The sequence below is a fragment of the Dipteris shenzhenensis genome, chromosome 14 (genome assembly GCF_047967505.1).
Source record: "Dipteris shenzhenensis isolate YYH24624 ecotype China chromosome 14, Dip_SZ_1.0, whole genome shotgun sequence".
Lineage (NCBI taxonomy): Eukaryota > Viridiplantae > Streptophyta > Polypodiopsida > Gleicheniales > Dipteridaceae > Dipteris > Dipteris shenzhenensis.
Window position 1 is genome coordinate 25,962,300 of NC_141609.1, and position 72,089 is coordinate 26,034,388.

The window sequence follows — 72,089 nt, forward strand, 5'->3', positions numbered from 1 at the left end:
TTCTTGGCTACAAGCTCTCCTTTTTTAATTGGCCCCTTCCAGCCACCACTTTATGAGGATATTAGTCCTTGTTGGCCCACTTTTTTTGAACCCCCCCTTTCTCTTTTAGCAATGCAGTGTTTGTGTTTGTACTTGTTGAAGAATAAATATTGGTGGCAACCCTTGGTCTAGTAAGAGGGGATCGAATGGAATCACCCTTGACTCGCAAGTTTTCAAGGTTCTGATTTCTTTAGTAGACAAGTAGCAATTTAGGAATGCAATCCAATCACTTCAAGACAAAGGAGTGTTGGGAAGGATCATTAGACTCACTCCCACAAGGATTCAGATCTAGGCAAGTTTAGCACTAGAGAATGACCACATCTAGGGGGTTACCATCTCTAGGAGAGGAGTCTTTCCTCTCCAAATGAGTTCCCCTAACACCACCTGGGCCCTAGTGGAGTAGCATATTTCCCAATGATGCTCTACTTCTTGAGGCTCTCGAGAGAGTACCAACCCATCCTCCCTTCCATCAAATGTGCTTTTGACATAGTGTTACAGCCCCTATCATTTTCAATAGCCTTGGGAAATGACAATGTGCCTCAACTCAAGATGCTCATAGGGAGTCCAGAGTTCCTTTTTTAGGAGATTTTCCTTGAGAGAGTTCCATCAAAGAATTGACATCTTTAGACTACCCGGTTAGTATCTTTGATGCATACAGATGGGTCATTTGGCACAAGCTTGTCCTAGGGGTCATGGATGGGCTCCCTCTTAAGCTATACAAAAGGAGGCCCACCCATCCAAAAACCTCCTCGATGGTGCCCTTCAAGTCCCACCTAAGGTTAGCGATGGTGGCGGATCCTCCTTTGGTATTGGGAATCAGACTCGGATACCCTGCCAAGGCCTTGTAGGAGGTGGCAAAAGGCTGTTGGTTTCTACACTCAAGGTAGCCATGTACCTGCCCTCCTCCAAGGCTGGCCCACACTCCCTTGATAACAAATTGGTTATCCACATCTATTATTTTCGCTCCCTATGGCAATGACCCTACTTCTAGCCCCACAACGTCATAGGGGACCGGAGGGCACATCTCCCCTTTTTTGTTAAGGTGAGAGGGCCATACCAGAGTGTCCCCTACCATCTGCTTCTTCAATAGAGCCAGGGCTAGACACGGCTTAGCATCCTCTCAGTCTATAGCAACAGTCCCATACCCCCTTGGTGGATTCCTCTAAGGTGGGTGGACTAGGTTTGATAGGAAGAAGCCTAGCAAGGTCCCAAAGAACCATACAGACATGCTTGAATTAGGTAGCACGTGATAGAAAAGCGGGTAGCAACATCTCCACCTCAAAGGAAAAGGCTGGACGACTCCCCCTCAAGACAGCCCCAAACTCTTGAGGGTGAGGTCTTCCTTGATCTCCTAGCTAACCCACTAGAGGCAGAGGTAGAGAGTTATCAAGCTTTTGCACCACCATGGCATGCCTCAAGGGAGGCAATAACTTTTCCTTCTCTCATCTCCCCCCACCCCGCTCGGATCCCTCCCTGAGCCTCTGTGTACCCCCCTTTCCCTCCACCATCCTCCACATCCCCGCCTCCTATAGCCGCTCTCACCACCTATCCCCCACCTTCCTTGTCTATAGCTCCCCTCCTCCTCGCCCCCTAATAGTCCCTCCTTCCTCCTCTTCTTGCCCCCCCTTCTGACTTCTCACCTCCAAGAATGCCTAAGCCTTTGCACAATGACAAGATAGAGACTTCCTTGCCTTAGGCTTCTTCTTTATAGTTAGAGATCAACCCTTTCTCAGTGCAAGACATAGCTCTTATAGACCAGATGGAGGTAGATGTCCCATTCTCTTAACTTCTAGTTCCAGGACATCCTAGACATCCCCTCTTGAACGAGTTCTAAAGGCTTATTCCTTGGAATGACCTTGATGTTCCTTTCCTTCCGTTTCTTCATAATTCACAAAACAACTTTAAAAATAAGACATGCAACATCAAAATATTGCATGGTTCTACAACCTTACACTTAATAAGCCAATTTAATCAAACTTAAATGCTTTGTTTGTTGGCCTTCCACTTCACAATATACTCAACTATTCATCGTTTCATTTGTGATGGATGATCGACACTCCATCACCTTGCTCTCTCTTGCCTTATTTAAATGTTCTCACTCTCCAGTTTCTCACCACTATCAACCTTCAACCTACACAAGAGTCAATGTTTTTGCCTTTACATCCAAAAATTGATCTCTTACATAGCATCCAACACGTAACTCGTATGCTCCAATTTTGCCTCTCAATTTGATCCACTTACACTACCATTGGACTACCTAAACGCTTGTAGACTTATCATTTTTGTGCAGCTTCATTCTACCTATCAGTATGAACTCTCAAACTGTTGCTCTTTATCTTCATAGCTCTATCACTTACCTCATGGGGATTTCTCTCCAACGTTGAGATCTCCTATGTTGAGCTCAACTTATTTTACACTTGACTCCTCTCTTCCTTTGTACACAAAGTGATATTGAATCTCAATGTGTTTGGTGCAAGCATGGAACATGTGATTCTCGGAAATCACCATGCAACCACTGTTGACACAATGTAACGTTGTCGGTGTGATTTGGCTCCTCCCAAACCTCGATTCCCAAATAGAATATTGCATGAGTCCAAGGTCTATCATCTCAAACTCTCTACTCAGCATCTCCTATGTCTAAGCTTCATAAAGGAAAACCGCAATTTACTTGCCTTCTCAACAAAAGCATATAAATTATCATGAGGGTCTTCTAACTAAAACTAGTACTCACAAAGTAATTGTCAATCAATTGATATCACGCACATGGGGTCCATTTCCAGCTGTAAACCACCTTCTTGAGTCTACAAACTTTGGCTTCTAAACTGGTGGTTGTTCCATGTACACATCTTCCTTGAGATGTCTATTCAAAAAGTCAAACTTTACATCCACTTGTAGGTGTGGCCACTCTTTTTGTGCTACTAATGACGAGAATGGGGATGGTGGCTAAGGCAACTCTAGGGGAAATGTTCTTTGATAGTTGAACCTTCTTGCGCCATGATTTTGGCCTTGTACTTATCCAATGAGCCATCGGATTTGTACTTGGATTTGAACACGCAAGTTGATGCTAATGACCTTGCATTTTAGTGGGCAAACAAGGTCCTAAGTGTTTTCTCGATGATGGAACCATATTCTAATCCATAACTTTCATGTAGTCTGGGCCTCCTTGCGCTTCAACAAATCTTATGGGTTCATCCACATTTATCACTTCAATCATAAGTGTAGAAGTTGACAAATTGAGCTTAGGCCATTCATTGCTCCTCTAGCCCCTTTCAATGGTAGTGGTTGGATGGTGCATCCTCTATAACTAGAGGCTTCTTGACATCCAAAAAGTTGCTTCACCCACTTGGGTAATGGCATTAGGCTTTCTGGTTCTATCAGATCATCATATTTGTCTTTGTATTCTTTACCTTCAGCTAGCCTCCCATCCACCTTGGGGGCCTGTAGATCTACTGGTATGTTGGACACAGGTTTCTTGGTTTTCTAGAGAGGACACCAACTCCTCCAATTGATGTGGCTGCTCTATGAACTTGGCTCACACAACCTTCCTTTTTGCAAGATCATAAAGGCAGTAAACCTTTGCCTCCTAATTGTATCTTGAAATGTACAATTGAAGGTTTCTAATTACAGCAAAGCTTATTGAGGGTTCATCCCTGTCACTTCTTTGGTAGAGGATGTACCCCATTATGCTACATGCTTCAGCCTAGAAAGTATTTGGTAGTTCCTTTCCTTTGATCATACTCGTCAGTGTTTCACAGATGAAACCATTTTTGTGTTTTGCTAGTCTATTCTACTATGATGTCGGGCTTCTGCAACTTGATTCCATGTCTCTTGTAGTAACTTGGGAGTTCCTTCAATGTGAACTCTCCACCTCAATCCGATCTCAACATCTTTAGCTCCTTGCCTAATTCATTCTCAACTACATGCCATTCTTTGAATCTTCCAAAGGCCCCATCCTTAGTCTTCAAGAATATCTCCAAATCTTTCTACATTAGTCTCATCAATTAGTGTCATGAAGTAGAAAGAACCATGGATGAGATATAGAGGAGACTATGCTCTACTCGTCTCTAGTGGAAATGGTAATTGATGATGCTTGCCTATCATAGAAGGTTCGCATACATCTGGAAAATTTGTTAGTATTGGTAGGTCTACTGTTGAGATATCGAGCTCCACTCGAGATATGCCAGGGTGACCGTTGGGTACTTATGTCACCGACTTGTTAGCTGGAGATGCGGTTGGTACACCACCCATGAATAATAGCTGGATGACAGCTATCCTTATCTACACTAGTTCGTGGCTCAGTTAGTATGCCACCTTAGTTAGTTGAGTTTGGTTTGAGACCCACATATAGGGTTCTTCTATTTCTTTGTACTAGAGTTCTTTTGGCTTACACAACTAAGAAGAGGAAAACTGTTTTTCAGCCTCCACCTTCGTGTGTATTCCCCCATTGTGCATGTGAGAAAGCCTCAAGTGAGACTCCTTCCCTCTCTCCCACAATCTTCACATCTACCACCATCCCAATTTTTTGCATCTCTCTTAATGCAATTAAGCTTATATGACCAAACCTTTCATGTTATTGCTTACTTGTGTCCACATCGGCATGAGCAATGTAAGCCAAAAGATGTTGCGTTGTGTGTCCCTTACAATGACTGTGTCAATGGCATCCAACATTTATGCACAATTTTTTTAAAAAGGACAACTTCCAAGTCATGTGATCAACAATATTTGCAATGGACAGCAAGTTCCTCTTGATGTCTGGCACATATAGGACTTTACAATTTCTGAGTAACTCCATTAGATAAGAAAGAAATAGTAGCTGGGAATTTTGCATCTTTTCTAACTACTAATAGGATGTCATTCCCCATCGGCTATAGGGAGGTTTATTGATCTTTGTGTGACTAGTCATGTTGAGAAGATCCTATGATGATGATCTGCGATTCATCAATCCTAGCCGAATGGACTATCTTTGTACAAATTTGTTCATAATCACAAATAACTCCAACTCAACATGAGTACTATCTTTAACAATGGTCCACAATTCTTCTGCCCCATACAAATACATTACCTTTGTAAAGATTTCTTCATAGCCACAAACACTCCAACTCACCCTAAGTACGTGGACTCCTTCTTGATGGCTTTAGTGTACCATTCCTCGTCTACAACCTTCTTTCAACTCTCATTTTGAATGTGGCCACTACAGGAGAAGAATTTTATCTTTCTCTCTTCTATCCTTTGAAAGAAAAGGTTTTTTTACCCTTTCCTTTCTTTGATCTTGCAATGAAAGATGAATCGGCTCCTTGATGCATATGGCGATGGGCTCCTCAAATGTGAGCGAAGGTGTCTTGACGTATATATTCGACTCCATAATGAGCCTATCGTACTTGGGGGAAGAAAATAAATGCAATTTTATGCAAGATCTTGACTAGTGGCTGTAATACCAATTGGGGACATCTGATCTTGTAGGTTATTCACCCTTGTGTTACACTACTCTACTACTTCATACTCAAAATAGTTTCTCCAATGCAAGCTGAGTTTGACATTGTAGTGATTCGTGGTTTCATACTGGTTCTTGAGGGGTGTCCATGCCTACACAACTATAGTAGGGACATGTTGAATCAAAGTCAAAATAGAAACTTACTTCCCAAGGGTGTAGTTTGTCTCGTCTAGCTTTCTTTCCTTCAAAGCCATGCTATGAGGGTCACACTCTTGCTTTGCAAGTTCATCCATTTCTCCAAATCTGCTCACAAATAGAAAAGAATTCCCAAAGATATAGCCACTTCTTAGCCATGTGCTTTAGTGATGACACTTCAATGGCATGATAGAAACAATAGAGAGCAAAGGATTCCAAGCGAGTACAAGGGCGATAGAAATTGAATTTGGATGGGTTACGTATGCTATCACTATATAGCCCCTATTGGAAAGCCGGTAGGATCTCAATCAATGGCCACAAACCCAATTAAGGAACCCATACTATCGGGTCAAGGGCTCTCACTTCCAAACCCTCGTCGCTTTTACCTCTAACCATCATGCCACACTCGACCTCCATCTAGTGTCTAAAGTAAGACTTATTGAGTATTCGTCTACTTAATGCTTCTCCTCATAAAAGGGGGGCTTACAAAGTAGAGCTAATCGATGCTAGAATAATTACAAGAGAGTGAAGCATTGATATCTAACAATCCTACCATATCCCCTTACCTCCCCATATGGTTTGAGTTACTTTGCTCCATGCTAATGCAATATCTTCAAGCCATGACTTACAATCTACCCTTCCATAAGGAGATTTTTGGTTGTCACATCTTTCTCCTTCCCTTTTTCCCCTTCGAATGGATTCATCAAAGCATGCCACAAAGCCAACGACCAGTTCACATTTGTGTTTAAGCATAAAGATTTTTATGTTTGGCATGGACAAACCCTACAAACGTATATATTGTTAGACCTACATTGGACTTTTACAAAAAATTTTGATGTTAGCCTACTAGTGTTGTTTCAAATTTTCTCATAAATGTTGATGATCTATTACATGGGAAACTAAAAGAGAAGCCTAGTTTTCATGAGTGATGACAATCTTATAGTAAACATCGTAAGCTAAGTGGAAGGAGTTTCAAGGAGGGCAGAGGGAGAATGTGGGACAGCCAAGCTCTTCTCGATAAAGAGAATCTTGTTAATGAGCTAAAGAGCCCATACGAAACTAAGAGAGCTTTTGCCATGGGCATATGGCAGAAGAGCAAATAGCACACAAGAGTTTTGTCAAAGCTTCCATGATGGAGGAGAATTCTACATAGAAAGAAAGAAAGAAAAATCTAATAAAGTCTACAAGAGATCTATTAGAGACTTGCATATTTCAGAAAGACTAAAGCCTCCTTTGTTACATCTTTTGGATGTTGTTTCCTCTTGACTATTTTGTTTGGCTCTTTGTATTACCTATTAATGGGGATGTCTTTATTAGTCCTATTCATGGATACCTAATGGATATGAAGCATTTGCAACCCTACTTGTTTGGGTGGGGAATTAAATGTGCAATTAGTCAAAACTATGAAGTGATTTATATTATGATTGAGCTATAGTAAGAACGTCTCGTGTAACTTGGGTGATGGGTTGGCTTCGTTGAAGTAGGCAGTGATGTAATGGTTGTTAAGGTAATCAAATGGTGGCCCAATGGCCAATATCTTTACAAAGGGAGTGCAAATATCTAGAACTATGTAAGGGAGAGCAATCTAATGAAATTATCTATCTTATTGAGTTAAATCTACCTTCAGCGTTATCCTTTTCTCATGAGAGTCAAATCTAGCATCGTGCTTGTAGTCTTGGTTTGCTTCACATACATCTTCATGCAACTTTTCCTCTCTTCTTCCCTTAGTAATTCTTATATTGGACGTGCCTAATTGCCACCTTCCCTGTGTGTGAATTTTCTCTCTGCAAAGATCAGATTCTATCCTTTTTGTCTATCGATCCCACAAATGCAACTATTTTGCAGCTTATCAAGCAAGACTCCCTAACTCTTATAAAACCAAATTTAGGAACACTAGGTCTAACAGGTATACATCATTAAATAAGTCTCAGAGACAGTTCACCTCAAAGGAGTACATGAAATATTTGCCACTCTCTACAACCTAGAAAATGTAACAGATGACCAAATTGCATTTACAACGTTGTTCAGGCAGAAGAAATTGCATGGACAACTAGAAGCAAAAAGAGAGAAAAGAGCTTACAAACAAGTGGTTCTGCAACAATCGCTACAAGAAGTAAAATTTGGAAAACTGACAAAAGTGAACTGTGTTTCCCCTTGAGCTACAAACACTGGGAAGAAACATAATGAGGAGAGATCAAGATCACAATAGAACTACCATCAGACCACTCTGCTAAGTCGGGTGAACTTTGTCGCTATGAAAGTATTGAAAGCCAAGGATTAACCTTCAGAGACTACCGTTAGAACTACCGTAGTCTCTGCAAAACTGGTAAGAGAATTGAAAGAGACCCAAGTTTTTCCATGATTCAAAATTTCAGCCCTCAGACCACTGTGCTAAGTCGGGTAAACTTTGTCGCCATGAAAATATTGAAAGCCAACAAGTGCCAACAATTTACCTTCAGAGACTCTTGGTGCAAAACAAGTTCAACAAGGCAATGTCCAAAGCAACTACCCCATCTGTATTACGTCCATCTTGTAATTTCCTGCAAAACATTTGATTGTCCTCTGACATAGACCATGATGCGAGACACGAACTGGAAGCACATTGGTTCCAACAATACATGCCAATAAGGATTTGGCCAGATAATTCGAGAAGACCATTAGGTTGAAATATGACCTTTGCTTGTGCCCTGAAGCAACTTAGTTAAGCTCACTATTTGGCTTCTACAAATCCCGCATGCCAGAGTTGCCACGTGCAGCTTGCACTGATTACATGATTTGTACTGCCAGCTAGATGAATGTATTGAATGGTTCCAACTCTCCCAGATATTTTGTATTTACCCCTGATTCTCTCACAAGTGCCACGCGTCCCGTTCTTGCCACCTGTCAACCACATCCAAGCCAAAAGAGACAGAAGCATACATCAAAAATACAATATCTGACTACCAGAGAAGGCCATAACACAAACTTCATGACCACAGAAAAATGTATCAAGAATGTCACTAAGAATGACTCAAAATTTCTCCTACAGCAACAAAAGACACGCCTGCACCATGCAGTCCCCCCCGGGGCAGCCACACATGCATATAGCTCTCTCATAGTCACTTCAGGACAAACCCACTGGTCTGCACACCGCCCCCGCTATGCAGATTATGACTTGTAAGCAAGGGGCTTTAGGAAGAGCTGCCCAGGTGGGAGAGGGGGGTAACGCGCTGGGGGATTTGGAGGGCATGTACACTAATGAAAATTTGATACCTTGCTAGACCTCCCACGCAGTGAAAGAACGTAATATAAAAGGAATAATCTTTGAACCAGATGGAAACACTCAAGTAGATCCAACTTAATCTACATATGTGCATAAAAGTCACTCACAAAGACACTCAGATCTAAGATGATAGACATCAGCGAGCAGCCAAATACCTCGTAATTTATTGCTCAAAACACAGGCCACAACCTGACAACAATGATGCTCTCAAAAGTTCCAACACCTGCAACAAGATGCTGGCTTAGATGCTCAGCGAAGAGCTCAAACCCTGCTCCTAACTCTGCCTCTGACTGCTCAGCTGTGTGCTCCCTCTGTGAAGTGTCAGTGAGCTTCTCTACAAGCCTGAGGGAACCTCAGTCTGTCCCCAACAAATTAGGGTGACTCGCCTTCTCCCAAGACCAGATTGGTCTGTTATACTGCTGACCAGTTTGCCGACCAGTATAAATAAGCCGACTGGTCAACAGCGTCAGCCTTATATCTGCTCTCAGACTGGATTGGTCTGCTATCCTGCTGACCAGTCTAAACTGGCCGACTAGTCAACCATGTGTCAGCCTTATATCTGTCCACAAGGCAGCCCTTGGGATGGGCAGATCCACTGTGATCTCCCCATGTGACATGAAACATGCATGCCCACATGGTACTCTCTCATGCCCCCCAATCCTATGCAGGTGTCAGGTACAAGCCCAACAACAAAAAGAAAGATAACAAGGCTTCCAAGGACAGTGACTATTCTGATGGGGAGAGCAAAGAAAAGAAAAGGCAGTGCTACGATATGCCTAGACATCTGGTGAAGAACTGCTGGAAGAAAAAGGCAGATCGGAAGAAAAAAGAAGAGGCCCAGTCATGAGCCTGGTAATTAGAATGCAAATGAGGTCATTTAAGGAGCTTTTGGAGGTTACTCTGAGCAGTCCTGAGATCAGATACATTGAACAATTGTTGGAAGATCTGTGAAGGTGAAGGACAGCATGGGTTTCTTAGAGGTTGCTGAGAATGAGGCTCCAATGGCCACTCAGAGATGGGTTTGAGTTGGTGACTGGCACTGACTGGAGCATTAGCTCCAAGATTCAGAGACGAGTTGATGAGGGTACTTCAGGAAGGAACTTAGCTTGCTTTGATAGCAAGCAACTACGAAGTGTATACTTTGCAAGGTCCCAGCAGTCCCATGCTCTCCTTATTTGGGATATTATACGTGGGATTTTTGCCAGCCCTATGATTGGAAGCACAAGATTTACAGGATTCTGGTCACACATTTCTAGGTGTGAATAGTAAAAGAGATGTTAGGCAGCATGGCACCCTCACAATCAAGCACAAAACCTACCCGGGACCATACCTTATATTTAAGAAATTATAAGCACGTGCACTCTTCACAATCAGGGGCAAAACCTACGCTGGAGGAGGCTTTAGGGACCATAAGTTATATCTAAGAAGTTACAATCGTGGCACTTTCACAATCAAGGGCAAACCTACCCTTGAAGGAGGCCTTAGGGACCCTACATTATATCTAAGAAGGGAGTTGGTGGGATGCTACTCAACCACATCATAGGCAGCATCAAGTCGATGTCCCAAGAAGGTCTGAACAAGCAAAATGTTCCTTTGTATCCTCCTTTCTAGCTCCTCAATACTAAACTCTTGCATTAATAGTCTAGGGAGGGGGGGGCGGGGGGGGAAGGGAACTCCCCAGTTGGGGAGAACTTAAGGGGCCACTTCCCTGCACAAGCACGAGTACCTCCAGAATTTCTCTGGTGGGCACCATGTTGCACCTCATGACCCACAATAAATGCTCGGTGTAGCCACAACACGTGGGCAATTGCTACCACCATAGCCGCTGCGAGACTTGAGCCTACAACTCACACTCTCTTTTGTGAAGCCTTGAACACTGGGCTATCATCCCTTTGGCCAGTCTACGAGAGATCCACATGTACCTGTTGGTTGTTTGTGAAGTCTCCTCGTTGATTTTTCTAAAGTTTTTTCCCCTTCTTTAAGAAATAAGAAGGGGACGAAGAGGAGCCACACGATAGCAACCCCACAAAGGGTTCCAAGGAAAAAGCCTCGTACTTGTACACATTCATAGAGAAAGCAATTAGAGCTTGTATCAAAATAATTATCTACTGCTCAATATTCCATACATACTTTGGCAAAAACCAAGCAACGACATAGCACAGCATTTCCACATTGTTTCGGTCACTGTATGTACCTCAATAATCCCATATTGATGTACCAAGCGTTGCAAGGCTGCAGTCTTCTCCAGATCACCTGTTAGCTGGTAAAATAAACACAATGTTTAAACAATCCTAAAGTTTGTTAGTATACGTTCACATGCGATTTACTCCAACACGATCTTAGCATCCTTGTACAGCCTCTTTTTTATTCTTTTGATAAGAAAAATGAAAAAAAAACATTGATATTATTGCTTCTAAAACATGTAAACTCTCAAAAGTTAGGCAGTGTATTGCCTCCAGCGTAATTGAATTTTCTGATACGTCAACTGGCTTTGCACGAAATATGCTTGCAATGTCAAGGATGTCCCTCCGCACGTTCGCGGAAGCAGCAATTTTCATCAAAACCAATTCCCTTTCCGCAAAAGGTACGTGTGTCAAATCTTTCACCTGCCATGATTAAATTTGCCTCGGTATTATTGATGATGCACTTTTCCTGGTATTTATGCTTGTACTTAACAACCAAGTAGAATCATGTAGGTACCTTCAATACGTCTACTACTTTCAATATTTGAGTCAACAATTTGTTAATGGAGACATCTGTGCCAGCTACAACAGTAGTTATACGGGACACCCCTGGCTCCTCTGCTGGACCCACAGCAAGAGTCTGCAAGAGACACAAGCAAAATACTGTGATTGCTAACATTTGTGGTGAGTTAGAGATTAAATCTTAAAAGTATGGATGCCTGACAAGATAGAAGACAAAGCAATGTTTTTGAATGGCAAGAAGCATTAATTTGGAGAGACAATACAACGATGCAAGAGACTTAATTGTTATCCCATCTTTGTCTCACCAATGAAATGTCAACTAGCTTACTCAGATCACAGAGACTATTAAATCATTTAAACAAGGCAATGTATCTTAGAATGCAGCACACGATCAACTGAAAAATGGATAAATGTTCTAAGAGAAAAAAGGATATATTCATTCAGTTGCTATCTCACTAAGCTAAGACTCGCATAACCCCTAGGATGTGTTGCACCTAGAGTCATGTCTTGTAAGTGTTAACATTTCAATGGATTTGTGACGTACAGGTAGATGTTAGGTCCAAATGTGTTTGTATTTGATGTACACTTGGGCACATATCTAGGGCCTAGGGGTAGCAGGATAAAGGGTGCATTGGGATGCATAAAATGGTAGGTGTATGAGTCATAGGATAAGGGTAGAGTAAATTCACAAGATGGCACTTTGAGTGGACTCAAGGGTCACAAATGAAGGCAGCCATTTCTGAATTCAGCACTCAATTGGACACACATTTGCAGTGGTTTGCACGATCAATTCACAAATTTGGTATTAAAGCCTCTCTCCAATAAGGAGAAAAAGAGAGAGTGAAAAAATAGGAACTCGGGCAACAGAAACATCCTTGGATACGCAAAGACGATCTATATTGGAAAAGGTTTCCACCAAATCTTTCACAAATTTTGACAAAAGCTACCCCAGACTTTTGTGCGGAAAGGCATTCACGAATCCTAACTCACAATACCAAGGCAAGCTGAAAGGTGAAGCTCCAACTAGGAAAGGAGAAATCCAAGGAGAGAAGCGGGGCAGCAAGGTGTGAATTTTTGTGATAGAAGAAGATGGACATCGCTAAGATCTCCTCAGGATTATGCCCCAATCTCTGAAGCTGCCAGTCTAAAAAAAGTGCCTTATCATTCTACATACATATATCTAGATGAATCCAGGAACATGCCCAAACCATGAACACATAGTGCAGTTTCAATCTCATGATAGTCACTCATAAGGTTGAAACCATAAACTCCATCACACATAGCAGGGGCTAGCTACTATGACATCTCCACTAGCGTCATCAGCGCCCAACAATGGTTGTAGACCGTAGTATAAACATATATGCTCTCACTCATACAAATCCACACCCCCGCATAGTACAACTACTAGTTAGAACACCTTGTCCTAAGGTTTTGTTATATTGGGTGTACTTTGTACTAGTTCATTGATTGCAGCAATACACTTCAGCAGCTCGTTTTTGCTTCAATTGCCTCTTTTCTTGAGCTTCCATTGCTTGCCCTTGCCTACAGTGGTCTCTGAGCAAGTTAGGGTTCCAGCCCTCAGCCATTTTCAGCCACCCGAAGTCCTCTAGGAGCCATTGGGAGCTGTTTGGCGGTCCTTTTCTTGCTGGTCGACACTTCGTTTGAGTCGGCTGCTGCATGTGTGGTCACCTGAGGCCATCTGCAGGAGTTCCATCACCGGAAATCACCCCCTTTGGGCTGTTGGAGCATTTCAGCAGCTGCTGCACGTGTGGTCACCTGAGGCCATCTGGAGGAGTTCCATCACCGGAAATCACCCCCTTTGGGCTGTTGGAGCATTTCGGAGTACTTTGGTGCTGCATTTCTGCCCTGAATCAGCATTTCGGAGCTGTTCAAGACACCCCCGAGCTGTTTTCTAGCAGGCCCCTCCACACGTGTGAGCTGTACTGTTGTACGGATTGCTGTACGACCTGTACAGACTAATTCGCAACCTGTACGGACAGATTTCGGTGCATTGTCTTGCTGTACAGTGCATTTCTGATCCGTATGGAGCTGCCTTGTGAAGCGTGCCAGCGTTTGGAGCCTTGTTTCAGCACATTTGCTCATCTAGTGGCTCCTATTTGAGATTGGAGGCTTGCTGCTGCCCTTTGGGAACCTCTCCTTGAGCCCATTTGCTCTCATTTGCTGTCCCCTTGCCTCGGGCTGTGAGATTCTCTCCTCCGGTTGCTGCTGCACTCGTTTCGAGGTGTTCTCCTTGTGGGAGTACATTCTCTTGCTGTACTTCCATTTTCCAGCCTTTTCTTGGCACCCTTTATTGCCATTTGTTGTCCATTTCACCTCTCCTCCAAGGGTGACTACCTATCCTCGCATTTGGAGCATTTTACTTGCTGCATTTTTTGTCTACATCGCTTGTTAAGCTTCTATTCCTTTGATTTCTTTCATTTCCAGCAAAACAGTCATTTGCCTCATTGGCATTGTGGAAAGACCCCGTGTTGCCTTGGAAGGCCTCGTGTTGCCTTTGGGAATCTTTTTGGAGCAGGTACACCTTGTGACAGCCATACATTTGCAGTGAAAGGTTTTGAAGCTTGAGCAGTAATTTGCCTTTTAGTTTTGGGAGATTGCCCTCCTCTCATTTGCATTGTCAGTGGGTGCCTTTTCCTTGCATTTCAGCACTATGGCTGGCAGTAAGGATGATTTTTTTGGGACGCTTGGGGCTGAGGACAAACTTGATGGCACCAATTACCCCATGTGGGCCTATATGATGGGCATGTTTTGGTTGCCAAGAATTTTTGGACTATTGTTTTAGACACTAAGGTCACAAACCTACTAGACTTGTTGCTTCTGGTAATGTCTCTGGTAAATCTGGTACTGCCTCCCACTACAGGTACTTTGCCTCCTACTCAAGAGCAAATTCAGTGGGATGGACGTGATGCCAAAGCACATGCCTTGATTGCTCTTTCAGTGAAAAGCGTCATTATCCCTCATATCCGTTTGTGCAAGACAGCTAAGCAAGCATGGGATCAACTTGCATCCTTATATCAGGTGCAGAATGAGGCAAGGGTTGCCTATCTCCACAAGTAGTTAAAGGACTTAAAGCTTGAAGAGGGTGGTAATATGGACGCCTATCTTACCAGTGTGAAGGTGTGAAGGATTTGAAAGAGCAGTTGGCCAACATTGATGAGGTGGTTCCTGATTCTCAGCTTGTCTCTATGACCCTTGATGGGTTGCATGATTCCTACCAGGTCTTTGCTACTACTTTGAGGTTGGTTGCAGGTGGCAATGCCAACCATTACTCCTTTGACCAGCTGGTTGCCCTCTTACTACAGGAGGAACCAAGCCATGCTAATAGAAATGCTTCTATGGCAAGTGATCAAGCCTTAGTTCCACAGCACAAAAACAAGGGCAAAGGCAAGGTTCAGCTGGTAAGCCCCCTCATGCAGATGCTGGTCACTCCCATGATGCATCTTCTTCTGGGGAGAAGAAGAAGAAGAAAAATAGATATGACTATTGCAGGAAACCTGGGCATGATATCTCTAAGTGCAAGAAGAGAATTGCATCTGAAAAGGAGCAGTCCGGTCTTGCAGTTTCTGGTACTCCTAGTCCATATGATCAACATGAATCAGCTAATTTTGCACATGATCAGCATTGGGCTTTTCTTGTTACTTGTTAGTATAATCCTAACATCCATGATGCGTGCATGATAAATTCTGATGTTTCTGATGCCTGGTTCTTTGATAGTGGTGCTAGCATGCACATCACTTCCTGCAAGACATTATTCAGCTCACTTGCAGTGTTAAGTTGCACATTGACTAGAGGTCTCTATAGACTTGATGCATATGACAGATGTTTGGATGATGCTGGGCTTGTATATTTAGATGCTTATGTTGTTAATGCTTCTACCATGGCAGATACTCATTTATGGCATGAGAAGTTTGAACACCTCAACTTTGGGGCTTTGGTGAAGTTACACAAAGATGACCTGGTTGTTGATCTTCCTAAAATGCATATGCCTTCAAAGCATGTCTGTGAAGCATGCTTGCTTGGAAACATGCATTTTTTTGCATTTCCCAAGGATGGGAGAGTTGGTACATCTCACAAGATGTATTTGATTCATAGTGAAGTTTGTGGATCCATGCGGGTTGCAACTCTTGGGAATTTTACTATTCTATCACCTACATCGATGACTTTACCAGATATACTTGGATTTTTGCTTTGAAATCCAAATATGAAGTTTTTGCATGTTTCAGACATTTCATGGCCTTGGTAGAGAATGAAAACGGGCTGAAAATTGCCCACATCAATACAGACAGGGGGGGTAAATCTATGTCAAAGGTATTTGCTGATTTTATGGCCTCACGTGGCATACATCATCAATGCATTGTGCCTTATACTTCTCAGCAAAATCCCGTGGCTCAGAGAAAGAATAGATCAGTCATGGAGATGGACATGTGTATGTTGAAAGGAAAACATTTGCCTAACAAATTGTGGTTGGATGCCGTTATGTGTGCAAACTATATCTTGAACAGATGTCCCACAAAGGCATTGAAAACCATCACACCTTATGAGGCTTGGACAAGTCATAATCCCAAGATTTCTCACATGAGGACTTTGGATGCTTGGCATATGCACATGTGCCTTCTCAGACACGCACAAAGTTGATGATAAAGCTGTCAAATGCATTATTATTAGGTATAGCTCAGAAAGCAAGGGCTACAAGCTCTACCAGCCCCACACGGGCAAGGTTTTTGTCAATAGGGATGTTGTCTTTGATGAATCTTCATCTATGCCTTTGCTGGACAGTCAAAAACGGCCCATTGTTGATGCCCTAGATCTCTTTGACAACTTGATGCCTTTGTTTCTGTCAAACTCTCATGATGATGTCACATCTGAAGTTACTCATCTTCTTCTATTTGTCATTGCAGCCACATGTGTAGTCTGAAAATCAGTATGATTTACAGCCTGTTATGCCTCAGATTGATCAGGATATTGTGCACATGGCTATTGACCAAGAAAGAAAGAAAGAAAGAAAGGTGTATTAACGTCTTCAGGAGACCTCGCGGGTCTATGAGACAAGGTACAAAATATATGTAACCCATAAAAGCCATTGTGGGCTGAAGCAAAGGGCTCACTAAGGCCCTTGCTGAGTACTAAGTGCTAAAAATGCAAAAAGCTAGTACAAAATAGTAGGAAAAAAGCAATGAAGTATTGCTCAAAACCAGAGCTCCAAGTACATGTGCAAGCTCTATATAACCCGGCTCCTTGATGGCCCTCTGATGCGATGCAAAGAGCTCACGTATCTATGTTTGCCGGGCTATGTACCGCGGTGGCGGGGGGCGTGCTCTCTTGGATCTCTGTATCCGATGGGCTACATCAAGAGTAATGCCTCGTCTCTAAGGAGGGCTAAGATAGGCTGGACCTCAATCGTGCATGCTTTGGTCACCCCACGTGCCGTGTGTGGTCTTCTCCTAAAGGCTTCCCCGTTGGATCCTTGACACTCTAAAAGACAGCAAACAAGATGCTCCTCTGCCAGCCTATACTAGAGCATCTGTCCGGAAAGATTGCTTCTGCATTGGTTGCTACATCATGAAATGAAGAGCCCTTATGCCATAAGGATGGCATTTCAAAATGAATGTTGGTTGCAGGCTATGTAAGCTAAATTGGATTCTATCCATCAGAATAACACGTGGGAGTGTGTGACTAGCCTCCTGGCAAGAATGCCATTGGAACTAAGTGGGTACACAAAATTAAATGGAAAGCTGATGGTTCAGTGGACCGTTACAAGGCCCGTCTTGTTGCTAAGGGCTATGCACAGCAACAAGGCATTCACTTTGAGGAGACTTTTGTCCCCACTTCCAGGATCACTACTATCCGGATTGATATTGCCTTTGCTGCCCACTTTCATTGGGAGGTACATCCGCTTGATATTAAGACAGCTTTTCTTCATGGGCACATGTAGGAGGAAGTCTATGTTACCCAACCTCCTGCCTTTGAGGTTGAAGGTCTTAAAAGGAAGATTTGCCACTTAAAGAAAGCCCTCTATGGATTGAAGTAAGCACCTCGGGCTTGGTATTCCAAGATACATGCTCATTTACTTAGTCTTGGCTTAAGCTACCCTTTACATCTGTAAGAGTGGGATAGATTTACTGATTTTAGTACTCTATGTGGGTGACATGCTTGTGACTGGAACACACGCTGAGCAAATTGCAGCTTTAAAGCTTGACTTGCATCAGACATTTGCTATGTCTGATCTTGGCCTTTTTCATTATTATCTCGACATTCAATTTGCTCGCAGTGAGGGGGGTATTTTGATGTCACAATCCAAGTATATTGGACAGCTTTTGCAGCATTTTCAGTTTGAGGATTGTAAGCCAATATCCATACCTTTAGAGCCTGGCTTTCACTTCTCATCTGAGGATGGAAATGGTGCATGTGATGTCACCCTCTATCAGCGGGCAGTTGGTTGTTTGATTTATTATTACAGTTGGTTGTATGATTTATTATTGCCATACCAAACCCGATCTTCAGTATGCTGTCTCACAATTGAGCAGATATATGCATAGCCCCTCTACACACAATTGGCACACCATGAAGCGTATCTTCAGATACCTCAAGGGCACTGAGCATTTGGGCCTTCTCTATGAGGCCAATTCTTCACTTGCCATGCATGGATTCACTGATAGTGATTGGACTGGCTGTTCCAACACCCGTGTGTCACATAGTGGCAATTGTTTCATGCTCGGTACTTCATGCATCTCTTGGTTCAACAAGAAGCAGACTATAGTTGCTACTTCTAGCTGTGAGGCTGAGTACAAAGCAGCTTTTATGTGTTTGGCTCCGGAAGTTACTTGCAGAGCTTCATGCATGTCAAACTGCTCCTACCATCATCTTCACTGGATAGTCAGAGTGCTTTGGCTGTTGCACGGAATCCAGTGTTCCATGCCCGCACAAAGCATATTGAGGTTGTCAAAGAGAGATTATCAATAGGTGATATTCAGTTGTCTTATGTTCCCACTGAAGACAACTTGGCAGATCTTTTTACGAAGGCTCTTCCTCGAGATAAGTTTGAAGCTTTTCGGTAGGCTTTAAACTTAGTACCTTTTGTGACTTGATCTACTATGCTCTGTACAGTCATAGGTTGCTATATCCCTACAAGGTGAACATGTGCAACCATGACATTAGTTATTCAGGTCCTATTCCTTGGTATGTGCCTTGTAGGCCTAGTTAGAGGGAGTTACGACACTTGGTACAGTTAGTGCATGTACCAGTTAGGAGACTTAGTCCATCTACAATACCTTGTCCTACGGTTGTGTTATATTGGGTGTACTTTGTACTAGTTCATTGGCTGCAACATTACACTTCAGCAGCTCGTTTTTGCTTCCATTGCCTCTTTTCTTGAGCTTCCATTGCTTGCCCTAGCCTACACTAAGAGCAATCAACAATCTGTTTGTACCAAACATGTCCATGGAGAAGGTCAACTCACACTTCACCATATCTCCATGCATGATCCACATAGTGTTTCTCGGCCATCCTATCCATTGTAGAGAGACATCATTGACACATCGCCAAACCTATAAACCCAAGTCGACATATCTAGGTATGAGACCCCAAGCCAAGTAGCCATTGCCTCCGTGGGCCAATATGTGCCATCAAGTAAGGGCGCCATCGACTCTAAGCACAATCAACAACCTACTTGTACCAAACACGTCTATGAAAAAGGTCGACTTGCACTTCACCTTATCCCCATGCATGATCCACATAGTGCGTCCTACCTCTCCTATCCATTGTCCCATGAAGCTCAACATCTGATTCCCAACTCTGCAAAAGCTCTTGTACAAAGAGTACCTTGCAATGGAATTGTGAATCGATGTCAAAGAAGAGAAAGCAAAAAAAGGAAGGTCGCAAAATGCCGCCCTAACCTACTCCCCTTTGACACCAAGAGGGAGACACCACCGCAGGGGGGGGGGGGGGGGGGGGGGATGTGAACGGGAGATTGCCACATCTAGGGAGGCGAGAGGAGGCAAAAGGAGAAAGGGGAGAGCTAGAGATGGAGACATCAATAGAGGAACAAGGGGCAATGAGAGGTGGAGGCCTCAACATGCACGACAAGGGAGCCATCAAAGGCATGCGGAGGCAGGGATGCTACAAGAGGAGGAGGAGGAGGAGGAGGAGAGGAGAGAGAGAGAGAGAGAGAGAGAGAGAGAGAGAGAGAGGGGAGAGAGAGAGAGAGAGAGAAGAAAGTAAGATATATTAATGTCCGCAACGGGCCTCGCGGACCTATGAGACAAAGTGCGAGTCCAAGAAGTACCTCATACAAGCCATTGAGAGCTGAAGCAAAGGGTTCACTAAGACCCTTGCTGAAAACTGAAAGCAAAAGCTAAAACGCTAATATGTTCAGCTAGTGAACGAAATACTAGAGTAGCAAAGTAACAGAAGCGTGTCAAGCGCTCAAGGCTAACACTCCTAGTACATGCTCAGGTTCCATATATCCCAGGTAACCTGGTGGCACTCTGATGGGATGTGAGAAGCTCTCGTATCTGTCTGTCGAGCTATCTCATGACGTGGGGGAGGACGTGGTCTCCTCGATCTTTGGATCCGGTGGGCTATGTCAAGGGTGATGCCTCGTCTCTAGTGGTCGCCTTTGAGAAGGGATGAGATAGGCCGAACCTCGATCGTGCGTACTCTGGGCTCTCTCCGTGTCGTACTGGAGTGTGTATCACTCGTCTGACCGCATCCTAGTGGACAATCCTGCTACTGATCCATGATGTTCTCATCTCATCTACACTGGCAACTACGATCTATCAATGGTGACCTGTGACATCAATCCATCCTGCTCTCTCGCTTGTCGCATCAATGTGTCTCTCTGTCGGTGCATCTCAAGCAAGTAGGGCCCAACACAGACCTGATCATGAAAATGTATCAACCACGTGAGTGGACCAAAGCCATGCCCCTCCTAATAGAGACAGTGATATCGTCCTCGCATCTCATAGTAGACCGGACAAACACATAGAAAATGCTCCTCCATCTCGATCTCCCCCATCTGGCATAGTGTGCAAGTCCTTTGCTCTCTAGGTATGCCTGCAACTCTCCCTGTCTCGATCCGCAGCTGATGTGATGAGACTCGTACCTGACCAATGGCCATCCTCAATGCATGTGAAACTCTCATGTCCTCAAGATACTGAGGTCTAATGACAAGACCATGCTCTGAGATCCTCAGGAAGTGATAATGGTAGAGCTGGAGCTTGGTGGAGAGATCCTCTCCCCCCCAAGCCCTAGATGTATGGAGCTGGAGGAGGTCCAACCGTATAATACAGTTGATCTCATCTCATGGGATCATTTCGGGTTGTGCGTCCAGGCTGTACTAAAAGGGGGGAAGTCTGTCCATTTGAATGCCGTGACTACCCAATGGCATTTGTCCTCATTGGGCCACAGACATCATTGTGTACTAGCTGCAATTTCCTTTGTGAGAGTTTTGAACAATTCTTTTGAAAAGGAAATCGATGCGTCTTACCCAAAAGACAACCCTCACACACATGTTTGGAAACTGTGTGAGTCAGAGATACATCATTTGCCATCTGCTGTGGATGTAGCTTTGCAAGAGCTCTATAATTGAGATGGCCCATTCTCTCATGCCAAAGATGAGTTTCAGCAAGCTGTGAATCTGAAATAGCCAATGCTTCAATAGAAAGTGCAGCCGAATGATGATCAAGGTGATAAAGCCCTTTTTGTAAAGTGCCAGTGAGAACTATGGCATTGTCATCACGAAGATCATAAACTAGGCATCTGTAGCCATCAAAAATCACTCTGAAACCTGAAGTAGCAATTGCTGAAATTGAAATCAAGTTGACTTCAATTCCAGGCACAGAAAGAACATTTGTCAGAGTGACAGGATGGCTTGAAATGGATGTGAGCTGCACATCTCCAACTCCTTTTACAGCATATGAAGCATTATTAGCACATGTAACAGTCCCCCTTAGAGGTGCATCAGAAGAATGAAACAACTGTCTCCAAGATGTGACATGCTTGTAAGCACCACTATCAAAGTACCAGGACTGGGCATCATTAGCAGTAAAGAATGCATCAGCTTTGGAGGGATCAAATGAGCAATGGACAGCCCATGCCCAATCATCCTGAAGAGCATGTGCATGTGAAGCATCTTCTGGCTCATGGGATTCAATAGCATGTGAGGCATTGACTGTCAATCCTGCTTTCTTTTTCTCCGAAGCAATGCGCTTCCTGCATTCTGAAATGTCATGTCCAGGCTTGCGACAATATTTGCATCTTTTCTTCTTTGACTTATCTGCTGTATTTTTAGATGCATGGGAGGAATTGCAGCTGCTATGCGCAGATTTTGGCTTGCCCATAGGCTTGGAAGCCTTGCCTCTTCCTGCCTGCTGTGAAGCAAATGCATGATCCGGAATAATGGCTTGTCTATTAGCTCTACTTTGCTCTTCCTGCAAAAGCAAAGTCACTAGCTGATCAAAAGAATAGTGGTCTCGATTACCCATGGCCACTAATCGAAGGGTTGTAGCAAACCCTTGATATGTATCTGGCAGTCCATTCAATGTGGTACTGACAAGCTGTGAATTTGGCACCACCTCATCAATGTTGGCAAGCTGTTCCATGAGGTCCTTGACCTTTGTCAGGTATGCATCCATAGACTCACCTTCATTCATACTGACTTCCTGTAATTGCCTTCTCAAATATGCAACACGAGCTTCATTGCCAATTTGATAGAGAGAAGCCAATTTATCCCAAGCATCCTTTGCTGTCCTGCAAGACCGGATGTGTGAAATAATTATTCTCTTGCATGATAAAGCAATGCATGAATGTGCATTTGCATCTCTTGCATCCCATCTTGACTGTTCTTGAGTTGGAAGAGCAGCAGCAGGAGTGCTAGAGGAAGAGGCATCAGGAGAAGTACCCCCTGCAGAAGGACCAGCAGTAGAGGCAACCACTGTAGCATTGGCTGGCCTCAGATCAGCCCCAGAAACAATATTCCACAAATGCTTTGCAACAAGAATATGTTTCATGAGATAAGACCACATCGGATAGTTGGTGCCATCCAACTTATCATCTTCACGAAGAACTCCAAATAAATCTTGATTGTTCCCAGCCATAGCAAATGTGATACCCTGAAAAAGACCTGAAAACCCAAAAGCCTCAAGGCTATCACTACAGAAAGCTGGCTGTCCAAAAAATGACAGCAAATATCTGCAAATTTCTGACCCAAATCAAAGGGCAAATGCAGATCTGACCCAAATGTGACTGTGGCAGGCAATGTTCACTGCAAAAATAGCAAATCTGGCAAAAGCCCTAAATTTATTGAGGGCAAATAGGCCAAAAAGAGGACAAATGCAGAAAAGCCCCAAATTTTGCTGAAATTTTTGCAAATGTGACCCAATGTATGCAAATCTGACTCAATGTCCTGCAAAAGTGACTCAATGTCCTACAATCTGACCCAATGTACTGCAAACAAACAAGAGATTGCAAACCAAACTCCAAAGCCCCAATATTCTTGCAAGAAATTGCAACCAAAGAAGGTGGAAAGAACTGGAAGCCCCAAGAACTGCCAATGTCCGTATTCACAGCCAATGCTAGCTAGTACGGATTCTGACACGCTGTACGAAGCACTATACAGTGAATGTATAGAAGTACAGTATCCCAAAAAAAAGGTACGATGCCTGTACGGAAGCATGTACTGAACATGTACTGTGCCTGTACGGAGTGCATGTACAGCTGTACGGAATGTATGACGAAGGTACGAAAAGCAGTACCAAACGTTGTACGGTGACGTACGGAACGGGTACGTTGTACGGACAACTGCTGTGTACGGTTGTATGAAGCAAATCCAATGTACGTTGTGCATTGTAGGTACGATGTACAGACGTCTGGTGTACGGAATCACTAGCACGGAGAAGAGCGTACGACTTTAGTAGGTACTATGAGTGAGTATGACTATACGGTGCAGGCACATAGTACGGAGAAGCACGAAGCAAAGCAGTACAAAACCGTACGGTTGTACGACACACGTACAAGGGACGTACGTAGTCCAATCGAAAATAGGTACGGAGCTGTACCGTACGACTATACGGATGGAGGAGCGGGTGCAAGTGACGAATCTAAACGTGGCTCTGATACCACTGTAGGATCGGATAGGAGAGAGAGAGTGCAGGTAGCTAAAGAAGCGATGAGTTAGCCGTCACGTCAAATCTTGGATAAAACCAAAAACAAATGAGTACAAGGTACAAGTACCTAGACCTAGGACTAAGTGTCCTATGTGGCCTAAAAGACACTAACACTATAAGTGTCTTTATTTATGCCTACAAGGCACATACCATGGCCTATAGGACATCACTAGAACCACCAGAGGATGGCCTACAGCCACTGTACGGATCTGTATGGGCTGCTGCAGGGCAGTGTATGGAAGGTGTACGGGCAGGACATGGCGCCGGCAAAGGGCTGCAGCATGACGCAACATGGCGGAGGTCTATGGGCAGGTATACAGCCTGCAGGAGGGTCTCCAGCAGCAACTAAGGGCAGCCTAGTAGCAGCCCAAAAGGGCTTGGCTAGGGCCCTTATATAGGGCTGGTTGGACCAGCCAACCACATTGGCCAGCAAGCAGACTGGTCGGCCAGGATGAGGCTGGCTGGTCGGTTTTATGACAGCCCCTTGGGGGCCTATAAAAGGAGAGGCCTTAGGCCTCATTTCATATCCAGCCGAGCAGCTTTGGGAGGAGCAGAAAGGAGCAGCACATCCACCATCCTTGGGCCTCTACACAGGAAGTGAAGGACAGGAAGTGAAGGAGAGAGGTGTTGCTGCAGACTTAGCTCCAGGAAGAGACTGAACCTAGACTGTCTTCTAGGGCAGAAGGTTGCTGAGATCAACATCACTTGGAGCAGCCCTCAGGACAGCAGACAGGAGCAGTAAAGGGGGAGCCTTAGGCCTACCTTCAGGAGGACAAGGTGACCTAGGAGAAGGTGCAGACTGAGCTAGAGTGGCTGCCCACCTAGGCTGGCTTCTGGACAGCAAGGTGGAAGGGATCTAGACAGAGAGTCTACATCTGCTCGAGGTGGAGAACGCAGGCTCAGGGATCTAGAAGTGTCAGGCTTGTAGTAGAAGGACCTTTTGGTATTGTATCCTGTCCTAGTTTCTGGACGGACGGAAATATAAAATGTTGCTTCTATATTTGTCTCTGAGCATTGTCTATTTACTGGCTTGCACATGTATGCATATAGGTTAAGAAGTTTGTGATTCCACACCCCACATCACACAATGTGAGCTCCTGGGCATTACTATCAGTCTTCCGCTGTGCGTACACTCTGTTGGGTCATTTCTAACATAAACAGGGTAGCCTCAGCCTCTTTAGGGATCTAGTGAGGATTCACCTCCTCTAGGTAGTCTAGCCTTCCAGTTTTGCAGTGAGGCTTTCAGCCCTTCATACAGTTGTATTCAGCCCTTTGGGCATTCATTATTCAGTTGTATCTATTTCCTCTTCGGAGGTCCACCACATTCTCTCCCTCTTATTCTCTCACTCACATCCACAGCTCACCTTGTGTATTGAGTGCATCATCTTGCAGTTGCAGTTAGTATTGAGCAGGAGAGAGAGTGGGGATAGTCTATCTCCCGCTATAGTTGTTGACAGTGGTTGATTCGGATCAACTAACATGCATGTGACACAACTCGAAGGTCTAATAGCCATTTAAACTAATAGAAAAATAGATGAACTTATGAATAGAAGGTGCACAAACAAAATACCAGACGGCAGTATGAAATACAAATTAAAAGGATAATCATTACCTGGATGTTGTAGCCTCTCCTTGCAAACACCCCCGTCACTCTGTTCAGCACGCCGGGAGCATCATTAACCAGCATGGACAATGTATGGGAGCAGAACCCACTTGGCTGCAATACAAGTTCCAGCAGGCAGAAAATTGATAAATGCCAAATTGGATCATCTCCATTTTTGTATAGTGCAATAACTGTCCTATTCCTCTCATAAGGAAAACTCAGTTTTGAAAACGTAAAAAAACAAAATTCAGAGTGAATCACAGCATTGAGACTTACATCCTCGTCCTCCAATTGGCCCCAGTCAGGATCTAGGACAGGATTGCGCCATATTTCATCTTCATTTGGTTCTACTGGATAAACATCACCCTGCAAAAGCAAAAGATAAAACACACGTGGTTATCTTCAGCCCAGCATCACAGCATAGAGGCATCCCCCACAAAAGAAGAAGCAGTCTTACATAAAGAGCTTCTCATATACCAAACATTCCATAAGTGCATCACAATAGAAAGTAAAGCACTACTGAAAGGGAGTACTGATAACATGAGTGGTATCACAGCACTCTGCCCACAGCCATAGATTGCCACATTGCTTGGCACCATTTCAAAAATTATCACTGAACACATGGTTAAGGCTTCTTCTAAGAGATTTGAACTGCTCTCCGTGCTGCTCCAGCCCTCACCTCTCCCTCGACAGTTCCCCCCCCCCATCCGGGGCCTCCCCCAGCCCCTCTCACTGCTCACTCGTGCCGTCCCCCTCCCTGCTTTGCCTCTCTGCCCCACCGGTTTCCTGCCCCCTTCCACCTCCTCCTTGTCACCGTCAGCCCCTTCTGCCAACCTCCTCATAGCGCCAGCCCCTGTTCTCTTTTCCCCTCACACTGCTTCGACCCCCCTTTTTCTGCTCCCCTTCACCACCCTTTCCCCCCTCCTCCCCCCCAATCTGCCGAGGGGATGTCGCGTCTATTCCATGGCCGCCCAGCTCGTCCTGGAGCTGCTGGGATTTTTGGCCCCTTTCTCCAGCCTGCCTTTTGAGTCACAGGCCTTCAGTAAGGTTTTTACCCTGCTGTCTGCTAGGGTGCCAGGACAGCAGTCCTGAGCCCCTAGTCTTCTCCCTCTCTTTCTTTCTTCCTGTTTTTTTCATTTTCCATCCCTCCTTTGCCTCTTCCTTTTGCTAGCAGGAGCAGTTTTCTCGCTATGTTTTCCATGGGATTTTAATCTTGGTGGCGACCATTTGGCCTAGTTAGGGAGCTTCTTATGGCAGCGCCTAGACTCCCACAGCCATTTGGATTTCCCTCTCCCTAGAAGACAAGCAGCACATTGATGGGACAAAAAATGTATCTGGCTTTTGTGCACTATCTTGTAGATATGGGTAGTCACTCAAAGTATGCACTGACCTAGGGGATGGGCTTTTGGGGCACCAGGAGTTTGTTTATCATGCTGGATGTAAATATTTCAAAAATGAATATAATGTGTTTCTTGCAAGGTCTCGGGGAAATGATGAGCATAGGTGATGTGGGCCTAAGGTCTCCAATGTACTGGGTTTTCATTCATTCGGGTGCTGGTTTGTTGGCTTGTATGTGGAAATGGATAATGATATATGTGTGGGGTGTGTTGTTTTGAAAGGGCTAGGTCCCTTGGCATTTTCTTGTCAAGGAAATGTTTGGGAGATTGGAGGGGTGAAAGGGGTGTTATGGGTCGTGCATGGGAAGTACGGAGCTTTCTTGGCTTATGTTCGTATTACAGGTGGTTCATCCACTATTTTGCTGAAATAGCATCACCCCTGCATGCCCTACCAAACGAGGAGTGTCTTTCAGGTGGGGTGCTAAGGAAATTGCAGCTTCCGAAGAGCTAAAGCAGAAGCTATGCTCCAATCCTGTCATTATCTTGCTAGACCTATGCATGTGGAAACAGCATAGGAGGAGTGCTTATGCAAGACAGTAGAGTGGTTGCATACGAGAGCAGGGTGCTCACTGATGTTGAAATGAATTTCGGAATATATGAGAAAGAGATGGCGGCTGTCATACATGCTCTTTCTACTTGGAAACATTACCTCTTAGGTGCTGATTTTTATGTCTAGACAGATCACCAATCCTTGAGATACTTTCTCACCACCCAAAGAATGTTGTCAGAAAAACACATGCGGTGGGCAAACTTCCTTTTGATGTTTCATTTTCAGATTGTGCACATGCACTTTCCAGGAAGTCAAGTCCCGATGCAATATCAAAGAAACCGTAAGTTTCAGCTGTCACCATTGCATACCACAGTGAACTTGATGCCATGAAGGATCAGTGTGCTAATGATGATGATTTTGCAAGGATTTATGATCAGCTGGTTGAGGGCAATCGGCATGAGCACTATATGCTTAAGGATGGATTCCTAATGATGCACAGCAGACTTTGTGTCACAAAGCAATTGAGGCCAAAGGTTTTGATGGAGAGTCATGCCCCACCATATGCAGGACATTGACGCATTGAAGCCACAATCAAAGGTGTGGAGCACTTCTTCTACTGGCCGACTTTGAGGAAGGATGTTGAGGCATATGTGAAAACATGCATCACTCGTCAGAAGGTAAAGTACGACAAGCAAAAGCCATTGCCAATTCTGGATAGACCCTAGCAAAGCATTGCAATGGACTTCATCTTCGATCTAACTCGTACACCATCAAGAGGACATGATGGAATTTGGACCAAAATTTGAAGATTCAGCAAACAGGCCCACTTTATTCTAGTGCGGAAGAAAATTACAGCAGATCAGATGGCGAAATTATTTATGTCTCATATTTTCAAACACCACGGGATGCCTCAATCCATTGTCAGTGATCGACGAGACCCCCGTATGACCAGCATTTTCTAGAGAGGTTTGTTTGAGAACATGGGCACTACGCTCAATTTTTCATCTTCTTTTCACCCACAATTAAATGGACAGTCAGAAGAGGCAAACTCGACTGCCCTCGATGTTCTCAAATGTTATGTTTCAGACCAGCAAACAAAATGGGAACAATTTTTGCCACTGGTTGAGTTTGCCTACAACAATACTGTGCATTCTTTCACAAGGAAAGCACCTTTGAAATTGTGGAAGGCAGAAGAAAGGTACCTCCCATCTTGCACACCAAAGAGAAAATCTTTGAAGCGGATAGATTTGTAAGAAGCATAAAAGAGTAGCAGATAAAAACCGACGTGAATTGGTCTTGATAGACGATGATTGGGTGTTGCTGCGTTTTCAAAAAGCAAGAATTAGGCAGATGAAAGGCAAGGATAAAGTGTACACCAAACTGAAAATGCAGTACTATGGACCCTTCCAAGTCTTGCATAAGATAAATGATGTAGCTTACACAGGACCACAGCATTGGACAATTCACAATGCCTTTCATGTAAGTTTGTTGAAACCTTTCAAGGGAGATGTGCCTGAAGAGATGCTTGATGAGAAACAGCCTGAAGTGGAGGAACTGAATGAGATCTTGGTTCTAGAAGAGATCTTGGCACACTGTGAAAGGAAAGTCAGAGGTAGAGTTTCTAGAAGGTGTCTCGTTGAGTTTCAAAACTACTCAGCACTAGATGCCAAGTGGATGGAGGAGGGTGAATTGGCAAATTCACCTTGGGTATTGCAGCTCTACCTGAAAGCATTTCAGCTTGAACCCACTGTGGTACAGGCTCATTCAAGCTCAGAAGAGTAGAGGTCTTGAGCATTGCCTGATGCTCAAGAGGGGGGTAGGACCTCCACCCCTTCACAACAGACAGGCTCACATATCTAGAGGTTGCTTGAGGACACTGCAAATCTCACCCGAGGTACTGATTGTTGACAGTATTCACCCGAGTGTAATGAAGGGGAAAAAGAGGCCAAGTTAGAGGCCCTTTAGGTAGAAAATGTGGAGGGACTATATAAGTCTCCATCCACCCCCTACTATGTACCTTTTGATGTGACATCTAATCCTATCTACTCTCCCTTCCTCCTTCTTGCCTACGCTCACACCCTCTCTCTCCTCCCTCTCTCTATCTCTCTATCCCCTCATCCTTCTCTCTCTTCCTCTCTCCTTCCCCTTCTCCTCTCTTCTCCTCCCTTCCTTCTACTATTCTCTCCCCATCTCCAAATCTGCCCTTCCCCCCTTCTCTACATTGGTATCAGAGCACGACTCTGGCACCTTTTCACTCCACTCTGGATTTTTAGCAGTTGCTATGCCAACGCCTATGCCAAACTTGCTAGCCATAAGAAGCTATGCCGACCTTCGATCAACAAGATGACTGCAAGCAGCAAGTAGCGTTGGTCAAGAGCTGACCCTACGACCGGTGAGCTAAGCTGCGTAAACTTGAAGTGAACTAGAAGGCCAACGAACTGAGCAGCATCACCAACTCAGACACAACAACCAAAAAAAAGTTCGTGAGCAGTCCCGTCCTCCATCGCCGTGAGCCTTCAGAGCTCCAGCCGTGAGAGCCTTTGTAGCTCCAGTCGTGAAAAAGCTGTGAGCCAACCAGTCCTGCCGGCCTTCGCATGGAGCCCTACTAAGCATCGGCCATCGCCTTGAGTCCCTATCTCTGTCCAACAGGTTCCGTCCAACATGTTCCGTGAGCAGCCCATGCCCACATCCACGTTGACACCGCATCCCGTCTCCGCCCTGCTGCCTTTTGCTCTGCCAATCGCGTGCCGCCTCCACCGACCTGCAAACACCTTGGTCTACAAGGTACTAGCCTTAAGTTAGAATTTAACCAAGGTTAGTTTAGTTAAAGGTTAGGTTTAGACTTTGTTAGTTTTGACCTAGGTTAGGTTAGTACTAACTAGGGTTACAAGGAGGGTTAGGTTAGACTAAGTCAGTGTCCTAACTATCTTACCAATCTTAGGTTAGGAGTCCTAACTGTCCTAGGTGACTTAGGCACCACCCCCCCCCTCCCCAAAAAAAAAAAAAAAAGTTCACTCTTCATTTTGGCTCCGTTTGGAAACTTCTTCGACGACCTTTCTTCCGAACCTCTCCATCGACTTCTTCATGCTTTCCACACACTATCTCAGGTGCTCATTACAGCAAGGTTTTGCTATCCATTTATCCTTGCCTACATTCGAGCTCCTCTCTCCGAGACCAGTCACCATGCCACCGAAGCGTGCCCCTTGTGATATATTACATGACACTGATGAGGATGCTCAATATGAGCAATTGCCTGCCACAGTGGCTGCATCCACTGGTGGTGCAGAGGTTTCTTCCACTCAGCCTCTCTCTCCCCCTGCTCTCCCCCCTGCGTTCCCCTTGCGCTACCCCTGCTCTCTCCCTGCGCTACCCCTACGCTACCCTCTCCTCTCTCTCTCCCGCTACCCCCTACTCTCTTTGCTACCCCCTCGCTATCCCATCCGCTACCCCTCACTACCCCCCCTTTGCGCTACCCCCCCGCTACCCCCTCGCTAACCCCCTCCGCTACCCCCCTGCTACCTACCCCCCGCTACTCCCTCCGCTAACCCCCCCGCTACCTCGCTACCCCCTACTACCCCTCTCACTAACCCCCCTGCTACCTCGCTACCCCCCTGCTCTCCCCCCTGCGCTCCCCCTGCGCTACCCTTGCTCTCTCCCTGCGCTACCCCTACGCTACCCTCTCCTCTCTCTCTCTCACTACCCCCTACTCTCTCTGCTACCCCCTCGCTATCCCATCCACTACCCCTCACTACCCCCCCTTTGCACTACCCCCTGCTACCCCCCCGCTACCCCCTCGCTAACCCCCTCCGCTACCCCCCTGCTACCTACCCCTCGCTACTCCCTCCGCTAACCCCCCCGCTACCTCGCTACCCCCTACTACCCCTCTCACTAACCCCCCTGCTACCTCGCTACCCCCCCCCCCGGCTACCCCTCTCGCTACCCCCTTCGCTACCCCTATCTACCTCCCGCTACCCCCTCGCTACCCCCCCGCCCCCCCCATGTTTCCCCCCCCCCCCGCTATCCCTCTCGCTACCCCCTCCGCTACCCCTCGCTACCCCCTCCGTACCCCCTTGCTACCCCCCTGCCCCCCCCCCCACGTTTTTTTTTCCAAATATGTATATATTTTTTAACACAGTAGCTTCAACCTCCTGCAATCCCTTCTTTGCCCCCATAATGAAGGGAACAGGGGGATGAGGACAAGAGACTAGGCGGGAGACCCCTCGATCCAAATCTGCATACGCGTGGAGATGGGGAAGGGGAACAGTGACAAGGCAAAAACACAAAAGCAACTCAATCTAGAGAACTTCAACAAACGCAGCAACCGGAGCGGTTTGACAGTGGACAGCACCGCGGCCCAGAAGAAAGGGGCCCACCCAAAGCCCATGCCGCTCACCACATCCTCGACCTCTATGGTTACCACCACTATTTCACCACCATCATCCGCCTCATCATCTACGCCGCCTCTCTCCTCCCCCTCTCCTGCATCATCATCACATGTCTCCTCTCCAATAGCCTCACCACTGGCCCCACCAGCCACGGCTCCACAGTACTTTCCCCTCGTATCACCTCTATCTCTCAGTCAGCCACCCTTCATCACCTCGTCCGGCCTCGCTACTCCTACATATCACTCCCCCGCCCAGATCATGCTGTCCCCACCCTCAGTACAACCTCAGCAGCCCACCTTCATTCCAACCCCTCTTGAGATCTAGTTCCCACCTAGACCAAGACATCTTAGGCCCCCGCCAGATGCTTGGGACTCCCTATTGGCTGAGATACACAGCATCCGGGCCCGTCAGGTAGAGCTGACACATACACCCAGGAGCAGGCCCGATACACCTGGAAGCAGCAGGCCCGCATTATACACGAGCAGGGCACCCTTATCCAGGGACTCAGACACAACATCACACAGCTTCGAGAGGAGCTCGAGACCCTCAGAGCTGTGCCTGGAGGGACCCCAGTCACAGAGATGGAGGCACACATAGCCACGATACAGTCGACTATAGCAGAGACGACTAGATGGGTGGACGTGGCAAAACGGGAGCCCGCAAAGGCAACCGTTTCAGCCGCCATACAGGAGCAACAGCAGAGGGCTTCGAAGGCCCTCAACATCCGGATACGAGGGATCACGCGAGACAACACCAGCACCACTACGACGCCCACGGAGGAGGCGATCACCTTTGTGACCACCACCATGGGGGTCCCCGACCATGGCATAGAGGGAGCAAGGCGTGTTGGGAGAGATCCCAACCGCGAGCAGCCCCTAGTCAATCGCTTCAGAGATTCACATGCTCGACTAGCGACACTCCGACGCCGAGCCTCTCTACGAAAGCATCCCACCCTGTCCATGGACGAGGATTTGACACCACTACAGATTGAGGAGCGACGAGTTCTTCTGGAGCAACGGGATGTTGCCCGCAAGGAGGGGAAATGGGCTGTGGTCCGAGATGGTAGGTTGTTGACCGGCACCCGTCAAGCTCCCAACCGTACCCCCTAGGGGGACGGGGCCTGTGAGACTCAGATTTTCGAGACCCTAGACTGCACCATTTGGAACTGTAATGGTACCTTATGGTCAGACCCAGGGAACTTCTCGGAGTCTTATACAGGATGAGACATAGTCTTTTACACGGAGACACACCAGAGCCCAGAGCGTCCACTACCGATAGTCAATGGCTACACATGGGAGTCAGCCTTCAGGGATGAGACGAGGGATACAGGAGGAGTCCGAGGATCAGGCGGGGTCGCAGTATCGTACAGGTCTTCCCTCGCTGGAGCCATCTCCATTGAGAGGAAGGACGCACACTCCCGATTCATGTGATCCGGATCCGATGCGCAGACACCCGTGACCTTTTCATAGCAATATGCTACTTCTCGCCAGACACATCCCACTTCCCCAGAGTGGCACGAGAAGAGGGTGAGACATCACCATATGCACTCTTACATCAGGATCTCCTAGACCTTTCAGCCCGTGGGGAAGTTCTCCTTGTTGGGGACTTCAACGCCAGGACGAGTACGCGACAGGCACCACTCCTGGACTTCCGATACGACTCTATCATGCTACCAGACATGGACCTAGACGCAACAGGTATGACTAGGACCTCATCGGACCGACACGGGCCTGTTACACCATATGGACACGCACTCCTTGATTTGGGCAGGATGGATGATCTCATCATCTACAACGGGCTCGACCTATGGCCCTCCTCAGGTGGTTTTACTTGCTTCCCACACGGGGGGGGCACTAGTGTAGTAAATTACATCATGGGATCCCCTACCTTCACTTCATGTATCACCGACTTCACCGTAGCACCACTCCCTCCAGGAGCTGATCACACATACCTATTCTTCACTATCGCCACCCCACGCTTAGCCACACCACACACACCACATAGGAAGCACGACACCTACCACGACATACACTTTGATCACAGCCTCTCACCGGCCTACTCTTGACGTCTAAATAGACTCCTAACCTACATCAATCACATACCACTCATAGAGGACCGTGCTGCCTTGATTAGTCGCACACTCCACGAGGCTGCCCTCCAAATCTTTCCCCACACCACATGGTCCACTAGACCACCACCTCTTGGTTCTGTACCCTGCAACAATTGGTACGATGCGGAGTGCAAGGCTTATCACCGATAGCTCCGACTCAAAACCAGATGTCACCTCCCGAACACACCAGAGACGGTACGCAAGTGCCGGCGTCTCGTATGTCGGAAGAAGCAAGCATTTCTTCGTCAAAATGAGGAGCTGCTACACATATTGTACAGCAACAACTCTAAGGATTTTTAGCGGAGATTCCTTGAGCATAGGTCCGCATCACCCCTCACCGACACGAGAGTCTGGCACACATATGCACACCATCTATATGATGTCCCACACCAGCCCACTCCAAACCTCATACACACACCTCGTCCCACCACTTGCACGTTGTTCACCAGAGAGGGAGTCAAGGATGCGACATTGAAAGTGCACAATGGCCGAGCTAAGGATCACGAGGGGCTATGCACTGAGTTTATCGCATATGGGATCGACACGTTAGCCCCGATCCTAGCAAAGCTATTCAATGACACTGTTTGCCTTGGCTTCCCCCACACTTGGACACTCAACACCATCACCCCCATCCACAAGGCAGGGGATCCCATGGACCCGAGTAACTACAGGACTATCATGATTGGACATGTGATGTCCAAGATCTATGCAGCTGTATTGGATGCATCGGTCAGCCTGTTCGCAGAGATGAGAGGGCTCAGAGCAGAGGGTCAGGCCGACTTCAGGCGAGACCATGGGACTATGGATCACATACTCACACTCACGAGTGTCATTGAGGAGGCCAGATCACGAAAGGAGAGGGTATATTGTTGCTTTGTGGATTTCCACAAAGCCTTTGCCACAGTACCTCGAGCTCGTCTTATCACACGCCTACAGACACTGGGATTTGATCAGGAGATCATCTGGGCACTCATGGCACTGTATGAGAGAGTCTCAGGCCGAGTTCGTACAGGCGCAGGTTAGACAAATGAGATCCTGAGTACCATAGGGGTCAAACAGGGTTGTCCCTTATCACCAACCCTGTTTGGCCTCTACATCGATGAGCTTGAGACTTTCATGGGGACGTTTGGAGGGACCAGTTGCTCACTTGCCGAGATCATCATCAGGATTCTTCTTTATGCAGATGACGTGGCACTCTTGTCGTCCACACCCGAGGGGCTCCAACGACAACTGGATGCACTGCAGGCTTTTTGTTTATCCCATGATTTGGAGGTCAACCTTGGCAAGACCAAGGTCATGATCTTTAACACCTCTCAAGCAAACATGCAGCGAAAGCAGTTTACTTTTACTTTGGGTGGGTCACCAGTTGAGATCGTATCCTCATACACTTACTTGGGGGTCATCTTCTCCGGCCCAATCTTCACGATGAGACCAGCGATGCAAGCCAGACTGAGCAGGGGATACGCCTCACTGGCTCAGCTAGAGAGACAGTGCTTTCACTCCCACTTCAAGGACCCTCGAACCAAGGCTCTTCTCTTCGACTCCTTGGTCCGACCAGCCGGTATGTATGGCAGCCCTTGTTGGGGGCCTGACATGTCAGAGATAGAGTGGACACAGGTGGAGCGCTTGCAGATCCTCATGCTCTCACGGATGATCAGAGGAAACCGTCTATACCACATCACATCATTCAGGCCGCGCTTGGTGCTTCTCCACTCCAGCTAGATGCAGCCTTTCAGACCATCACATATCTACACCGGGTTAAATCATATGGGGACTGCACATCAGGGAGACAGAGGTTGCCATGGTTGGCTTTCGATTCCTCCATGAGGTTGGTAGCAGAGGGAGACGAGCGATGCTGGTATGCACGGACTCACAGATGGTTTGTGAGACTAGGGTTCCACATCGATAGGATACCTCCTTTTCAGTACAGTTTAGATGCCCTTCCGGTACTCCCACCCACCATCCCGATTGGGCCACATACCAACCAGGTCATTCAAGAGGATCTCCTACAGCTACACACCTTTAGGACCTGGTTGGAGCCGAGGGAGCTTCCAGTGAAGCTGAGTTTCTACAAAGATTACTCTCTTCGCATTTTAGAGGAGGGATTCATCACACCACCGAGGTACACTGAGCTTCACTCACTACGGATCTCCATTGGACAGTTTCGGGTATCATCACACCGCCTCCACATAGAGAGCGACAAAGCAGAGGGGATTCCTAGGGAGCATCGCTTATGCATATTGTGCGACTATCAGGAGGTTGAGTCGGAGGAGCATTTTATTTTCAGGTGCCCAGTGTACTACGAGATCCGAGGTCGCTACCACTGCCTCTTCAGAGACGGCTCCGGGCTCCTTTCCAGATTCCTCGCCTACCCAGATCAGAGATGCCTCACGGCCTTCATTCACGAGGGAGTCCGACATAGAGAGTATTTACTCAGGCGACGGGGCTTGGCCACATCATCAAACACCTCTCAGAGCAGATCACAGAGTTCTTCCCATCGAGTGAAAATGATCATCCAGTCTCTAGCCGCAGACGTGACAAAGACCCCGACCCGACGATCACAGCACAACACACGAGACATCGAGGAGACACAGATCACTCTAGGGGACCTCCCGTCATTGTTTAGACCCGGGATACGTCCCACGAGAGTCACAGTGGCTCAGGTCTTGCGTCGAGCCTCGTCCAGGACACCGAGACGCATGGCACCCCTTGACGGGCACCAGCGTCCCATCACCGGCTATGCACCAGCCAGGGTGACATGACATACGGAGGATTCTGCTCCACTCCAGTCCTTTTCTTTTCATTGTTACATCCAGATGTATTTGATTATGTATGATCAGACTTAGGATTCAGCACGGGTGATGATGCTCGTTTCAGTAGCTCCACCCTTACTGTGATTTGTATCAGGTTTTCTTTCAGTCATAGACCCATCGGTCTTCCGAAGACACTAATAAAATTTCTGTCTTTTCTTTCTCCTGCATCCCGCGAAGTGCAGAAAGCGTAGACGCAGTTTTTGGACCCTTTCCTCTATGCTCCAGGGTGCTTTTCGCCAGATAGGGTAGGTGTTCAGCCAGCAACTTACCACAGCCATGGCTATGCAGGATATGGCTCTTGTCCAAATGGGACAGCAGATTGATCAGTAGATCACATCTGCCATTGCTATGCAAGATAAGAGTGTAGGCTATCTCCTGGTGGTTCTAGTGATGCCCTATAAACCATGGTATGTGCCTTGTAGGCATAAATATAGGCACTTGTAGTGCTAGTGCCTTTTAGGCCATATAGGACACTTAGTCCTATGTGACACCTAGGACACTTAGTCCTAGGTCTAGGTACTTGTACCTTGTACTCCTTTTTTCATTATCCAAGTTTGACGTGACGGCTAAGACTTGTGCGACACTTTGCTACCTGCACTCTCTCTCTCTCAAGCAATCCTATAGTAGTATCAGAGCTAGGCTTGACTCGTCTTCCTGCCCCTGGACTCCTTGCTGTACCTGTCCGTACTGGGTTTTGTACCTACGTCGTACACATCCGTACCTGCCATCGTACTTACGTAGTACAACTTCCGTATCTGCGCCACCATACGTTGGACTCCGTACACAGTACGTGTTACGTACCTGCGTCGTACTTGTCCGTCCCGTACCAGAGCCGCCGTACCTACGCTACCGTACAGATTAATACTTACATCGCCGTACTAACCGTTGTACCTACTCCGTACAGTTCCGTACTTCAATCACCGTACAGATTCGAATATGCATTTCGTACAACTGTACAACATACCTGAGCAACCGTACAGATTTGAATCTACAATGCCGTACAACCGTACAACGTACAGCATAGTGCATGCATCCATATAGCGTATCTGTATCCGTACAGTCAGGTACATGCATCCGTACACTACACGCACTTGCTCCGTACACTGCAGTCCGTACCTGCTCAGCACGTTGTACCTGCAGTCCGTACAGCTTGTACTTTACAGTACATTATCAAAATTTGGGGCTTTTGAGGATTTTTGTTATCCTTATCTTCCTTCTACTGTTTGAAATCATTTCAAGACATTTCAACAAATTGGAAAGCCTACATTTTTTAGGTCCATACATTGGGACAGGTGCACTTTTGCAGTCATTTTGTGGACAGCAAGTCCTAATTCTGCAGTTGCAAGCCTTGAGGCTATATTTTTTTTGGGATTTTGTCTGCAATTTCTCTTTTGATTGCAATACATTGGGACAGATTGGAGAACATTGAGTCACATCTGCAGGACATTGAGTCAGATTTTCAGACATTGAGTCTTTTCTGCAAGACATTGAGTCAGATTCGCATACATTGGGTCACATTTGCAAAATTTCAGCAAAATTTGGGCCTTTTCTGCATTTGCCCTCTTTTTGGCCTATTTGCCCTCATTAAATTTCGGGCTTTTGCCAAATTTGCGGCTTTTGCAGTGAACATTGCCTACCACAGTCACATTTGGGTCAGATCTGCATTTGCCCTTTGATTTGGGTCAGAAATTTGCAGATATTTGCTGTCATTTTTGGACAGCCAGCTTTTTGCAGTGATAGCCTTGAGGCTTTTGGGTTTTCAGGTCTCTTTCAGGGTATCACATTTGCTATGGCTGGGAACAATCAAGATTTATTTGGAGTTCTTCGTGAAGATGATAAGTTGGATGGCACCACCTATCCGATGTGGTCTTATCTCATGAAACATATTCTTGTTGCAAAGCATTTGTGAAATATTGTTTCTAGGGTTGATCTAAGGCCAGCCAATGCTACAATGGTTGCCTCTACTGCTGGTCCCTCTGCAGGGGTTACTCCTCCTGATGCCTCATCTTCTAGCACTCCTGCTACTACTCTTCCAACTCAAGAACACACAAGATGGGATGCAAGATATGCAAATGCACATTCATGCATTGCTTTATCATGCAAGAGAATCATTATTCCACACATCCGGTCTTGCAGGACAGCAAAGGATGCTTGGGATAAATTGGCTTCTCTCTATCAGATTCGCAATGAGGCACGTGTTGCATATTTGAGAAGGCAATTACAGGAAGTCAGTATGAATGAAGGTGACTCTATGGATGCACACCTGACAAAGGTCAAGGACCTCATGGAACAACTTGCCAACATTGATGAGGTGGTGCCAAATTCACAGCTTGTCAGTACCACATTGAATGGACTGCCAGATACATATCAAGAGTTTGCTTCAACCCTTCGATTAGTGGCCATGGGTAATCCAGACCACTATTCTTTTGATCAGCTAGTGACTTTGCTTTTGCAGGAAGAGCAAAGTAGAGCTAATAGACAAGCCATTATTCCTAATCATGCATTTGCTTCACAGCACATAGGAAGAGGCAAGGCTTCCAAGCCTATGGGCAAGCCAAAATCTGCGCATAGCAGCTGCAATTCCTCCCATGCATCTAAAAATACAGCAGATAAGTCAAAGAAGAAAAGATGCAACTATTGTCGCAAGCCTAGACATGACATTTCAGAATGCAGGAAGCGCATTGCTTCGGAGAAAAAGAAAGCAAGATTGACAGTTAATGCCTCTCATGCTATTGAATCCCATGAGCCAGAAGATGCTTCACATGCACATGCTCTTCAGGATGATTGGGCATGGGCTGTCCATTGCTCATTTGATCCCTCCAAAGCTGATGCATTCTTTGCTGCTAATGATGCTCAGTCCCGGTACTTTGATAGTGGTGCTTCCAAGCATGTCACATCTTGCAGATAGTTGTTTCATTCTTTAGCTGATGCACCTCGAGGGGGGACTGTCACATGTGCTAATAATGCTTCATATGCTGTAAAAGGAATTGGAGATGTGCAGCTCACATCCATTTCAAGCCATCCTGTTACTCTCACAAATGTTCTTTTTGTGCTTGGAATTGAAGTCAACTTGATTTCAATTTCAGCAATTGCCACTTCAGGTTTCAGAGTTATTTTTGATGGGTACAGATGCCTAGTTTATGATCTTCGTGATGACAATGCCATAGTTCTCACTGGCACTTTGCAAAAGGGGCTTTATCACCTTGATCATCACTCAGCTGCACTTTCTATTGAAGCATTGGCTATTTCAGATTCACAGCTTGCTGAAACTCATCTTTGGCATGAGAGAATGGGCCATATCAATTAAAGAGCTCTTGCAAAGCGACATTCACAGCAGATGGCAAATGATGTACCTCAAACTCACACAGTTTCCAAACATGTGTGTGAGGGTTGTCTTTTGGGTAAGATGCATCGATTTCCTTTTCAAAAGAATTGTCCAAAACTCTCACAAAGGAAATTGCAGCTAGTGCACAGTGATGTCTGTGGCCCAATGAGGACAAATGCCATTGGGGATACAAGTATTTCATGACTCTCATTGATGATTTCACAAGATATTGCTGGATATATCCTTTAAAAGCCAAATCTAAAGTTTTCTTATGCTTTCAGAGATGGCTGAATATGGTTGAGAATGAATCAGGATGCAAGCTTGTCACCCTCAACACAGATAGGGGGCGAGAGTATATGTCAAAGGAGTTTAATGCATTTCTGTCTTCACGGGGAATTATTCACTCATGTACTACTCCTTACACTCATAAACAGAATCCTGTTTCTGAAAGGAAAAACAGGTCCACAATGGAGATGGCCAGATGCATGCTTAAGGCCAAGTCTTTGCCCAATAAATTTTGGCTTGATGCAGTAATGTGTGCCAACTATGTGCCAACTATGTGCTCAATAGATCACCTACACGGGCATTAAAGACTGTTACACCTTATGAAGCATGGAAAGGCAGGAAGCCTTCACTTTCACACATGAGAGTTTTTGGGTCTCTTGCATATGTTCATGTACCATCTCAGCTGAGACATAAGCTTGATGACAAGGCCATCAAATGCATATTTGTTGGTGCAGAGACGAGACACACGAGGAGAGAACAAGCACAAAAAGCTCAAATGATTGATTGATTCAGAAGATGTGACTAAAGTCACATCATATACATGGATAAGGTTGTGCTAGCTAAGCACACCCTGCAGGTCACATGGAAGTGTGCCTACCAAGCTCGGGGGAAAAAACCTCCACTAGTTGGAGTAAAAAGTGCCCCGGGCCTACACCTAAGGTGTCACCCTACACTCCCAACACATAGGTGCTAACAAACCCCCCTAGAGTGAAGTGGTGACAGTGTACAAGGCAAATGTGATATCAATCACCAAAAGGAAGTAAGTTCAGAAGCTTGCGAAAGCCTTCGAACTTCTCACGAGACAATGCTTTGGTGAATATATCTGCCACATTGTCATGTATAGGCACATAGATCATGCTGATTTCTGAGGCAAACAATCTCTCTCTGACATAATGATAATGAACCTCAATATGCTTTGTGCGAGCATGGAAGACGGGATTCTTCGCAACTGCCGAAGCACTCTGACTATCTGTAAAAATAGAGGTAGCAGACTCCTGTCTCATACCCAAATCAGCAAATAATCGCCTGAGCCAAACACACTCAACGGTGGTTGTGAAAGCTGCCCTGTACTCAGCTTCACAACTGGAAGTGGCCACGGAGGGTTGCTTCTTACTCAACCAAGAGATGCATGACTGCCCAAAGTAGAAGCAAAAACCTGAAGTGGACACTCTTGTGTCAAAGCATCCTGCCCAATCGGAGTCACAGAAAGCATGCAGCTGTGGATCAGCCCCCTTGGGAAAGAATAAACCAAGGTGCATAGTACCGTGCAAATAGCGGAACACCCGCTTAACAGCCTGCCAATGCTTGGTTCCTAGGCAATGCATGAATCTGCTCAATAAGGAGACCCCAAACTGGATATCTGGCCGTGAATTGCATAAATAAATCAAACAGCCCACAGCCTGCTGGTACAATGTCTGATCAAAAGCATCCCCAGAATCTTCAATGCTGAATTTCATCCCAGTCTCCACAGGAGTTGCAACTGGCTTGCAATCTTGGAAAGAGAACCGCTGAAGCAACTTCTGGATGTACTTAGTTTGTATCAGAACAATACCATCATCCCGCTGTATAAACTGAATGCCCAAATAAAAATGCAAAGGGCCCAGATCACTCATCTCAAATGAGGAATGTAATTCAGCCTTGAAGGCTGCAATATTTTGCTCATTGGGGCCTATGAGCAGCATGTCATCAACATATAAAACAATGACCAAAAAAACATCCTGAGTCCTTTTAACATAGAGGGTACTCTCAGTTGGACTGTTGCTTAATCCCTGGGCAACCAAATATGTGTGTATCTTTTCATACCAAGCTCTAGGTGCCTGCTTAAGGCCATACAGAGCTTTGTGAAGCCTGCACACCAAGTGTTCCTGTCCATCCTGCACAAATCCACGAGGTAACATAAACCTCCTCATGCAAGTCTCCATGTAGGAACGCTGTTTTAATGTCCAACTGATGTACTTGCCATCCATGATGGGCTGCCATGGCGATCATGCATCTGATAGTGGTCATGCGAGAGGTAGGGGCAAAGGTTTCATCAAAATCAATACCCTTTTGCTGAGCATACCCTTTCGCAAAGAGTCTTGCTTTGAAGCGGTCTACTAAACCATCAGCCTTCCGCTTAATCTTGTAGACCCACTTAGTACCAATGGCCTTTTTGCCTGGAGGCAATTCAGTTAAGTGCCATGTTTCATTTTGCATGATGGAATCATATTCTGAATGCATGGCTGCCATCCAATTACTGTCCTCTGCAGCATCCTCAAATGTCAGAGGTTCTTCATCACTGCATGTGCTCTGAAAGGCATAATCAGTAAACAACCCAGATGCATGATGAGATTTTGCACGAGTCCTCGTAGGTAAAGGAGTATGTAACCTGCTGTCCCGTAATGTTTCAATCAGCCACCTGGGCACCCGTTTGGATGACTGAATGGCTGTCCTTTCCTCATCAACTGCCTGGTCAATATTTGCCTCATCTATAGGCATATGTGGTTCAGCCACAATAGGCTGATTAGTTGCTGTACCGGCCTGCATAACAGCATGGGGAATCAAACTGGAATGTTCTGAAAATGAGGGACCTTCAGTTGTCATGGGCAGCATTTATTCAAACACATCCCTGGAGTAGACATCAGGCTGTTTTTGACAGGACAGCAATGGCTGAGTGGAATCCTCAGCAAAAATGACATCCCTGCTTGTAATAATCCTCCTGCTGGATGGATGATACAGCCGATACCCTTTGCTTTCAACACTGTACCCCACGAAAATGCATTTGAGAGCCTTATCATCAAGTTTAGTACGATGTTGCTGGGGCACATGTGCATAGGCCAAGCAACCAAATACTCGGAGATGAGCAACAGAAGGCTTCTTACCATGCCATGCCTCATACGGGGTGAGATTATGCAAGGCCTTTGTGGGACATCTGTTAAGTACATAATTTGCACACATGAGAGCTTCCATCCAGAACCTCTCGGGCAAACCTTTGCCTTTGAGCATACATCTACCCATCTCCATTTCCGACCTGTTTTTCCTTTCAGCGAGCCCATTTTGCTCTGGGGTGTATGGAGTGGTACACTGATGGATGATGCCTCTCTCTACAAGATATGCATGAAATTCCTTGGACATGTATTCTCCCCCTCTATCAGTGCGAAGTGTCCCCACTTTTTCTGAGGCATAATTCTCAACCTGAGTAATAAAATGTCTGAATTTTGTAAACACCTCTGACTTCTCCTTCAATGGGTAGAGCCACGTGAAACGAGAGAAATCATCAATGAAAGTGACAAAATACAGATATCCCCCAATAGATGGAGTCCTCATAGGACCACAAACATCATTGTGTATAAGCTGTAATCTACGGACAGCTCTGACAGTCCCATCTTTGGGAATCGGTGTGCGATGCATCTTCCCCAAGATACATCCCTCGCATACATGGCGAGTCGGAGTATGTATGTGTGGCATCTCGGACACGATTTCATGGCTGTGTAAACGCAGCAAACTTCTGAAATTGAGATGGCCAAATCGAGCATGCCATAATTCAGCATTTGCCAACTGTGATGGGGTGGTGGTGAATAAAGCATCATGCAAAGCACTCTCATAGTGATCAAGTCTGTAAAGACCGTGGCATAAAGTTCCAGAAGCCACAATTGTATCACCATCACTAATGTCATGTACGGTGCATCTGCCATCCAAAAACTTCACCATTAAGCCACCACGGGCAATGGCTGAAACTGAAAGCAAATTCTTTTTGATGCCAGGCACCCATAGCACATCAGAGAGTGTAAATGCACCACCATTTGCTGCGGTAAGTACAATCTTTCCCACTCCTTGCACAGGATGGGAGGAGTTGTTGGCACATATCACCGTGCCTCCATGAGAACCAGCTGCATAAGATGTAAACAAATCCTTCTGTGAGGTAATGTGCTTGCTAGCACCATTGTCAAAATACCATACATTGGCATCACTCACAGATAGGCATGCATCATGAATAGACGGATTGTAACTGCATAACACTGCAAAAGCCCATTCCTCATCATAGGAGGATATTTGCAACCTCTTTGTTATCTGACTTGGATGGCTTCTTGATACATTGAGGGACAGCAAACAAGATCAGCCTTTTGCTGCCCGGACAAGATCAGGGAATAGACAGCATGGTCACTTTCTTGAGTTTGCACTCCTTGCTACAGCTTGCAATGAAGAGCCTCTGTGCCATAAACATGCTTTTGACAACAAAGAATGGATGGATGCAATGAGAGCTGAGTTACATTCCATTGCTAAAAATGACACATGGGAATTAGTAGATCTCCCTCCCGGCAAGAATGCCATTGGAACCTAGTGGGTCTACAAATTAAAAAGGAAATCTGATGGCAGCATAGATCCATACAAAGCCCGTCTTGTTGCAAAAGGGTATGCCCAACAACAAGGCATTGACTTTGAGGAGACATTTGCTTCCACATCCAGGATTACTACCATTAGATGTGTCATTGCCATTGCAGCCCATCATCATTGGCAAGTGCACCAACTTGACATCAAGACTGCTTTTCTTCATGGGGATCTGCAGGAAGAAGTATATGTCACACAACCTCCTGGGTTTGAGGTTGTTAATTCTGAAAATAAGGTATGCTAGCTTAGAAAAGCCCTTTATGGTTTGAAGCAGGCACCCAGGGCATGGTATGCCAAAATTTGTGCACACTAACTATCCCTTGGTTTTCACACAAGTCCCACAGAACCCACTCTTTATGTCCGTGGGAGTGGATCTGATTTTTTAGTGCTGATTTTATATGTGGATGATATGCTCATCACGGGCCCAGATACTCAGCAAATTGCAGCTTTCAAGGCTGATTTGCAGCAGGTTTTTGAAATGTCAAACATGGGACAGCTCCACTATTATTTGGGCATTCAGTTTGCTCATGTTGAGGGGGGTATCATGATGTCTCACTCCAAGTATATTGGACAGCTCCTTGATCGTTTTCAGTTTGAGGATTGCAAGCCAATTTCTACTCCAGTGGACCCTGGCTTCAAATTCTCAGCTCATGATGGGAGCCCACCATGTGATATCACTCTTTATCAGCAGATTGTTGGATGCCTTATTTATTTATGTCACACCAGACCTGACTTACAATATGCAGTATCTCAGCTCAGCAGATTCATGCACATGCCCAGTTCACAGCATTGGCAGGCAGTGAAGAGAGTCTTCAGATATCTCAGAGACACTCAGGATTTAGCCCTCTTCTATGGTGATCAGGGTTCACTTACCATGCATGCTTACACGGATAGTGACCGGGCAGGATGTTCCAACACCAGAGTGTCACATACTGGCAATTGTTTTTTGCTTGGCAATTCATGTATCTCTTGGCTCAGCAAGAAGCAGCCAACAGTTGCCACATCTAGCTGTGAGGCTGAGTACAAGGCAGCTTTCACCGCTACAGTAGAGTGTGTCTGGCTTCGACAGTTACTTACAGATCTTGGTATTCGCCAGACATCCTCCACTATGGTCTACGCAGACAGCCAGAGTGGTTTGGCCATTGCGCGTAACCCAATGTTTCATGCGCGTACCAAGCATATTGAAGTTCACTATCATTATGTTCGGGAGCGGTTGTCAACAGGAGACATAGAGTTGTCCTATCTTCCCACAGAGGACAACATAGCAAATATGTTTACAAAGGCATTTCCTCGTCCCAAGTTCGAAGTCTTTCGACAGGCTTTACACTTGGTTCCCTTTGTTACATGATCTGACATCCCTTGTAAATTCATAGGTGGCTATATCCTTTTGGATGAACATGTGCCACCATGACCTGAAAATACCAAGTATTCTGAGACGTTTCCAGAGTACTTCAGCCCATCCCATGGAGGGGGGTTTGTAGGCTATCTCCTGGTGGTTCTAGTGATGCCCTATAAACCATGGTATGTGCCTTGTAGGCATAAATATAGGCACTTGTAGTGCTAGTGCCTTTTAGGCCACATAGAACACTTAGTCCTATGTGACACCTACGACACTTAGTCCTAAGTCCAGGTGCTTGTACCTTGTACTCCTTTTTTCATTATCCAAGTTTGATGTGACAGCTAAGACTTGTGCGACGCTTTGCTACCTGCACTCTCTCTCTCTCAAGCAATCCTACAAAGGGTAAGCAGCCCGCACCCCAGCAAGGGGACCATTCAAACAGTCATGATGTTTTGTCTGCTCCATGCAGGGGTTTTATGGCAAATGCCCGTCATGCCTATGAGCATCAGTCTTCTAGACCATTGCATGTACCCCAGCTTGGGGATTATCTAGACATAGATGATGCATTTTCTGTGCCACAGAGCACCTTCTTGCAGGATGTCAGCCCATCTTTTGGCTCTCAACTTTCTGCATCTGTGCAGTCTGAGCCGTCTCTAGTTGCCTCCGAGAAGAGATGTAGATCATGCCATAGTCCTGGAACCTGTCAGTAAACCAATCAATAAGGCCCCATACCGACTCTCTAAGGTAGAATGGGAGGAAGTGGCAACTCAAGTGAGGGACTTACTTCAAAAGAGTTTCATCACTCATAGCACTTCTCCTTTTGCATCCCCTCTGCTCTCGGTGAAGGACGGTTCTTACCGTATGTGCATTGACTACAGAGACTTCAATAAGGTCACCATCAAGAACAGGTTTCCAATCCCCAGGATAGATGACCTGTTGGATGAACTCTAGGGTGCTCAATTTTTCACTAAAATTGATTTGAGGTCCAGCTATCATCAGATTAGAATGAAAGCTGGGGATGAGCACAAGACAGCATTTCGCACAGAGAAGGGACTGTATGAGTTCAAGGTGATGCCTTTTGGATTGACCAATGCACTAGCTACCTTCCAGGCACTCATGAACAAGATTTTGCAGCCTCTCCTTTTCAAATATGTGCTGGCATTTTTTGATGATATCCTGATTTACAGCAAGGATAAGCAGGAGCACATTAGACATGTCAAGCAAGTGCTGGAAATTTTGAGGTTGCATCAGCTTTATGCTAAAGCCAGCAAATGCACTTTTATGGCACAAGAGGTTGGGTATCTTGGTCACATTGTGAGCAAGAATGGCATTCGAGTGGATCCTGCAAAGGTGAAATGCATTGAGGATTGGCCGCAGCCACACAACCCTACTCAGTTGAGGGGATTTCTAGGTCTTGCTTCATTCTACAGGCGCTTTATCGCAAGTTTGCCAAGAGGGCAGCCCCTCTGACAGACCTTTTGAAGAAGGATGCTTTTATGTGGTCTACGATGCACAGCGCAGCTTTGAAGACCTGAAATTCGCCCTCACTCATGCTCATGTGTTGGTATGCCCTGATTTTTCACGCACTTTCATTGTGGAGGCAAATGCCAGTGGCAAAGAATTAGGGGCTGTGCTAAGGCAGGAACACGGGGTAATTGCTTTTGAAAGCAAGAAATTGGATGCCAAGGAACTGGATTATCATGTGTATAATCAAGAGATGTTGGCTATCCTCCATGCTTTCCGAAAATGGCACCACTACCTGTACGATAGCAAAATCAAGGTTAAGACAGATCATAGGACACTCAAGCATTTCCTTACGCAGCCCAACTTGTCAATGAAGCAAAAGAGGTGGCTGGCTAAGGTTCAGTCTTATGATTTCGACATTGAGTACAGGAAAGGCAAAGAAAACGTGGTTGCAGATGCCTTATCCCGTATGTGGGCTTGCAGTTTGTCTGCCATTTCTACCATCTACCAAGAGTGGATTCATGGTATTCAAGAAGAATACATGCAGGATTCTAAGGTAGCTTCCATATTTGTGGAGTTGCAGAGGCCATCGAGCCAGGGGCATGCTGAATTTAAGCTGCATAATGGGCTGTTGTGGTGCAAGGACAGAATTTATTTGGTGCCAAATTCAAAGTACCGACTGCTGGTCTTACAAGAAATGCACTCATCTCCTATGGCAGGACATGCGGGTATTACTAAGACATATGAAACGGTCAAACAAAGCTTTATCTGGGATGTCTTGTGGCAGGATGTAGCTAAATTTGTCAGTGAATGCCCTGCCAGCAGAATAAAGTGGACAGCCGGTTACCCGTGGGTCTCTTGCAGCCATTACCTATTCCAGAAGGCAAATGGACTCACATTGCTATGGATTTCATCACAGGGTTGCCTTCCATAGAGCGGGGATGGGATAGCATTTTTGTGGTAGTTGACAGAATGACAAAGCAGGCCCATTTCATACCCACTAAGACCCGTTAATCAGCGTCACAAGTTGCTTGGCAGTTCATCGAGCATGTTTTTAAGCATCATGGCTTCCCTCGAGAGATTGTCAGCGACAGAGATGCAAAATTTATGAGTCACTTTTGGCAGGAGTTATTTACAGTAGTGCGTACTTCTCTTACACCTAGCACTGCTTACCACCCTGAGATGGATGACAGTCAAAAAGGGTGAACAAATGGCTGGAGGAGTGTTTGAGGCATTTATATCATGACACACAGAAGTCTTGGGATAAGTGGTTGGCACTTGCTGAATTTTGTTACAATAGTACCAAGCACATCTCTATTGGCATGAGCCCATTCGAGGCTATGTATGGATGCACAGTGGGTATGCCATCTTTAGTTGCAGACATGGCTGTGAAAAATCAACAAGCAAGAAATGACTTGGAGAGTATGGATGCCCTTCTGCAATTGGCTTAAAAGAATATGGACGATACCCAAGCCAAGCAGAAGAAGTATGCGGATGAACACAAGAGGTATATGTCTTTTGAAGAAGGGGATTATGTGCACTTACGCCTCCATAAGAACCGTTATGCCTCGCTGAAAGGTAACACCAACACGAAGCTTGCTCATAAGTATTATGGTCCCTAGAGGATCATCCGCAAAGTTGGCGAGGTGGTGTATGAGTTGGAGCTACCCAGGTTCTCTAGGATTCATAATGTTTTCCATGTGTCCTTGCTGAAGCCACATGTCAGACAGCATCCTTCCTGAGCTACCACCTATGGATGAGGAGGGCCACATACTCTATGTTCCGGAGCGCATCATGGGTTTCGAGGATCACGTACTCCGAAACAAAGTCTACACCGAGTATCTTATCAAGTGGCAGGGACTCCCTGAGGATGAGAACTCATGGCAGCCAAAGGGCATTGTCCAGGGCAACCCCTATCTCCTACCGGGCTGACTATTATTTTCTGTTTGCTGCACCTATTTAACAGCCCGCATATGAAATTTTGAGGGCAAAATGCTATGGGAAGGGATGGCTGTAATGAAGGGGAAAAAGAGGCCAAGTTAAAGGCCCTTTAGGTGGAAAATGTGGAGGGACTATATAAGTCTCCATCCACCCCCTACTATGTACCTTTTCATGTGACATCTAATCCTATCTACTCTCCCTTCCTCCTTCCTGCCTACGCTCACACCCTCTCTCTCCTCCCTCTCTCTATCTCTCGATCCCCTCATCCTTCTCTCTCTTCCTCTCTCCTTCCCCTTCTCCTCTCTTCTCCTCCCTTCCTTCTGCTATTCTCTCCCCATCTCTAAATCTGCCCTTCCCCCCTTCTCTACACCAAGGTACTGATTGCTGATAGTATTTCTGCACCGCAGGACTTCTATGATGAGTGTACTAGTCACTCCACGCAGGTGATGCATTGATGTTTGGATGGATTCGCGTGCTCTCCTAGCCCATATCATCATTGTCGGTTGTATATCACAAATCATGTATTGTCTCTTACGGGTTATCCATGCCCTTTTCATTGTTGTTTATTTGCTGTATTTAGTAGCAGCAAACAAGATTGTTTGCTGTCTCAAGAGGGGGGTATGTCATAGGGACGTGAAGTTCATGTGCAAATAACCTCGTGGACAAACCCGAAGATAGTTTGGCCGAAGTGCTAACTTCCTAGAAATCCCTAGAGTTCAATTCCAAGTGCACCCACTAGGCCCAAGTGCTAGGTTAAGGCTAGAAAGAGGGGTCTAAAGGTTGGGCCCAACGAAAACCCATGTTTCATTCGTAAAAAGGGGTTACATCATTAATGAGGGGCAAACCCAACGTTGTCTTTGGTAGGGTGGGTTAGAGCTTCAATGAGGAGCCCCTTCCCTCATGACGAGATGGACTTTGGTCGTTTTTGGAAGGCAAAATTTTGTTGGCACGCATTCCAAAGGCATGGCTCTCCCCGCATCTTAGCTCTGCACGAATTTTGAGGTAGTCTATACGGCTATATGGGCTGCATGCGCCTTTTCCTATGTTCTCGTACGTACGGAACACAAAAATGCTGGGGTGCAGAGCCTTCTCAACTGTACGGGCCATTAAATGCCTCCCAAGACAGCTGCACTCACCTTGGGGCAGCTGCCCGCATCCCGAGGTGAATTTGGTCGCTGATTTGCTGTTGCACCATCCCGAAGCACACATTCCGAGGCAGGGCTGTTCTTTGAAGCTGTATGGATCAGTTGCAAGCTGCAGGTGGATTTCCTGCCTCTATACCTTGCTGCTCTCCATCTCCTCTTGCTTAGCCCAAGTTTTGGCCCTCCTTTTCCCTCCATGTGTCCTTGGTCCTCGGCTCGCCGTGGGAAGCCCAAGCCCCTTTTTTTTCCTTATCTCTGGTCCCTCTCTTCACTGCTGGTTTTTTTCTGCCAGCTCTTTGCATTGTAGGGGGCTGGCAACCTACCTGGGTTACTTTTGAGGTTCTCAGTCCCCCTTAAATGTGGTCACCTCCAGCGCCAAACTTGCCTAGGTCCGATTCGCACCTGGATCCTCGTGGTAGGAAAACAAGCAGGGTGAGGGACAGTGGTGGCTAGCAGCGAGAGCAGGGAGCCCAGTCCCAAGAACGCCTTTGAAAAACGAACTCTACATAGACATCCCCCATGTCTGTTTCTTCTTTCCTCCTTGATATAGGTTAGATCAAAGAAGCAGTTCATTCCTTCTGCCCCTCTACATCCAGCTCTGATCTGCGTGTTCCCACAGCACCCAGACACAACGATTTTGGGAACCAGCATTTTTAATCATACAAGGCACATCTCACCACTTCAGACACCAAAAGAGAAGCTAGACCAGGAAATCATGAGCCTCTCCTGCATAGCGGCAATTGCACTCATAATCTAAACCAGCTTTGCAATCCTTTGCTTGAATCAAGACTACAGTGACTAGGACCGTAGGAAACTTACGATACAAGATAAAAAAGCAGTATACCACTTGCCTGGACGGTAACAGCAATCCTCACTTACCCTCGATGATAGTTCATAGCTTAACGGTGCAGATATTTTTCCATCTACTGGCCAGCTCTTACGTTGTGACATTTCATCTTCATCTTCCAAGGTTGAATTTTCATTCATTCGACGTAATGGCAGACTTTGCCCCAATTTTTGCCTCTTCAGAGCAATCTTAAAAACCACAAGTGGAGGTATGTTATTATAAGTTACACAACAGATCCAACTTCTCAGAAAATACAAGTCATCGAGAACCAAAGTCAATAAAAGAAGTTCTCACCTTTCCTGTCCGAGCTATCTCTTTTATGCCAAACTTGCTCATTGCACGTTGAACAGCAACGATCTTCCCAGGATCACCAGTCACCTGCAGATTGAAGTCACAAGTAATAATATGAGGCAATATCATTCATATATTTCATACAGTGGTCATTTGAAGTGGCAAACCAAATTTACTTGTAGTATTATGAAAAGTGCACACCTCAATCGTTAGTGAGTCGTCTGAAACATCGACCACTCGCCCCCGGAATATATCCACGAGACCAAGAGCCTGCAAGCCACCAAGATATGTTGATAATAAACTCAGATGAATATAAGAGGGCCTCAAATTTAACTGTCTATCCCAATGAGAGACATAATATAAATGACATATAAGAGAGAGAGAGAGAGAGACAGAGAGACAGAGAGAGATGAATCCAGAGGCATGCCAACTTATCCTCTCAAAACACAACAAATAGCAACTCATCCTCTCAAAACTCAACAAATAGCAACTCATCTTCTCAAAACACAACAATTAGTGCAATTTCAATCTCAGGACAGTGGCAAGGCTGAAAACCATAAACTCTATCACGCAAAGTAGGGACTAGCTACTATGACATCCCCACAGATGCCATCAGCACCCAATGATGCATGTACACCATAATATAAACATATGGTCTGAAGCAGAGGAGCCAGGCAGCCTACTAAACAGGGAAGCCAGGCAACCCTGTCTCTAACCTAGAGAGGTCTAAGCTAGCAGGAATCCTAGGAATGATTAAGGAAGCTACAAACTGCAAACAGTGAGCGGAAAGTACCTTTTGGATTGGGGATAGAGTGAGCCATGGGCTGGACTCGCAGCAGGTTTCATGTAATGGGCTGCACATGGACAGGAATCCTTGTTGAATTCAAGCTTGAGCAAATGACTCAGCTGTACGAAATCCCATTTTATTAAAGAACGTGTCTATACAAACGGGACAACAAGGCCCTTCATAGTTTTAAGGCTAGCTGTAAGATTACAATTGGCATATATGGGATAAATCCAAATGTGACAAGTGGCATAGCCAACAAAGCCTAAACTGAATAACACTAACTATAGCAATCCAAGTAACTAGCGTTTGTTACAGTCCTCCCCACCCATGATAAGATTTGTCAAAATTTGGAGAATCACTGAAACAGATTGAAAAGTGAGTGTTAGAAAAGATAAGACCGGATCATCTCCACGTAGAATTGAGGATGCTATGGCCTCCCAATCATTGCATCAGCTGGGCAAGTATGGGTATTGCTCCAAAATAATCGATGGCTGCCAAGAAGATTGAACGTCACAAAGACTCTTCCACTTGATGTAGTACTCCACAAATTGTTTTTAGTACATGGTGTTAGAAATGAACCAAACAGAGGGTATCCTACACAGAGAAAGACTGATAGATGGGCCCGGGAATTCACGCAGAAGTGTTTATCTATGGAATCCAAACCAACAAAAGATATATTTCCATCCACAAAAGGACACAATACAAAAGAGTCCAGAGTCCCACCAAACCGTGGTCCTCTGTCCTTACCAAAAGTTGTCCTACTACATCCTTGGCACTTCTAGATCCATGAGCCCACGTGCTCCTTGTCAAGCTTATGTAGACTTAGTCACCGTGCCTTGATCCCTGCACCTTACTGCCCTCAATGTCAGCCTCGGTGTGCAGCCCCCTTCTCAGCTTTGTCTGCAGCTCTTCAGCCTCCTGGATGTAGGCCCTACTCTTGCTGATCTGCTGGAGAACTGCTGCTCTAGTTGAGGAGTAATGAGCCTCTTTGGATCCCCTTTAATAAGGGCTAGTAGCCCCCGAATTCCGTTTGAGGTATGGATGGCCCCCACTGGCCCAGGCAGTCTGCCCATAAGCCAACCTGATCCAGGCCTTCTTTCAGGCCTAGAACCAGCTCCAATCAGTCGCACCCCTTGTCCTGGTGTTCGCCTCTGTTCCAGCCCTGGAACCTCTCCAACAGATCCCTAAAGACTGACCACCTGATCCATACAGCTCTGTACCTGTGTCGCAGGGTCACGTGATCCACAGGCGTTGGTCCAGGCTCATAGATCTTCCCAATAAACCGCCGCACTGCTGCAGGTGCCTGCATGGCAGATCCGTACAGAGCTCCAGGCCTCCGAGGTGCTCCTGTTATGACCTCTGTTGTGCTGCCTACATGGCAAACCCATCACTGCCCATGTGGCAGTCAAAGTGAGTTTTGCCGTGTGTATGCTCCCACATGGGAGTCAGCGTGCTGCCCATGTGGCAGCCACATCCCTCCTTGGTTCAACCCCCTCATGCTCTCCTCATAGGGTGGGGAGGTGACCAATCAATTTCCAACACATGGTCCCTAAATCCCATAATTCTTTTTGGAGTTTACTGAATAAGTCCTTCCTCATCCATGGGAGGCAATTCCTCAAGGATTTGTTTCATAGATCCCAAGTACTTTTTTAAGTGTGAGACATGAAAGACATTGTGGATTCTGGAAGATGAAGTTCGTTCCACCTGGTCGGCTACATCCCCATCCCCAATTTCTCTCAACACCTTATAAGGACCATAGAACCTGTGGGCAAGCTTGGTATTAATACTCCCTTTCAATGAGGCATAACCAGATTTGTGAAGCCTATGGAGCACATGATCTCCCTCAAAATATAATGGCTGATTCTCTGATCTTGACTGAAAGCCTCCACGCATACACAATTATTACCCTCAAGCATGTCCCTTGGACTAAAAAATCCAGCCTGCATCCCAGCTAACAATCCCTTGCCTGACCCCTCCCTAGGCCACCTTTTTATGGGGCCAAGGGCCCAACCAACCAGCCCCAAACAGCCGACTGAAAAGTTCGCCAGTTTGGGCAGGTTGGCTCAGCCCTCCAGCCCTATAAATAGGGGCCATCCATGCCCTCACTGCTCATTCAGCTCTCCCAGGCTTCAGTCCTCCAATAGCTCTCCTCCAGCCTCTTGTGTGCATCCCTGAACACATCCAGAATTGGCCCTGATCAGCCTCAACTTTTGGCCCTCAGTTCAGCCTGTCTGGAAGGTGTGTACGTAGCACCACAGTTGAGGATTCGGACCAGCAAACGGAGTAAGGTTTGGGTACTGTTTCAGCAGCTCTTTATAGTTCTATTTACAGTTTTGCACAGCTCACTTCTCAGCTCTATATTTCAGTCATCTCTCATATCTCTTTTAGAATCTATTACTCCTAGCTTTCAATCTTCTCACTCACGCAGTAACCCTGCATCCAGGTGGACAGCACAAACCTTTTCCTTGCCTTGCAAAAGTGCCCTACATCGTCAGTGTGGACAGCATCAAGGTCTCGATATTGGTTGGTGTTGCCTCTCAAGTCTTTGGGTCTGCAATACGTGTGCACAATGTACTCTTCAAAAGCGTGTTTCTGTGCTCTCTCGAAGAGTGTTATTTGTATTTTTCAGTTCTCCAAGTATAAAGCAAATTCTCCCCTGATTGGGGGAGGGCACCTCATTGGGTACAGGGACCCAATTGGTTGTCGACTCTATTCTCTCTCTACCCTCATCTCCTTTCTCTCTCTATGTTGCATAACACCAATTCCTCGCTAAAGGTTTAAAGAAGGTCTTGCTGTGATTACACCATCAGATAACCATTGCATGTTACACAAGCAGAGAAGGGATCATGAATTACCTATCACAAATTCCTGGAAATTCATTGGTATTACGTTGAACTGGCAGTAGCGCCTGGCAGAAATGGGTTTTTGCATTAAAATCAGGCCAATTGTCATCAAAACAAAATATGAACTTGGTGCACCCCTTTGGAATGTTGGAGCGACACACTTTATCAAGTCTGATCAGAATTTTATGATTTTATACTTGCTAATCATACCTTTTGAAAAAAATTATTTTCAGTGTTCAGGATGCAGGAGATCATCCAAAATGCAATGATGTAAGAAAATGCCGATTCTAATAGCTTTGGAATTCCGACCAGTTTCAGGCTGACACATGGCGATCTCAAGATTGAATTAACTTCACGCAACAAAATTTTGCATGTAGGTGTGCTCAAGATCACATGCTCCAATTTTCAAATGAAAATGATAAGAATTCCCCACAATTTTCCCTGATTTATAGGCTCTGATATCAACAAAGCAGAGGAGCCAGGCAGCCCACAGAACAAGGCAGCCAGGCAGCCCTAACTATAACCTAGAAAGGTCTAAGCTAGCAGGAATCCTAGGCTAGATAGACCCTTGACTCTAGAGTAGGAATGACTGGGAATAATTAAGGAAGCTACAGACTACAGACAGTTAACAGAAGGTACCTTTTGGATTGTAGAGAGAGTGAGCCATGGCCTGGACTCACAGTTGGTTTCATGTGATGGGCTGCACATGGACAGGAAAGAGAAGACTCCTATTCAAAGCTTGGGCAAATGACTCAGCTGTACGAAATCCAATACTGTTGATGAATGCGTCTACAAGTTTTAAGCCCAGCTCTAAATCCAGATGTGACACGTGGCATAGCCAACAGAGCCTAAACTGATTAACCTAACTATAGCAATCTAAGTAACTAGCCTTTGTTACATGCTCCCACACATACATATCCACGCGCATGCACAGTTGAGCGTCCACTTTTACAGAGGTCTTTGTACTTAGTTTCTGTTAGTACTACGAAGGTGGAGTGCATAGAAAAATAGTGGACACAGAATTACTCTTCGCTCTAGAAGGTGTGACCTTATAGGAAACAGAACACCAGATAAGATTTGTCACTTTGCTGGATGCTCTGATTAAAACAATCATTCAAAATCTCACAAGCATAGGTTACACACGCTGACATTTACTTATTAATTCTACTTCAGCAAAAACAAGTGCTATTGATGTCTCAAATTACAAACCTCTGTTCGTTGAGAAGCTGTCACACTCAGCTTAATGAGCATAAGTTCTCTTTCTACTCGTGGCTCCTTCGACAAATCTTCAACCTGACACATCATGTTCTGTCAGAGGGTTTGAATTACATATACATTCATAAGACTAAAAGAATATATCCAATCTTACAAATTTAAAGATTTTATAGAACAAGAAAAAGAACAAAGGAGGGAAGGGAGTTTGTAAGTGACTTTAGACAAATTTACGAGTGAACAAGAAAAATAAAAAATAACCAAAACTTAGTAAGCAAAGCTACAATTATGTTCTCATCAGTACCCAAGCATAAGCTGCCATCTGGGTTTCAAAAGATCCCCGTCTGAATTACAATTGCTACTAAAACCATTCTTCTCAAAACTGATTTTGTATTGTCCATCTTAATCACAATAGGCACACCAACTTGAAAAGAAAGGGAGTGCCCCAGCATGCTGAAGATCAATTAAAATTCAATATCAATGCTTTGCTGCACACATTAGAAAATTGCTTTTTTAATTGGGAAAGAAAATGTTCCTTTTATTACACAAAAGATATGAAGCCCCAACTAGGAAAGAAGTTGGGAAAGGTAAGAAGAAGAAAGAAATCTCCTAGTACCCAGGAAAAGAGCTGATGCACTAATCTAGTACAGGAGCTAGCTAGCGAAATGTAAGAAGGGCGGAGTTAGCCACGTGCGCAGCGCATAAAGTCTCACGTTTGCCATTTTGAAATGCCACAATGAGACATGCACGATCATTGTGATGTACATGAGTACGTTCATACATCTCATCTAAAATCAAGTTCGACGAGTAATGCAGCTACAATAGCACGGACTCAAAAACATGTCATCAATTGTGAAGAAGGGGAAACAGATCCGAATGCAGAAAATGTTACTCCGGATGAAGTTCCAATCAACCAGACAGTGAGATACGAAATTTGTTGCCCCTTCGCAAAGTATTATGGCTGAGGTTTAAGCATGCAACATTGCAATGTCAGGAGAAAAAACTCGTTACCTGCCAAACATTGACGAGCTTGTAAAGCTGCTTCATCACTTGTTGGAGCACGCGATCAGTACCAGAAACTACGATTGTGAAGAGTGCTTTGTCTTTGTTAAGTCCCACTGCCAATGACTCTATATTGTAACCCCGTCTTGCAAACACTCCAGCAATACGATTGATCATCCCACTCTCATCCCCGACAAAAATCGAGATAGTATAGCGCTTGACTCTGCCACCAACCCACCCCACCATAAAGCTTATTCCACATGGGAAAAGGGAGCAAGGATTTGAAATGCATCAAAAAAGAGGACAACGCTCTGACCAAAATTCCACGCCAAGAAAATGGGTTTTTTACTGAGAGAGGAGCAGGCAGCATGGGCATACTTGGAAGGGGATGTGGGCGGGAGCGAATCAGGAACTTTAGTATGTGAGGAGAGGGCGTCAGCTGCGATGGCAGAGGGGGGGGGGAGGGGGGAAGTGAAGGGAGGGGAGGGACTGAAAATGCGTATGGAAGGGGGGCAGAAAGCGGAATGGTCATGGAGGCTCTGAGGAATGGAGGGGAAGGCAGAGGAGCAGGAAGGAGGGGAGAGGCGAGGTGGGCAAGGCGCAGGAGACGTGAAGCAGCACGCCGCCATAGCTGCTACGTACATACAAACTTCTTTGACACCTTCACAAAAACGAGAACATTCAGTCTATCAGCGACAGTTTATCAGCGGAATCATTCCTACACGGAATCGCCCTCGGATTGCCTTTCTCGCCAGGAACGTTTTGCACTGAGTAGGACATCGGCTCCTAGTGTGCGATTCCCGGGCGGACACTCGCTAGACTCGCAAACGACTAGCTAGAAGGCCTGAAGCCGGTTCAGTCCTTTCCGACCGGAATCGCCGACCGGATGCGATTCCCAGCCGTCAACAGATGGGGCACTCAACATGTGCCACGTGGCATGCATCCAAGTTCATGGGGTTTTTGTAAGCAATCACGCATTGAGCGTGCATTTGTCGGCCGTTAGATCTCATCTAGATCTAATTCTATCCCGTGCCTGGTTGGTCGATTTTAACCAATTGGTGGAAATTATTGGAAAGCAACTGGTCACAAAGTGCAACACACATTCCCATGATTAGAGATCTTCGATCCAACAGCTGGGATCCAGATTTCGTCAACCCCAGTTATTGACAGAATAGGGAAAGTGGGGGAGGAAGAGCAAGCCATTTTCTGAGTGGGGAAAGGCAACTCCCTCACTTTTCCTAGCCATCAAAGGCTTGGAGAGGGGACTTAGAGGCTACCAAGTGTATGTTTGAAGGTAGGTAGGACCTAGGCAGGTTGATTCTAAGGGCCTTAGCACATGGATGGGGCTAGCATGGGTTTAGAATGGGAATCTTTTTGTCATCATTACTCCCATCCTACACCAAGTGGTCTAGGATGGATTTAGCATGGGAGTAGCCACCTTTTCTCCCATCTTGGACCATGGCCTCTAGACCCTGGCAGCCAGAATGGGTTCCCCTTTTCTAGGGATTCAAAAACATGCAAGGATGACATGTATCCTTGTCCCCATGTGGTCCCCACCTCCTAAACACATGAAATGATGCCATGTGTCCTCTTCCTCCTAAACCCATCCCTAGTTCTTTTTTTGTTAGCACATGGTGGGATGGGAATAGGATAGAAATATGTATGGGACCACTTGGGACCACCTTTTCCCATTCCCATCCTATTTCTTCCCATGTGCTAAGCCTCTAAGGAGGGCATTACAGTTTGAAGAGATCTTGATCCGACAATCAAGATTAATCTTATGCCAACCCAAGCCTTTGGCGGAAAGTGGGGGAGGACCACCAGGAATTGGTGAGCGGGAGGGAGCCCGTGATCCACCTTGCACCTGGGGAGGGGGACACGTGTGAGATTACTCACTCAGGCAGCTAATTCGAGATTGCAATATTTTACTATTCCAAAAAAATTTTGATCCAATGATTTAGATCTCGATTCTGCCAACCCCAACGTTTGACAGCATTGGGAATCAGTGGCGGGAAACGGTTCTCGGGAGGAAAGCGGTGAAAGCAATGATTGGACAGAAGCCTGTGTCACGGGTTTTACCAGTCGGTCACCAGTTTATTAGCAATCGTTGCCAATTTTCCATTGCCCGAGAAGAGGGTTGTGACGTGGATGCTGAGATTAGTGGTGATGGTGTGCACAAGTCATGGCTGCCATGTGTCTTGTTTGTATTGGTGTCGAGCTTGTGATGTGGCACTCAACATTTGGTGCAAAATGGTCGGTGGAGGTGGCGATTGATGCATGTCAAGTGCCGCCCAACGTGTGTCAATTTCGAGTTGGTTTTGCCGTCAGCTAGTAAGCGAGCGATTACCTTTGATCCAATGGTCACAATTTGGATTCCCTTGATCGTGGCCATTGATGATCCACATTTCAAGTAGGTGATCCCCTCGATGCATTTCTCCACAGAGATTGTCCTTCCTCGTAGGGTAGAGGGGCTAGTATTATGGTGCCCTATCTTTTTAGCACTAATCCATAGCAAAAATGGCCTTACTGAAGTTGGAATTCAAGCGTCAAGGTATCAGCCTTATCAGGTAGTAATAGGGAGTTACTTTTTATTTTGAAACTTCCAAAAAAATTGTGAAACATGGAAAACTATGAGAGGCACTGCTTAGGTCATATGAGGGCCAAAACTAAGGCACTATCTCTCCCCAAATATGTGAAACAAGAGCTCGAAACGTCATCTTTTTCTATTACTAAAAACATGCACCAGTTCTTTTGGGTTGGTGACACTCTCGTATGTCACAACCTACCGGATTCTTTCTCCATAGCTACATTGACTAGCCTCACATCCAAATGCCTCTCATACAAATCAGCTGCATAGTCCACAACGACTTATGACATGTTTAGCTTTGACATATTTGGCATGCAACCATATACACTATTCTTCATGCAATCATCTTTCGATCGACCAGTCTTTGATCCAGGTGGACTTTACCTCTCTCTCTCTCTCTCTCTCTCCCTTGTTTCCTCTCCCCTCTCTTGGACTCCCCTATCTCTCCCCACCACCTCTGTTTCTCTTCTTCCCCATCTCCTTTCCTCCATTCTCTCTCTCTCTCTCTCTCTCTCTCTCTCACACACACACACACACACATGCATACATGCATGCACACATGCACTCATGCATTCATGCACACACACACACGCGCACACACACACACATCGAAATAAAGTATTAGGCTTTCTTGTCAATGTCATGGCACTAGAGTCTCTCTCTCTCTCTCTCTCTCTCTCTCTCATTCTCTAAAACTTTTGTATGCACTATCAAATAAACCATTAATTGTTCTTGACCATATTATTGCTCTCTCTCTCTCTCTCTCTCTCTCTGTGTCACATTCCCATTGAATTCCCCCCCCCTTGTCATTGTTATTGCTCTCTCTCTCTCTCTCTCTCTCTCTCTCTCTCTCTCTCTATGTGTGTGTGTGTGTGTGTTAGCTTTCCATCGAAATAAATTATTAGTTTTTCTTGCTATTGTTATTGCGCTATGACTCTCTCTCTCTCTCTCTCTCTCTCTCTCTCTCTCTCTCTCTCTCTCTCTCTCTCTACATCACATCCCATAGAAAGAAATTATTTAGTCTTCTTTGTCAGTGTTATTGCACTATGGTATTCACTTAGTCTCTCCCCATGTCTTTGCCCTCTCTTCCAAACACATGATTATATTAAGTCTCCTCTTCATGTTTAAGGATTGGCATGAATCTTATCCATATCTTGAAAATAAACCAGTCAAGAATATTTTTTCACGGAAGTTGAAACTTGAGATAACTTACAATGAAGCAAACTTCAGACATGAACGATTGTGGAATAAACTAGAAATTGAAACTTAAAAGAACTCTTGTATCCATGTGATGGGTTGACCTTTGTGGGGAGTCGTGTTTGTGGTCCCAGGATCCCATATTTCAAGGCCAAGATGATGTTTCAAGTGTTTGGCCCATAAGGGAGGGCGGGGGGGGTTGGAATATGGGTTGTGTGGCACAAACCCTTTGACAAGGCATAAGGAAATATATGTGCGGCTAATAAGATAAGGCAGCTATTGGAAGGAATAATGCCTCAAGCAGACACTAATCGCATAAGCATGGGGTGCTTGGGTATAGTTAAAAGTACTTGTGAATCCTCTCTCATCATCTCGCCCCTTTTGGGAGAGTGATAGAGGTAGCATGGCTAGGAGGGAGGAGGATTGGGACCCCCCTCTACTTAGAGTTATTTATGGACCACATGTGTAGCCAAAAATAGTTTTAAAAGGACCTATTATTTGTTGCCAAATCTCAAATCTATGAATGCATTGAGAAAGATCTGAAATTTAGGGTAATTTTCCTTTTTGGACTGCCTCCAATCCAAGCTATGCATCAAAAGTTATGACCCTTTGAAGTTTTGGCTCTGTGTTCACTTTTGTGTGTGTGTGTGTACCTCCACAACAAAGTGTGTGTGTGTGTGTGTGTAAAGAGAGAGAGAGAGAGAGAGAGAGAGAGAGAGAGAGAAGGAGGGTTTATGAAAAGGGGATGACTAGATAGACGGGAGTAGAGAAGAAGAGAGAGTACATGCGCAATTAGAGAGAGGGAAACATACATTCAAAGAGGGAAGAGAAAAGAGAGAAGAGAGAAGAGAGAAAAGAGAGTATGCTCGCCATTTTTGGGCAAGATCACCAAAAGATGCTCGCCAAAAAACATCCCCCCCAATACTCAAACCCCTGCAATTGGTCCAGACAGCTTTGTGAAGGATTAACCATAGGAGTGTGGACATTTTTCCTGGAATCTTTTTTTCCCATCTCAACATAAACCTTGTTTTCCACTTTCTCTCATTCTCAAAAAGCTTCCATCTAGTGTTGAGAGCGAGAACTACATCTTCTATATTTTTTGCTAGGGTGGGAATGGGCAATAGAGAGGAGTTACCCAAATTCCCTGGAGTAATTTAAGATTCTACCTCCTTTCCAAGATAGCTCCCCATCCCAGAGCTGAAGTCTGCTCATGACCAGTTCTTGATCAGCATTGGCCAGTTTGAATTCTCTTTTGATCTCTAGCCATGTCTTCCATCAGATTGTACCTTAGTCCCACAAGTCCTCCCAAGCTTGCAAACCTTTTTTAGAGAGGTGCATCATTGCCAAGCTCTAGAAATGTCCTCATCACTTAGCTTATTGTTCTTGAAACAATCTGACACACAAATTGAGTCTAATGCCATGAAAGATCCTTTGCCAGAGGAGACTATTTGACTCTTGATCTGTTCAAATGCATTCCACAATGTTTTCCAAAGTTGGCTGGCCTTAGTCATACATGGTTTAGGGTTACAGATAGCAGATAGAAGAGGGTAATTCTTCCACCTAGGATCTCCGTACAGTCTGACAAACTTGAAGTTTCTGAGTAGTAAGTTAGCCCAATCCCTATTAGGAGAGGTGATGGCTTTTAAAATCCATGTGGCAGCAAGCTTGAAGGCAGCCAATTGTACATTGACTACTCCCAATCCCCCTTCACTTTTGGGACCGGTACAATAGGACCATCTGACCTTTGAGATCCTTCTTCTCATGTCACTTCCCCCCCAAAGGATTGATCTACGAATTTTAATAAACTTTTCTAACCCTGATTTAGATGGACACCAACAGAAAAGGTAGAAAATAGAAATTGGATAGATACAGTGATTAAGGACACCTCTTCTACTTGCTAGATTTTCCTAGAAACCTATTAATCTGTCTATCCTTTTTTTGAATATATTTAAAAACCATTCCCATCTATCCTTCGTACTCACTTTGAAGCCCATTGGAATGCCCAACAATTTGAAATTTCGTCCATGTTGAATTTTTTTACAACCCAATTGGTTTAAGTGTAATGTGGCCTTCCTGACAACAAGGCATACCCTGTTTTGGAATGGTTCATCTTGGAACCTGAGGCTAGGCAGAATTGATCCAAACATTCCATGGCATTTTAAATGTCATAGTCATAGTTCTTGATAGTTAAATTGGTATCATCTAAAAATTGTTGATTGACCAGTTGATTGCCTAAGGGGAGTTCAATCCCCTTAACTAAGTTCTTAGAAACTTGATCATTTATTAGCCACCCCAAGGCATCTACTGCAATGGCAAAAAGAAAAAAGGGGCCAAAGGACATCCTTGCCTTATAGATCTCTTTAGTGCAAAGGTTTGGCTCATCTCCCCATTAACACAAATTCTGGCTAAGGCATTAGAGAGAAGCAAGGCAACAAAAGAAGTGAAATTTTCCCCTGATCCTAGGTTCTTGAGGGATTGAAGTAAAAAATCCCAGTTTAACATGTCATATGCCTTGTCAAAAGCAATTTTAGTAAAGCAAACATCTTGATGTGTTTCCTCAGCATGAGTACATTCATCTTAAAGGTCTATAATTGCTTCCAAAAGATGTCTGCCCTTTATGAAGCCTTTTTGTTCCTGGAGAATCCATTTGTCAATCTTGTTTCTCATTCTAAGAGCAAGGGCTTTAGCAAAAATTTTATAAGAACAATTTAGCATAGTCAGAGGTCTCCAATTTTTTAACATAGATCTGTCACCTTCCTTAGGTATGAGCTTGATGACACCTCCATTCAGGTGCAAAGGAAGATAACCCAAATTAGAGCTTTCTTGCCACACTTCCAACAGGGAAGGGCCTACAGTGTCCCATAAATTTTTATAGAATTCTATTGGGAGTCCATCCTCCTTTGGGGTTCTTGCCATTTGCTATGGAGAAAACTGCCTCTTTGAGTTCTTTAAAGGGAAAAATCAACACCATCGTATGTCTGACTTGCTGACATCTCTTCCAGTCTTCCACTACTTGTTCATTAGCTGTGTCCACAATACTAAGCATATCTTGAAAATGACCAAAGATGATCTCCATGTTCTCTTCATCTTACATTGCATAGGAACTATCTTCCTTCTGTAGGTATAGGATTTCTTCTTGGGTCCTCTTTTTTCTAATAAGTTTTAAATTATCTTTAGTTGGCCTATCTATTTTACCTGCCCACCATTCCTTGAAGTAAATCTTAGCATTCTGAATGTTGATTTGTTCCTATACCTTGATCTCCTTTCTTTTAATTAGCAACTACTACTGGGCATTAGTGTCTTGTAACCTTGCTTTTTATTCAAGCTCTTCCAACTCCTCTTTCAGTCTGTCCATTCTCCTAGCTCTAATTGTAGTTTTGTTTTTCCTTGCTTCTTTTAGGAATTTTTTGAGCACTTGAAATAGCATTTTGCCACCCTTGAGAACAAGAATATGTAGAGGAGAAAGCTAATTTCTAGTTCTCCAAAATTCGCTTCTGAACAATCTGAAGCCTAAAAAGAGAAGGATCAGCTTTAAACCATGAGCTACCCTTGTTTCTAGTTCCCATATCAAACCAAGCATAGACATACTTGTGATATGATAATGTTAGAGAATAGAAAATCCCCTATTTGGGCTTCCAAGGCTTGATCTAGGAGGGATTGAGAAACATAAATTGTGTCAAGTCTTGCCTCCCTTCTGAGCTCTTGCCAACTATTGGTAGGATCTTGAGGGCATAAGGAATCCAACAAAAAACAGGGTGATGATAGTAGTGATGATGTCAAAAGTAGTACACACACCTACATCAACATGTATAGAAGTGTTGTTGCTATAGATTTAGAACCTAGAAGAGGCTTGAACATAGGAAAAACATAGGTGGAACAATTGTACACTGTTCCAAGGGGCTGAGGCAAAGGGCGTGCTAAGACCCTTTGTTGAGTACTGTGCTGAAATAAAAAGAGCTCACTGGTTCAAACAAAAACAACTACAAAAACAAATAAATATATCATATCATATCATGTGCTATCTGCTATCAGGAGCGGCGGGCTGACTGGAATTGGATTGGAAACTCAGAAATCAAAACCGGGCACTGTGATGGCTCATCTATGAGCGGTGAAAATGTCTCGGATTTGAGTCTGTCTATGTCTCGGATTTGAGTCTGTCTGGCTATCTCATATTGTGGCATCGGAGGGGGGCATGGTCTCCTCAATCTCTAAATCCGCTGAGCTATGTTCAGAGTGACCCCTCGTCTCGAGCGGTCCCCTCTGAGGAAAGCTATGATAGGGCGAACCTCAATCGAGTGTGCTCTAGGCGACAATCTTCATGTCGTGGGTGGCCTCTGCAATCCTCTCTCGGTAATCCAGGCTACCCGCATAGTAGCTAGCTCCTCCTCCTCCACCCCACTGTGTCCTGGAGCTGACTCGAATGCATAAAAATCTATGATGTGCTGCTGTCCTGTGGTCAGCCTCTGCATCTTGTGGTGTGATCGCCTCTTGTTGCTCTCTGATTTGTCGTAGCAAGGTCTCCCTATGTCGGTGCATCTCAAGTAGGTAGAGCCCAATGTAGACCTGGTCATGGAAATGGATCAAGCATGATAGTGGGCTAAAGCCACCACTCCCGTCCTAATCGAGGCAGTGGTATCGTCCCCGGATCTCTTAGTAGGCTCGACAGGTGCAAAGAAAGTGTTCCTCTATCTCAACCACTCCCAGTGTGCATAGCGTGCAGGTCCAATGCTCTCTAGGTATACATGCTGCTCTGCCTATCTTAATCCTCAACTGATGGGATGAAACCCACATTTGCCCAATGGCGATCTTCAGCACATGTGAGACTCTTCTATCCTTGAGATATAGGGGTTTGACGATGAATCCATCCTCTGAGACATTCAAAAAATTGTCATGGTAGAATTGTGTCTTGATGGGGAGCTCCTGATCTCCCCCCTAAGCTCGAGACGTATGGAGCTATAGAAGATCTAACTGTATGATACGGTTAATCTCATCTCACAGGATTGACTCAAGGGGTGCATCCAAACTATATTGAAAGGGGGGGAGCTTGTCCATTTGAATCCTGTGTCTGACAAACCATGTGGATATACGTGCATACCATGTGTCTGCCCCACTCTCCGCTAGTCGTTTGGATGACTCCAGAGCCAGCGTCGGTAGTCTCCAATGGGGTAAGTCCAAGAGATGAAAGTCACTGTCTGAAAGATGGCATCAATCTGTAGTGGTGTCATGGCAAACTTTGCCTGTATTATCTCATGCGGGACTGAGGGCTTGCTCTGAATCATCCTAGATCCCATGGTCACCTATAACCATTCAAATGTCTTCCACATTGCTATTGGTAGATCACATCCCCTAGAAAGGTGTTGCATACATGGCAAGCGGTCACACTAGCGTATCGAAAAGCCAGCACTTTGTCGATGGATCCTGGAAGTGTGCTTGGAAATGCTCTCTCCAATTGGGCTAGAGCACGTCGTCCCCGTGTGAGTCGTGCCTAGGCTGCATGTGTCATAGTGAAAAGGGGTCCTGTGAAGACTGCTCCCAAATATGTGTATGACTACAATATCTCCACTGGCTCGGTTCGATAAGTGAAATTGAGTAGTCAGATTACTACATATGAGGTGCTGAAGACCATAACCTTGGTCTTCCCAAGGTTGACTGTCAGGTCTCTCTCTCTATAGAACACCTCTAGGGCCTCCAAGTGTCTTTGCAGCCCCTCCATCGAGGATGAGGTAAGGACTATGTCATCATCTTATAGCAATATCTGTATCATGAGATCGGCTAGTGGTGATCCTTTGCCCCCTAGGCGGTCTATGAAAGAGTTGATCTCATCAATGTACCACCTGAAGAGAGTCGGTGAGAGGGGACATCCCTGCTTCACTCGAATCATACTCTCGATCCAATCCAATAGGCTTCCTGGGACACTCAGGATGAACAGCATGCACATAAGGGGCAATCCATGACCTGATCATCTTTAATGGCCTTCACAGATGGCCATCTTCTAGAAGACTCATTTGCTTCCCACATGGTGGTGGATCTAGTACAGTGGACTATCTACTAGGCCCACTAGACTTTATCTCATGGATACATGACTTCGCCATGCCCCCCCTCCCACTTAGAGCTGATCACTCATACTTGACCTTCCATATCGCCACCACCACACCAACCACAGGGAGAGCTCCCCCCACACCCCCACGCACTCAGATCCACTTTGACTGTGCTCTTGACCCAGTATACATGAACCATCTAACCATCTATTCAAGGAGATCCCAGCTATACTTGGAGATGACATAGACCTCACCAGTGCCTCCGACACCCTTGTCTCAATGGTACAAGACGCTGCTATTAGATCTTTTCCCACGACCTGATCCAAGCAGATGGGAAGATGCCTCAAAACTGTTGGTTCGATGACGAGTGCAGAGAGGTGAGAGCCCACTTCATAAAATAGCAGACCTTGAGTCATCTGACGCCACCTGAACCACAGAGGATCTATCGATGACTAACACGCCGTAAGATGGGTTTTCCTCACACATAGATGGATGAGATTGTCAAATCATTCCGAGGAGGAGACCCGACCACTGAATGGGGATTTCTATCAGAGAGGAAGCCACCTATCCCCATTTCTGACCCAGATGTGTGGCACACGTATGCATGCTCCCTCTATGATGCCTAAATGCAGACACCACCGGATATGTCCTCCACGCCTAGGCCCACCACTTGTCATCTATTCACCACACAGAATGTACGGGCTCCACTTCGCCATCTACACAATCGGAGAGCGCAAGACCATGAGGGCCTCTGGACTAAGCACTTTGCACATGGACACGAGGTCCTAGCCCCCGATCCTAGCACAGATGTTCAACTAGGCTGTTTGTCAACACGGATTTCCACCCTCTTGGAGTATCACCACTATTGTACTGATACTCAAAGTCAAGGACCCTATGGAGACAGGGAACTATCAGACTATTGTCCACACTCTGGCCAAGATTTATGGATCAGTTCTAAACTCAATAGTCATACAGAGGCTCAGGGACAGCAGACAGGATTCCCGGGACATCTTCACTTTGAAGGCTATCATTGAGGAGGCGAGGTCTACACACAAGAAAGTCTACACATGTGTTGTAGACTTTCGGAAGGATTTTAACACTATCCCATGACCCCGCATGATCAAGAGGTTACAAGAGCTGCAGATTCCAGAGACACTGATATGGGGGGTGATGAGCCTATATGCCTTCTTTCATGGTGATTTGCAAGAAGAGGTCTATATGGAGCAGCCACCAGCTCAAGCAGATGTCATCCATACCCTATCACCTGTGGGGTATCTGTAGAATGCCTTACTAGCTACATCTAGTTCCGGGACCATGTGTGGGTCTCTATCATCATATGAGAAGTCAAGTAGGCCCACCTGTCTATTTCATGTCCGTGCATTGAAGTCCCCCAATAGGAGAGTGTCTCCTTGTCTGGAAAACTTCATGATGTCATCATGGATCATCTCATATGGGCTGTGTCCATCTGTAGTGATCTCTCGTGCATAGGATGATGTGTCTAGAGGAAAGTAGCATGCTGCAATGAAGATAGGCCGAGCATCTAGGAGCTAAACTTGTATCCACACGTGTCATGCATGCTCCTCTCTCCGAACCATCGATATGAGTGGTCTCAATTGTGATCTAAAAAGGAAAGCCACTCCACCAGAGCCACGAACTCTGCTATCTCTTCTCAACTCTCTTCTGTGAGCTAATTCCCATGTGTATCCAGTCACTGTGGGCAGCCCTCGTTCTGGACTCTCGTGTGTTTCGGTGTAGAAAATCATATCTCTATCATTATATGTCTCCAGGAAGCCCCTGAGTTAGACCATAATGTGCCATTACAATTCCATACTGCTATTTTCAATTCGGTATGTGCACACATCCTATGAGCTTGACACTGTCACAATTCTCCCTCTTCCTTCTCTTCCTTCTCTTCTTTATCCTCCTTATATCCTCTTTCTCGAATAATCACCCTACCATCCCTATATGTAGCCCATTTCCCTGCTTCTCTTGCTGCAAAGTGCAATAATAACTTTTGCGTAGCTTTGCATAATTGGTTAATAAGGCTCCATTTGGGACCGCTAGGGGAAAACCCCACTATGAATGATTTCCTAAGCATATCCCAATTGATCTTTTCCTCATGGTTTAGTGCCCTATACCACCATCCTTCCTTGTCATCGAGGCTTACTCCAAAGGTGTTGACCTTATTTAGGTCATCTATATCTCTAAAGGTCTTGCATATTTGCTTAAACCTTTCCACATGCAACATTGGATCTCCTTCTCCCAAGAATTTAGTAATAAGTTTGGAGGTGGTGACTGGTTTGCTCATCGAGGAGATGGTATCCCTTCTAGTGAAGATTGCTGGTGTGGTGGGGAGGGCACTATACCATAGAAATTCCTTAGCCATGAAAAATTAGGATTGGTGGTTCCTAATGCATTAGGACTTGGGACTGGCGTTTGAGGTAGGCTTGGCCTTACTAGCTACACTAGAGGATTACCAAAAAGCGAGCAGAGAAAAGCGAGTAGCCTCAAATAAGCGAGCAAGACTAAATAGGTTTCAAGCGAGCGAGAACCTCATCCAGCATCTTATTCCTCTCAATATCATTGGAACAATTGATGTGATCATAAGCAAATTAAACATATTCCAACAATGAAGGCATGCCTGAAACTCACAATTAACTTCTCTTTCATCCCCATACGATCACATTTGAGTCATTGTGGAGAGGTAGAGACACAATAATACATAAAATTTGCGATAAACAAAGCAAACACTACTCAGATTGAACATCCACACAGCAAGATAATGATAGATCACAAGGTAGAATATATGACTGAAAATATGTAAACATGATCATGTGCTACATATACATATCATGTCTTTTATGCTTGCAGAAGATCATCCATACATTCGATCCAAAAACATGGAAATAGAACTAACTATGTCAAAAGAAAAAAAACACATTTTCATCATAAGGATTAATTTTGCTTAGTGAAAATACCTATGTAATCTAGAAAATACCATGCTTTCAAAAACTTTGGGAACCAAAAAAGGATTTTAGCCGTCCATATTTCTATTATGACCAATGTCTGAATGATAGTTCTATCGAAACTAGAAATGAATGCATCTAACCACTATGTTGAGTGCTCATCCAGTCTCCCATAGACTATTATGTTAAACTCAATACGTGACCACAAACTTAAGCATAAGAGGAGCATGATTCAAGTGAAATAATTGGCAAAGACACTTTGTAACTAGTATCCTACTGCATCTAACGGAAAATATGCACTAGGCGTTAACAAGCTTCTATTTCCACCACTATAAGCAAACTCGTATCCTGTAGCATGAGGAAAACATTGCACTTAATGCATCAATTAAGCCAGTGACTACTCATCGTGCACAATCGAACAGTCATCAAGGAAAGTCTAGTCAAGCAAGTTGAAGCAAAAAACCAAATATCTATTCGGATCTATGCCGTGGTGTATCCGCCAACCATGAGTAGCAAAAGAACCTATGAAAAAAGCAAAATAGGGATTATGCCACTCTACCATGATCACTTCCATGCTACAAATAAGGGAATACATAGTCGTTTTAGGGTACTTTTAGGGTTCATTCCCAACCACTAAAAAGAGAGCCAATGCTATTTACTTGTATTCATAAAATCTTTATGAACATTATCATGTTCAATATAAGGATAGGAGCTAGCTCAATGGATAGTCTTAAACAAATATGAATACTATTTGAATTTTAACCTTATGCAAAAGCTTTTTTTCAAACACAAAGTAAAACTTGATTATACATATAGATGGGAATCAGGTCACCATTGTAATTATGTATCTAGTAATTAAGTTGAAAATATTCCCTTAGAAAAATAGCTCAATCAACATAGTACCCATATTATATATCCAAAATTTACAAGATCTCATTCATACCATTAGATTGTTTTCATCACTTGTCATAAGTACTAACCTCAATTGGCATTATGTATTTGGGTCAAAATAGTTTTTAGTATAGGATATAATGGAGCAATACATTTATGTAATATCTAGTGATCATAGTTTCTAATATAGGATACAATGGAGCATAGAGTAATGTTGTCATTCAAAAATGATAATATACCTTCTTTGACCATATACAAGTATCATGCATTCATAAAAAAAGTTAGTCATAAACTGCAATCATAAACTGCAATATAATGTGTCCATAATGCATGTACATTAAATCTTCACATGTTAGAATGTGAGAAAGGGAATAATTTAACTATGAAATCAGGGATCAATGTAGGAAATGGTTTTCTATGCACACATATATGCTAAGGGTCCATCTAATACAATATTGGAAATTGATGTGAGTATAAGTGTATGCATCCATTGGTGATGTATATGAGTGTATGCATCCATTTGTGATGTATATTGTTGTACTAATCCATGGTGCTTTATGGCTTGAGTTGTTTGTAGCACAATTAATCACAACAATGTTGTATTTTTTAAAATAAAAATGCCATAAAAATTTCATGCTACAAAACACACATAAAAAAATGGCATTTGTAGCATTAATCCAAGCATTTCCTACAAGCAATCTCCATCCCTCCCTTTCCTGCTTACTCTTTCGGCCACCTCCACCCTCTTGTTGCCCTTCAAGACTGCCTCTTGCCTCCTCGCCTCCTTGCTTCCTCACCTCCTCACCTCCTTGCTTCTTTGCCTTCTCACCTACTTGCATCATGCTTGTTGCTGGTGATTCCAAGGCTGTCCCTCCCCTCATTGGCCAGCTCCTCTACTCCTCACGTCATCCTTCCCCTCATTTTGGTGTCTCCAATGAATAGCTTGGGGGTC

The 72,089-nt window shown here is 45.1% G+C and overlaps 1 protein-coding gene across 1 annotated transcript; it reads right to left on the reverse strand.

Moving 5' to 3' along the window:
• Positions 1-7,942: 7,942 nt before the first annotated feature.
• Positions 7,943-58,228, reverse strand: LOC147894390 (acetolactate synthase small subunit 2, chloroplastic-like). Its single transcript, XM_087384825.1, has 12 exons — positions 57,837-58,228; positions 57,468-57,681; positions 56,454-56,537; positions 51,816-51,884; positions 51,618-51,701; positions 51,356-51,511; positions 25,694-25,783; positions 25,427-25,531; positions 11,628-11,750; positions 11,381-11,533; positions 11,122-11,187; positions 7,943-8,545 (listed from the first exon to the last, which is right to left on the reverse strand). The coding sequence occupies exons 1-12, from the start codon at positions 58,100-58,102 to the stop codon at positions 8,453-8,455; spliced, it is 1,503 nt and encodes a 500-aa protein (XP_087240951.1). The 5' UTR covers positions 58,103-58,228; the 3' UTR covers positions 7,943-8,452.
• Positions 58,229-72,089: the final 13,861 nt, after the last annotated feature.

Excerpts from the sequence above, each read along its gene's own strand:
- LOC147894390 (XM_087384825.1), bottom strand. The coding sequence starts at position 58,102 with ATGTACGTAGCAGCTATGGCGGCGTGCTGCTTCACGTCTCCTGCGCCT. Across the intron at positions 56,538-57,467 it reads AGCTCGTCAATGTTTGGCAG|GTTGAAGATTTGTCGAAGGA; the intron begins GTAACGAGTTTT and ends ATGATGTGTCAG. Across the intron at positions 11,188-11,380 it reads AAAATTCAATTACGCTGGAG|CTAACAGGTGATCTGGAGAA; the intron begins GCAATACACTGC and ends TTATTTTACCAG.